This window comes from Nicotiana tomentosiformis, chromosome 8 (assembly GCF_000390325.3).
Source record: "Nicotiana tomentosiformis chromosome 8, ASM39032v3, whole genome shotgun sequence".
In the NCBI taxonomy this organism is placed as follows: domain Eukaryota; kingdom Viridiplantae; phylum Streptophyta; class Magnoliopsida; order Solanales; family Solanaceae; genus Nicotiana; species Nicotiana tomentosiformis.
This window is the reverse complement of record NC_090819.1, coordinates 124,152,329-124,224,417: the sequence shown is the minus strand read 5'-3', so window position 1 is coordinate 124,224,417 and position 72,089 is coordinate 124,152,329. Positions and strand designations below refer to the sequence as shown.

The 72,089-nt window shown below is 37.7% G+C and overlaps 4 protein-coding genes and 1 long non-coding RNA gene across 6 annotated transcripts in view; 2 read left to right on the top strand and 3 right to left on the bottom strand.

The window, feature by feature from the left end:
* Positions 1 to 17,568: 17,568 nt before the first annotated feature.
* Positions 17,569 to 19,980, bottom strand: LOC104118951 (MYB-like transcription factor ODO1). The gene is made up of 2 exons (XM_009630339.4): positions 19,546 to 19,980; positions 17,569 to 18,363 (listed from the first exon to the last, which is right to left on the bottom strand). The coding sequence occupies exons 1-2, from the start codon at positions 19,806 to 19,808 to the stop codon at positions 17,781 to 17,783; spliced, it is 846 nt and encodes a 281-aa protein (XP_009628634.1). The 5' UTR covers positions 19,809 to 19,980; the 3' UTR covers positions 17,569 to 17,780.
* A 17,477-nt stretch (positions 19,981 to 37,457) lies between these two features.
* On the bottom strand, positions 37,458 to 43,198 carry LOC104118949 (FAM10 family protein At4g22670-like). Of its 2 annotated transcripts, XM_070182748.1 has the most exons (12): positions 42,941 to 43,198; positions 42,773 to 42,824; positions 41,892 to 42,056; positions 41,716 to 41,803; positions 41,537 to 41,617; positions 41,380 to 41,444; positions 40,552 to 40,692; positions 40,266 to 40,382; positions 40,088 to 40,180; positions 39,860 to 39,994; positions 39,597 to 39,654; positions 37,458 to 37,796 (listed from the first exon to the last, which is right to left on the bottom strand). In XM_070182748.1, exons 1-12 carry the CDS (start codon positions 43,048 to 43,050, stop codon positions 37,699 to 37,701), a joined length of 1,203 nt encoding a protein of 400 aa, XP_070038849.1. In that variant the 5' UTR covers positions 43,051 to 43,198; the 3' UTR covers positions 37,458 to 37,698. The 2 variants fall into 2 exon arrangements, with proteins under 2 accessions (XP_070038849.1, XP_009628633.1); XM_009630338.4 differs by having other exon boundaries at positions 39,860 to 40,180.
* Positions 43,199 to 44,469: 1,271 nt separating this feature from the next.
* Positions 44,470 to 55,239, bottom strand: LOC104118947 (non-specific lipid transfer protein GPI-anchored 3-like). Its single transcript, XM_009630337.4, has 3 exons — positions 54,681 to 55,239; positions 54,272 to 54,319; positions 44,470 to 44,814 (listed from the first exon to the last, which is right to left on the bottom strand). The coding sequence occupies exons 1-3, from the start codon at positions 54,982 to 54,984 to the stop codon at positions 44,717 to 44,719; spliced, it is 450 nt and encodes a 149-aa protein (XP_009628632.1). The 5' UTR covers positions 54,985 to 55,239; the 3' UTR covers positions 44,470 to 44,716.
* A 5,050-nt stretch (positions 55,240 to 60,289) lies between these two features.
* Positions 60,290 to 61,207, top strand: LOC104118946 (uncharacterized). Its single transcript, XR_691337.1, has 2 exons — positions 60,290 to 60,367; positions 60,806 to 61,207. It is a non-coding gene; the product is annotated as an uncharacterized lncRNA (long non-coding RNA).
* Positions 61,208 to 69,901: 8,694 nt separating this feature from the next.
* LOC117273134 (uncharacterized) overlaps positions 69,902 to 72,089 on the top strand; it is a 3,899-nt gene continuing 1,711 nt past the window's right edge. Inside the window, exons 1-2 of the mRNA XM_033652228.2 lie at positions 69,902 to 70,415; positions 70,498 to 72,089. The exon at positions 70,498 to 72,089 is cut by the window's right edge and continues 1,711 nt beyond it. Coding sequence (XP_033508119.1) covers positions 71,229 to 71,741 — 513 coding nt within the window. The 5' untranslated portion in view covers positions 69,902 to 70,415; positions 70,498 to 71,228 and the 3' untranslated portion in view covers positions 71,742 to 72,089. The remainder of the gene's footprint in view (positions 70,416 to 70,497) is intronic.

Genomic DNA, 72,089 nt, shown 5'->3' with positions numbered 1-72,089 from the left:
AAAAATCATACTCTTAATCACCCATCTTTACCCAAACTCGAAATTGAAGACTAGGGGTTAGAACCTTACCTCTTGGGTGAAGATCTTGTGATATTTCCTTATTGGATTTCAAAGCTTGAACAAGATCTTGATGAACAAAGTACTTGAGCTTCTTCCTCTATCTAGAACACTCTCCCTTCTCTCTAAAAATATCAAATTTTTGCTCCAAAATGAGCTTCAAGGTATATTTATTGAAGTTGGGTCGGGTTATAACAATGGAAGAATGGATACTCAAAAAATTCCGGACCAAGCGACAGACCTGGCCTCGCCAGGCTAAAGCCTGGTCTTGCGAGCTCTGGACAGCCTTTGAGTATTTAATCATAACTTCTTGTAGGAATGTCCGAATGACAAACGGTTTAAAGTGTTAGAAAGTAGACTCGAAGGTATTTCATTTGATAGGTAGATAATCACATAACTCCATATATATATGTAGATATTCTTATTCAAAGTTGGGTCTTGTGCGAAATCACTTGAAACTTTAGTCTTATGAAATTTCCAACTTCTACATTCGATGCTGAAACCTATCGAATCAAGTCCGATTGACCTAAACTTTTGCACATAAGATATAAACGACATAACGGACCTATTCCAATTTACAGAATTGAATTCTGACCCCGATATCAAAAAAGAAATCCCCCGGTCAAACTTTCCAAATTAAACTTTCGGTATTTCAAGCCTAATTCCTCTACAGACTTCTAAATAATATTTCGGATACGTTCCTAAGCCCAAAATTACCCAACGGAGCTAACGGAACCGTCGAAACTCCATTCCGGAGTTGTTTTCACACATTTTTGAGTATGGTCAAAATCCTAAAACTTAAGCTTCCGTCTTAGGGACTAAGTGTCCCAAATCACTCCGAATCATCCGTAATTCAAACTCGACCATACACGCGGGTCATAATACATATTGTGAGGCTTCTCGAAACCTTAAGTCACTGAATGGAGCGTAAATGCTTAAAACAACAAGTCGGGTCGTTACAGCAATGCATTATTTACCTTTTATACCTAGGTTAAAGAGGTTATATGCATCGATGAGTTCTGCTCCTCATATGAGATAGCACTTTGAAAATAGAAGACCACCTGGTGTTATGTGTCATCCTTCAGATGGAGAAGCTTGGAAGCACGATGATAGGACATATCCAGATTTTGCTAGTGAACCAAGGAATATTCGGTTAGGTCTGTGTGCGGATTGCTTCACGCCTTTTTCTATATCTGCGACACCATATTCATGTTGGTCTATATTTCTTACACCTTATAATCTACCACCTGAGTTGTGTATGACTAGTCCATATATATTCTTAAATTATATTATCCCCGATCCACGTAATCCGAAAAGTTTGATTGACGTGTATTTGCAACCTTTGATTAATGAGCTAAAACAGTTGTGGTATGATGGTGTTGAAACATATGACATATCAACCAAGAAGAATTTTAATTTGCGTGCTAATTTAATGTGGACTATTAATGATTTTCCTGCGTATGGAATATTGTCTAGGTGGATGACTGCTGGGAAGCTAGCTTGTCCTTACTGCATGGAAAATAGTAAAGCGTTCACTTTGAAACATGGCCGAAAGCAATCATGGTTTGATTGTCACCGTCAATTCTTGCCTGATGATCATGAGTTTAGAAGGATGAAAAATGCATTCAAAAAGAATAAAGTGGAATATGATTCTCCACCTCCGATACTTTCAGGTGAGGAAATTTGGGAGAGGGTCCAGAACTTCAGTAAAGTTACTGAGGCTCCACCTTATAGATTCCCCGGATATGGTGTTAATCATAATTGGACGAAACAGAGTATATTTTGGGAGTTGCCTTATTGGAAGGATAATCTTCTCCGACACAACCTTGATGTCATGCATATTGAGAAGAATTATTTTGATAATTTGTTCAACACAGTGATGGATGTTAAAGGTAAGACAAAAGATAACCCGAAGGCTAGAATGGACTTACAAGAATATTGCAGGCGGCCTGAATTATACTTGCAGACAGCAAACAATGGTAAGGTGTTCAAGCCCAAAGCAAGTTACACATTCACTTTGGAGGAAAGACGACAAATTTGTGATTAGGTTACGAAATTGAAGATGCCTGAGGGTTATGCATCGAATCTTGGAAAAAAGGTAGATATGGAGGTAGGGAAGTTGAGCCATTTGAAAAGTCGATTGTTATGTTTTCATTGAGACCTTAGTGCCAATTGCATTTTTTGGTTTGCTTGAAAGAATCTGGAAACCCATCACAGAGATTAGTTTGGTTTTCAAAGACTTGTGTTCTAGCACATTAAGGCAAGAAAACCTACTTCGGATGGATCAGAACATTCGTGTAACTTCTAGTAAGATGGAAAAAATATTTCCATGTGATTTCTTTGATGTGATGGAACACCTTCCAATCCACCTTGTACACGAGGTACGACTGGGAGGGCCTGTTCAATGCAGATGGATGTATCCCTTTGAGAGGTAATATTATAAGGTTGATGTAATATTCTATTTTATTTTAATGTTCTTGGATAACATGACATTATGTAGCATAATTGGCAAATGGAAACAATTTGTTAAGTAGAGGAATAGGATTGAAGGATCTATATGCGAAGCCTATCTTGCAAAGGAAACTGCACATTTTTGTTCTTATTATTTTGAGAGTAACGTGCCATGTTCTAGGAATAGGCCCAATAGACACATGGTCGAATGTGTGAATGATCCATTATATCCACCAATGTCCATATTCAATCAACCAGGCCGATGTTCTAAGGATGTTAGAAAGAGAAGTTTGAGTGATATAGAGTACAAGTCAGTTACACTTAATGTGTGTGATGACCCAAAATGTCATCTTTAAATTTAATAATAAATTTTATGTTCTAAACCTCAAAAAGCACTATTTATAATTCCTCGACTTGCGTGCACAATCTGTAAAAATTTTCGGAAAGTTTTCAGGTGAAAAATGGATTAAAATGTGAATTAGAGCTTTAAATCTCAACTGAGTTGACTTTGGTCAACATTTTGAGCAAACAGACTCGGATCAGTATTTTGAAAGTTCTGGTAGGTCCGTATCATGATTTGGGACTTAAGCGTATGCCCGGAATCAATTTCCGAGGTCCCTCGCCCGAGATATGGAATTTTGATAAAAAATTAAAAGTTTAAGTTCAAATAGTGACCGGATGTCGAATTATGTGCAAACTACCCCAGAATAGAATTTTGATGATTCCAACAGCTCCGTTTGGTAATTTTGGACTTAGGAGCGTGATCGGAATTTTATTTGGAAGTCCGTAGTGGAATTAGGCTTCAAATTACAAAAGTTAAATTTTTGGGAAGTTTGACTAGAGGGTTGACTTTTTGATATCGATGTCGGAATCCGATTGGAATAGGTCTGCTATCTCATTTATGACTTGTGTGCAAAATTTGAAGTCATTCTGAATTGATTTGATGTGTTTTGGCACAAGATATAGAATTTGAAAGTTCAAAGTTCATAGATTTTGATTTGAGGTGCGATTCGTCATTTTGATGTTGTTTGATGTAGTTTGAAGCCTCGACTAAGTTCGTATTGTATTTTAGGACATGTTGGAATAATTGGTTAAGGTCCCGAGGGTCTCGGATGGATTTCGGAATGTAAACGGAATGGATTTCGGACAAAGAGGGTTGCTGGAAATTTCTGTTGCAGAAATTTCGCCAGAAATTTCTGGTGCGTGGAGCCAACTTTGGAAGCTTATATCTCGCAATTCATAAGAAATCAGAACATTTTCCAAACATGAAGGTTGTAGTCGTTTGATTATAGTTTTCAGAAAGTTAAACCATTTATTGTTTGGACATTTGTACAGAAAGTTATGATGGATTGAATGAAGGCTGGTAGAGCAGTTTCGCCAGAACTTTCTGATGAGTGGAGCCAATTTTGGAAGCTTATATCTCGCAATTCATAAGGAATCGAAATATTTTCAAAACATGAAAGTTGTAGTTGTTTGATTCTAGTTTCCAGAATATTAAACCATTAATCATTTGGACATTTGTACATAAAGTTATGATCGATTGAAGGAAGGCTGGTACAAGCAAGTTCTGGTGGACTTTTAGTGACGGAAAATTGACTTTTAGTGACGGATGGGCAGAAACTTAAAGACCAAAAATGGTCATTTCCTTCATTTTGTTTTGGATTTTTGGAGCACGGTTCTTGGGCGATTTTGGGCGATTTTCACGGGAAAACGTTGGGGTAAGTGTTCCTTATTCTATATTGATTATATTTCATGATTCCATACACATTTACATCATGAATCCGTGAATTTGTGGAAGAAAAATCAAGATTTTTGCAAAATCTTTCAAAAATAAAAATTTAAGATTTGGAGGTCGAGTTGTTATCGAAATTTGGTAAAATTGATATGGGTGGACTCGTAATTGAATGGGTTGTCAAATTTTATAAGTTTCGACGGATTCCGAGATGTGGGCCCCACGGGCAAATTTTGAGCTAATTTCGAATTTTATTGAAAAATATAATATTTTCTTATGAAATTGATTACTATAATTTTTGTTGACTATATCGAATTAATTATGACTAGATACAAGTCGATCGGAGTCGAAAAATCGACTAAAAAGCATAATACTTGGTTAAATTAGAGCAAATCGAGGTAAGTGACTTGTCTAACCTTGTGTGGGGAAAATTCCCCCTAGGATTGATAATTGTAATGTGTGAAAAGTCATGTACACGATGTGACGAGTGTGTACACGGGCTAAATGTGAGATTATGTTTTAAATTGTGTAGATCACTATTGCGCATTAATTAAATTATTTTATTTTGTTATATTCTTCATTATTGAATTAATGTTTATATTTTAAATTTGCATGACCTTTTTCTGCTAATTATTTTATCTGTTTAGTTGAAACTTAGTTTCTTTTATTCTGTGCATTATTTGAAGGTTGATTTTCTTTAAATTAAATATTATTAATATGAAGTATTTGATATTTTTAAACTTGATATTGAAGCAACGTATTAAAGATTTTGAAATATTATTTTCCTGAATTATTTACTCCTGAATATTTTTGTAAGATTTTCGTACTCATTGTGATGGAGCAGTGAGCTATTTATTGCGGAAACATATTATTGTTGAATTATTTTTGACATGAGCCGTGAGCTCTTTATTGTAAAAAAATATTATTGTTGAATTATTTTGACATGAGCCGTGAGCTCTTTATTGTGGAAAAATATTGTTGTTAAATTATTTTGACATGAGCCGTGAGCTCTTTATTGAGAAAAATATTATTGTTGAATTATTTTGACATGAGCCGTGAGCTCTTTATTGTGGAAAAATATTGTTGTTGAATTATTTTGGCAAGTTAAATTATTTGAGCACCTGAGGTGCAAATTGTGATATATTGTGATATTGATACGCATGCGGTGGTATAAGGTCTGGATATTGAAACGCATGCGGTGAGATAAGGGTGGATTGATACGCGTGGCTAGTAGGGGGAACTACTAGAAGTCATGCGGTGTGATAAGGATGGTTAAAACGCGGGATGCTACTTCGAAAAAAATATTTTCTTTAAAATAAATTGTGAAGGCTCCCGCGGTGAGATAAGGAAATGAGATATTGTAAATTTGTTTATGATTTGAGACTACGAAGCGGTACCTCGGGAGTGCCCTTGTTGATATTGATTTATGGCCGCAGTTGCCTTTGATTATTGTTGTGATTTTCTTAAAGTTGAAAAGAATTCTATTTTGTTTCCACGAGTTATTTATTTGCCATTATTTGATGTAAATAAATGTGACATACTACTTGATTCATTTCCATTGTCATTTTATCTTATAATATTGTTTAAATATTTTACCATGCCATTATTTATTCTCCAGTAGGGCCTGACCTGACCTTGTCATTACTCTAACGATGTTAGGCTTGGCACTTACTGGGTACTACTGTGGTGTACTCATACTACGCTTCTGCACATCGTTTTTGTGCAGATCCAGGTACATCTTATCAGACCACGCATCAGTAAACTAGCTGTACGAGGAGCCTTCGAAGTATATCTGCCAGCGTCCGTAGACTCCAGAGTCCCCTTCTATCTTACTATGTTGTCTTCCTTATTTGCTTTAGACTCTGATGTATAGCGACATAGAGAATAAATTCTTAGAAGCTTGTGACTTATTTCTACCAGATTTTGGGAGTTGAAATTGTTTGAATTGTAGTTTATTTATTTCAGATATTTATTATTATTCCGCATTGATAGGCTTACCTAGTCTTAGAGACTAGGTGCCATCACAATATCCTACGGAGGAAATTTGGGGTCGTGACAATGTGTTGCTAAATTGGCCCGAAGTTGTACCATTTCTCAAGTAAGGATTGATTTAATAGTTATCAAAATATAAAATTTACTGTGATTACATATTGCTGCAACTACTAAAAATATTTTATGTGTCACAGTCACTTCGTGGGTCAATTTGGCCATACGAGATTTTATATGTGGTTCAAACAGTTTGTAAGTTTATCCGGATAATGTTCTTCTGATATTCCCGCTATAAAAATTGATTCATAAGTTGTGCTAACTTATGAATTTTTTTAACACTATGTAGGTAAATATTCCAAATAATGGTGTAAATCAATTTTTGAAAGATATATCTTGGGGACCTGGGATTCAGGTCACAATAATGTCTAAGTACGTAGTGAATGGTTATAAGTTTCATACAAAGGATTGCTCTAAAAATAAAAATAGCAACAACAGCTGGGTGTGGGTTCAAGGTAGTGATGGCAACTAAGTTGGAGATATTAATTATTATGGTGTGGTTAAAGAAATATTACAACTAAAATATACAAGTTGGCCATATAAGAAATTGATACTCTTTAGATACAAGTGGTTTGACCCAAATCCAACAAGAGGTACAAGAGTACACCACCAATACAACATAATTGAGGTTAATCATACGAGGGAGTATGATCGCTATGATCCTTTCATAATTGCACATAACGTTAGGCAAGTGTATTATGCTCCTTATCCATTGCGGCGGAATAAGTCTAATTGGTGGGTTGTAATAAAAACTAAGCTTCTAGGTAGGGTGGAAGTCGAGAATGTGTTAGATGTTGCATATCAAAATGATATCTCCAGTGTTCACCAAATAGTGGACGATCAGTTAGAAAATGATTTGGAACATCCTGAACGCATATTGGAAGAAGTTGATATAAATGAAGTAACAATTATAGAAAATGAGGACGAAGAATCAACTGATGAAGCTCAAACAAGTGAGGACGAAGAATTCTCGGACGAGGAACAATACGTCGATGAGGATTAAAAAGTTGGTTTTTTAAAGCACTCTCGTTTTATAGCTAGTTTTTTATATGTTTCAATCTAAATGTGTATTATATTATGCAGATGGAAGGCAAGGGTCAAGGTAACAATGACCCTACTAGTTCTCGGGGTCGAGAAAAGGGTAGGAAGGGAAAGAGGAGGGTAGATAATAATAGTCTCTCTTGTCCACCCTTTTCAGAGATGCCTATGTCTTATCCTCCACTACACGGCTATACTGAGCTGCCACAGCATCACGAGCCGTACACCTTCATCCAGACACCAGGTCTTCCATCACAGGGCCATAGGACTATACGTCCGACATACAGTCCAACTGCCTCACAGCCATCTGCATCGCAGCCATCTACATCACATCTATGTGGATCACATCCCTACATATCACAGCCACATGGATCGCATCCATCCATGTCACAGCCAATCGGGTCACAGTAATCAGTATCACAGCCACTTGGGTTGCATCCAGTTATGTCGCAATCACAAGGATCGCAACCATCTTCATCATCGACTCCATCTATTTCAGGCCTTCGCCTGCAAGGCAGTAGCTCTGACCCGCCTACACCGTCTACACATGCCTCTGATACACATGCTTCGGATGATGATGACGAAGTAGTGTATTATGATCGATATGGCAGGATCATCATAGTCCCTGAGGGTGATGGGTAAGTGTTATTTGTTATTTTTGCGTCTATTGTTTTGTAACATTTTTACTAAGATATTAATGTATTTTTATTGTTAAATTGCAGGTTCAGGCTGGGTAATAAGACTACGAAGATAATCACCAATGCTATCAGAAAGCTTTATGATGGCCGTTATGCGACTTGGACTGATTTTCCATTCTCGCTGAAGGAGCAAATTTTCAATCAATTGAAGGTATAAATGTTCTTTTAACCAGTTTAATAATTTATATTTATGATGTTTCCATCTAATATTTAACTTTTTAAATACAGAGCAAGTGTGTATGGAAAGAACGTTATAGCGCGGAAGTGGCTGCAAATTTTTATCATAAAGCTCGCAAGAGATTTGCGGATGCTTTCTCGGATTCTAGAAAGAAGAACAAGAGACCTGGCTGGTTACTTGAGAATTTGTGGAATTATTTGCAAAGGCAATGGCTTACCGCGGAGTTCATAGAGAAGAGCGAAAAAGGAAAGAAAGCTCGCGCATCTGAGAAGGGAGGCTCCTTGCACACTGGAGGTGCGATCAGCCTAGGGACAATAAAAAGAAGATTGTTACGTAATTGCTTAAATTATTTTACTTTTCTAAGTATATCTATTCTATTTATTAACTAAATTAATTTATTTTCAGAAAAAGAAGTATGGGCGTCCAATGAGCCATGATGAGCTATTCAAGGAGACGCATATTGTAAAGAAGAAGAAAGAGGGGGATCAATATAGGTGGGTCGAGGACGGGCCTGGACTACATATGTAAGCTTTCAATTTTCTTTAAGTATTATAATTTACTTTTATAAGAATTTTGAAATACTGATTTAATTTAAAATAATATAGGGTTGCTACTAAAGTAACGTAGAGGAATTTATTCGTAGTCATCCAGCGGGTGAATCGGGCTAGTCAACCCAACCTTCAGACGAGGATGCTGAAAGAATATGGTTGGAGTCTGTTGGCGGTCCAAAATAGGGGAAGGTATACGGGATTCCTACTAAAAAATTCTATCGCTATAAGTGTGGAATGCAAGGAATAGGGACTTCCTCGTAAGGCAGCAACTTAATAGGGAGAGTCTCTCCGCTATGGGGAGACAGTGACAAAGCTCACATCCGAGCTAGAAGCGGCCAAGGAAAGAGAAAGGCTTAGAGATGCTCAATTCCTTGGCATGCAAGCTCAGATCAGAACTCTCCTATCTACTGGAGCTTTTTCGTTGCCCCGGTCTCGTGAGTCATCGCCAGAGGGTCGACCTCCACGTGATCGTTCCTCCCGTCCTACTCGTGATCGTTCCTCCCGTCCTCCCCGTGATCGTTCCTCCTATCCTCCACAAGATCGTTCTCTATACCGTCTTGTAAATGAAAGTTCATCAGACGGTGATAATGATGTTGTAGAAAACACCCCTTGACTTTTATATACTTTGAACTAGACAAATAGAACCAGTTTTGAACTTGTTGTAATTAGTTTTAACTTGGTTTTGGATTGTTATGTTCAATTGAACTTTAATTTGTTAGTTTTAAAGTATATATTGAATATTTGGTTGTTGTTGTTGTGTTGTTGTTATTGTTATTGTTGTGTTGTTGTTGTAATTCAGTTGTTAGGGGTATTGGTATGGTACCTACCAAAACAGGCATTATATGCAAAAATTAAACCCAGAAAATCAACCAAAGTTGGTCGATTTTTAATTTAAAAAAAAAAATTAATTGCAAACTACCGACCAAAATTGGTCGGTTAATGAACATTGAATTCCCAGAATTCAACATTACCGACCAACTTTGGTCGGTATTTTGTCTGCACTGTTGAGGTTACCGACCAAAGTTGGTCGGTAATGTTTAATTTTAATTATTTTAAAAATATATATATTTTCAATTACCGACAAAAGTTGGTTGGTTTTTTTTTAATTTTAATAATTAATAAAAAAATATAAATTAATTACACCGACCAACTTTGGTAGGTAAAATTAAATTAATAAAATATGTTTCCGACCAAAGTTGGTCGGTAGATAATTTAAATTGTCAGATGGTCGTTTAAAGCTACCGACCAATGTTGGTCGGTAATTTCCGACCAACTTTAGTCGGCAAGTTATTCCGACCATCAAAATACCGTCAACACCCAAATGGTCACGTTTTGGTCGGTAATTGGCCATAAACGACCAACTTCGGTCGATTTTTAGCGGATTTCTAGTAGTGTCGGCTCTATATGCCATTTAATGGAATTGTCTGTGTCATCAAATTGATTGGTTCACATTTTTCCATATCTGTTTCAAGAATTGCCTGTAACCAAAGATTAAGACAAAACAAGATCATTTTACTGTGAAGCTCCAACTACCAGACACCTCAACCAAGAACAGACGGTTGACTAAAATGATCATACAAAGGGATAATACACAATTAACTCAACAGCCACTGAACTTTTCCCTTAACATACAGCTTCAACAGTTGAAGAAGGGATTTGTTTCAACTTTCATGTATAATTATTGAAGTTTATCGACTATAATAGCAAAACTACATCGTGTCATACTAGAATAATAACTTAACTTTACCCGTATAACAATATAGCCACAAAACTACATTTTGTCATATTAAATTAACTAAACCTCATGTCATCTACTATATGTTGTGATTTACAGAGAGATTACAGAGAAGATTTTAGGAAGAAGAAGACATAATCATTGAGAGAGAAAGAAAGACTAAACTGCCCTCACATTATTTAACCCCTAACAACTATTAACGGCTAATAACAACTTTTGGATACAAAGACTAAACTGTCCTCACATTATTTAATCCCCTAACAATTATTAACAGACTAATAACATTTTTTGGATACAAAGACTAAACTGCCCTCACATTATTTAACACTATAGCTCTAAGATTTTTTCCACGTTAAGGTAACTAAAATTTAATCACAAATTTTTCAAAACCAATTTCCGGAACGGCAGATTTAAGCAGCCCAAGCAGATCAACATTATGTGATTCTTTTCCTTACTACATCCAATGTATTTTTATACGCTAATGAGAGAGTTGCGATTTCAACCTTACGTTAATAATAGTACAAGTACAGTCCTTCCTCCGTCCCTGTGTCACACTTTTTTTTTGTCTGTCTCAAAAAGAATATAATATTTTCTTATTTAAAAATAATTTAATTTTAAATTTCTTATTTTACTCCTACTGAGATGATTTATGACAATACAAATATATATAACTTGTTTAAATCGCACATTTTAAAAGTCTATCTTTTTTTCTTAAATTCCGTCCTCAGTTAAACACTACACATAATTGGTATAGAGGGAGTAGTAAATTATGGAATTAGAACAAGGGAAAATATGCACTTGTTGCTGCTACGATCAATTCGCTCAAAGGGGCGGCAGTTGGGGTATTAAGAGCAATACAAGGTAGTTGGTCTTCTTCTCCACACTTATCTAATTGGCAGACATAATTCTCACCTACCTCGTAACCAAAGGGATCATTCTCTTAGTTTTCCCCTCAATGTCATTTGTTGCGGATAAAGGTGGGTGTACTTTACTTCCATTAATTTTGTCCAAAGAAGTCTTATGTCACGGAACGATTTCAGGGCTCCGTGCAGAAAGCAAGATAGATTGTATGCTACTCTTAGTTTCAGTCCTACCCAAGAAATAAGTTCAATGTCGTGCTTGAACCAAGACAATCACACAAACTCAAAGGTTGGAAAGTTAATGAACTGAAAGACACACAAAGGTTGGAAGGCCAAGATCAATTTTCGGATTTACTTGATATACAAAAGAAGGAATACAAGTGTATGAGATATGTCTTCTAACAAGGCATATACTTGTCTATATATACAATGAATGTCCCTTATAGATTTGCTGGCAGTGGACCCGTCCAATCGTGTAGCACAGCTTTCTGTTGGCATCATGTGATCTCCATGATTATGTTGGCAGCCTTTGTGCTAATGGTCCTGTCTAGCTGTTGTGTCCCAGTTCTTGCTGGCAAAGTGGTCCTACCCAGCTGTGCAGCATATGATATTGCTGGCAGAGTGTGACCTCCATGAGGTCCCTGACAGCCTGTGGGATTGTTGCCTCCATGTCCAAAGACCCTCTGGTCTTTGGCATCCAAGTTTGGCTCGGCTTGCAGCCCTTTAGGCGGGAAATTCAGTTGGAAAATATGTGGGGCGGTACACTCTCCCCCACTTGAAATGGCGACGACCGCGGCGCCACAAAGTTTCAAGTAATTATGAACTTGATCTTTGAACGGCCATAGCGCCTTATATTTTTCCCATGATGCCTTCTCGGGTGGTTGCCCCTTCCAATGGACAAGAAATTGGGCTCTTGAATTGCCCCAACCTACGCCTTGTACCACTTGATGCTTGATAATGGCCTCGACTTCCTTGTCGACGACCGAAGGGGTTGTGAAAATATTTGGTCGGCTGGATTGCCCCCGCCCCACATCACCCTTGTCTCCAAAGGGTGCCTTTGATGGACTGACATGCCCCGACTCAAGCAGCTCTTCGGGTTGCTTACTTGAATCCTCCAACTTCGTAGGTTCCATGCGATACAGACTCATGGCTTGTGGCTTTGCCCCCGGTATGAAGTCCTTATTCTCCTTATGGACTCGATGTTAACATGGAGGCAAGGCTTTGCCAACCTTGTCCTTTTTAGTCTCTGTCCCGACCGCCAAATTTGTGGCTTTTTCTTCCTTGAAGCCTTTCACGATTGGCATCACAGACAGCTGACTAACAACTTGCGGCACCCGAATTATTGGCACCACACATGGACCCTTCGGGTCATAAATGTAAATCTGGTTGAGATTTGGGCAGATGAAGGCCTTCACTTCATCCCAATAGTCCAGTCCCAATACCAGATCGAACACATCCATGGGAGCGACAAAGAAACTCACTCTGACCTGCCAAGCTCCTAAGTCGAGCTGCACATTGCGTGCAACTCTGTATGCATGCCTGAGGTTGGCGTTTACCATCTTCAGCACGGAACTGCTAGGACCAACTACAAGGTCAAGTGACTTAGCCTTTGCTTCGAACACAAAGTTGTGTGTCGCGCCGGTGTCCACCATGATACAGACAGACTATCCGTTCAATGTTTCATCCACGAACATGGATCCTAACTCCCTCGCTCGGGGTTCCTTGCCTATCACAGCGTTGCCTAACGAGTGAATCAATTTGGCAATGTCATGTTTCTCGTGAGCAACCTGCTTCAAAGCGGGCTCTTTGGCCAGCACCGCAGCCAGTACCATGTTGCCAAGATAAGCTATGCCCGACGGTTGTTGAACTGTTGCTTCGGCTTGTTCATCAGCTTGGACTCTCTCTTCTGTTTGCCTCCGCTCGGCCGCGATTAAGGCACCAAGTTTCTTCAAAGAAGGAAAATCCTTGTAGCCATGACTAAGGTCCTTGCAGAGGCAACAACCATTGCGGGGACCAACTTCCTTCTTCCTTTGGTTATATCGGTCGCGCCAATGAGACACCTTGTTGCCTTCTTCTCTGTAATCGCGGTCCGGGGTAGCATATTGCTTGCCCTTGTATCGATATCCATGGTCTTCACCAGGTTAGAAGTTGGTGTCCTTTGCCTTTGTGGGTTCTATCCTAAAATCATTTAAGGACTCAGCCACTGCGATAGCTTCATAGACGTCTGTGACTTGACGCCGCTGCAATTCCTGTTTGGCCCAGTTTTGAAGGTCATCTATGAAATAGAACAACAAGTTCTCATTTGACATGTTAGGAATCTGCAGAATGAGTTTAGTGAACTCCTTCACGTACTCATGAATGGAAGTTATTTTTCTGAGCTCTCTCAACTTCCTACGTGCCTCATTGACAATGTTTTAGGGGTAGAACTGGCGCTTCAATTCGAACTTAAACTGTTCCGAGCTCTTGATGGAGAAAGTTTCCTTCTCCATATCGGCTTTCTTCCTCCTCCACCACATCATAGTGGTGTCGTCTAGATACATCGTTGCTGCCCGGATCTTGGCAGCCTCTTCAACGATGTTGAGGTGCTCAAAGTAATCCTCCATCTTCCAGATGAAGTTCTCTACGTCTTGAGCGTTTTGTTCGCCCCTAAACTCCTTTGGTTTTGGGCCCTCAATTTTGGTTTCACGCATTATTACATGACCAGTTCCACCAGCAAACCTTACTGCCTGCAGTTGTTGCTTTAGGGCTTCAACTTCCCCATGTAACGCCGATACAGCCTGGGTCAGCTTAAGCTCAAGGTTGGTCACTCCTTCCTGTGCTCATCAATCACTTGATTTAACGTCTCTTTGACGTCTCCTAGCTCTTCTAGGGCAGTAGACTCAAGCGAACAGAAGTTTCCTTCAACAACTTCAATGCGCCGGTTTAACGCAGCTAAACCAACCTCGGTGAGATCCATTCTCACGTCTAAAAGATTTGATGCAGAACCCTCACAATCTTCGCCATGGCCAACCTGTTGTGGGGGTAGTTCAAAAGCTAGCATCTCACTTGTTAAGGCTATGGCGGGATCTCGCACTTTGCTCGTCCCTCTCTTTTTTACTTTTTGTTTCCTTGTTGGTGATTCGTCTCTCCCACGAATGTTTCCTAAGGTAACATTATCTCCATCTGTTGCCATGTTAATAACCTTTTGCTCTGATACCACTTGTCACGGAACGATTTTAAAGGGCTCCGTGCGGACAACAAGATAGCATGTATGCTACTCTTAGCTTCAGTCCAACCCAAAAAATAAGCACAATGTCGTGCTTGAACCAAGGCAATCACACAAACTCAAAGGTTGAAAAGATAATGAACTGAAAGACGCACAAAGGTTGGGAGGCCAATGCCAATTTTCGAATTTACTTGATATACAAAAGAAGGAATATAAGTGTATGATATCTGCCTTATAACAAGGCATATACATGTCTATATATATATATACAATGAATGTCCACTACAGATTTGCTGGCAGTGGACCCGTCCAGTTGTGTAGCATAACTTTCTGCTAGCATCATGTGATCTCCATGATTATGTTGGCAGCCTTTGTACCAACGGTCATGTCCAGCTGTTGTGTCCCAGTTCTTGCTGGCAAAGTGTTGCCTCCCTGATTATCCTGGCAAGCTGTGGTCCTACCCAGCTGTGCAGCACATGCCTTTGTTGGCAGATAGTTACCTCCATGATTGTCCTGGCAGGCCGGGGTCTTACCCAGCTGTGCAGCATGTGATATTGCTGGCAGAATGTGGCTTCCATGAGGGCCTTGACAGCCTGTGGAATTGTTGCCTCCATGTGCAAAGACCCTCTGGTCTTTGGCAGCCAAGTTTGGCTTGGCTTGCAGCCCTTTAGGCGGGAAATTCGGTCGGAAAATATGTGAGTTGGTACACTTAGCTACATTACTCTCAGTTGACTTTGATTAACATGTGAATTAAGTTGCATTCCATAGGAAATGACTTTGGAAAAACCTTTTAGTGCTAATTAAGTCAGAATTTGGTATTAATTATATACTATTATGTGTATGTACTCCTTTGTATAGTCCAAGTTTCATAAACTTAGTTATACTTAAATGAAATAATTGAGTTCAATCGATTGAAAGGGGGATATTTAGATCTTAAAAATTAAAATGTCAGAATAAAGATTTGAATAAATTCATGTGCCTGCTTCATGCTTGTTACTAGTACTTACTACAATAGGGTAAGCAGCAAAGCTTTTCTTTTCCATTTTCGCTTTTTTGGGGTGTATAATTCTTTTTACTGTTTCAGGAGTAAATTTGCACATAGTTTTGTCTGGCTCACATTTTATAAAAAAGTTTTTTCTTGGTTAAAAACTGTCTTTAGACATCTTTTTCAAAATCATTTTTGGAAAAGGAAGAAAACTTCTAAAAGACACTAAGTAACTATACAAATACCTTTATCAAGCAAACTTGTTTATCTTTTTTAAACAGAATACTAAAAGATTTTCCTAAAAGTTTAACTTATATAACGATAGTGTGAAGCAAATGCTATCAAGTTATATTTATTTGTTGCAGCAAGTACTAATCTACTTTATTTTCAAGATTACAAATAATATTTTTTAGGTTACAGTGTATAAATTTCCCTACACTGTCTGTACACATAAATTAAATCCCTCGAAATATATATATAACTTTTTTTGGAAGGTGGGGGAGGGGGTTAAATCTCTCTCAAAATATTGTGCAAATGGGTAACGTGTGAACATCATGTTTAGTCGAAGATGACATAATTAATTTTATCACTAGAAGTGGTTCTGGTGTAGTGCCTTAGTTTAGTTGCTTCGTTGGGCAGCATATTTTATTTTTTTTCCTAATAATCACATAACTTAATCGTCATCTGCCGACAAACTTCAGCTGGTTAGTGCTCAGATTTGTGAATATATTATTTTGCACTACTTTTAACGTGTCAGCTTAACGTAAAAAGGTTAAAAGGAATACATTATTATTAATTTCTATGTTGTTTGGAATATAATATTATAATAGTACTTTTTACTGGTTAAAGCTTGTTGAGAGAACTAATGATTTAGTTGATTACGTTAAAAAGAAATTAATAATAAGATAAATAAGTATTGAACTTTTGTACCCTAGTTTTCTGGCGTAAAACAGCATTTTACAACCTTGAGATAAAAAGCAATATTGTTGGCAGACAAAAACAATTGTTACAACATTTGCACTTTTGATTTGTAAAGATCTTTACCCTATTTTGAATGTGGAGTAGTTCCTGTATATGTCCGTTTTCAGAAAAATAAAATCGTAACGAACTCTAAAACTACAAGTGTTAAAATTAACATCATTCAACTCCCAAATCATCTCACTCACTTTCAAGAACTTCAAAAATATCTATACGGTCCACCTTCAAAGGTATTTATATATAGTATGAATACACTGTTGTAAAAATGGACAAGTTAGATGAAAATGAAGGGTTAAAATGGGTTGAATCAATAAATAAGAAGGTCAATTAACTCGCTCAAATATTACTTAGGCTGAGATGAGTGAGGTCAAAATGACTAAAGCCATAGCTTAACAATCTAACTAAGTTTTAATTTCTTTGTTTGTTTTCTTATTATTTACTTAATTACAAATGAAACTAATGGAGTAAACAAATCTCCTTTATAGTTATATCAAACATAAATATAATTTATCCCAATTAGTCTAACTCTTTGATGGTTTGACTTGAGTTTGTGCCCAAGTTGACCCGTCATAAGAATATGCCCGTTGTAAGAACATGAGCAGATTTAGTGAGTCATATTTTAGTTACCTAATTCCCTCTCCCCCATATATATATATATATATATATATATATATATATAATAACTAAAAAAATCATACTCGCTAGTTACGTTGTTATCAAGAGTCAAAAGAAGAAATGTAAAGAAAGGAAGAAATTAAAGAGAAGACAAATAAAAACAACAAAGTGTCATTATAATTTATGATCTTTACATAATATACAAAAGGTTTTCTTAATATACATATGAACCCCTCCAATAATTTTGCCTCTGAGTACATGTCCCCCCCCCCCAAATCCTTGGCACAGGGATAACACTAAATTAATCACTACTGTATTTCTTTGTTTCTCTTTGGACTTTTTCCTTCTAACATGATTGGTTTAATTGACTGGTTGGTTGGTAGGTTGGCTAGCTTGTCCGAAACCTCTAAATTAGAAGCAAAGGTTTCACCTTGGACTCTTCGCGAATATTCTACTAAAATTTGTACAAATAGAAAAAACAAAATACAACTCCACCAAATCTAACTTCCTAGTACTATAGACATGATACATTTGTAAACATGCACGTAAAAAAACACTAACATTGTGAAAAGCTAGACTTAATTCCTTGGCTATATATGTCCCTTTGGCCATTCATTATATTTTTCATCTGGGATTAATCCTAGTAAATGATCACTGCTTGTTTTCCATGTCATCTATGGTGTTAAACACCTCTAATTCAACATCATTAAAGCAATTATCAAAACCAAAGTCATGAATGCCAAAATCTTGACAATCCAATAGCCAATTAAAACTGTCGTCCCAGGATGTCATGTTATCGAAATTTTTTTGTTCTTCAGAAGATACTGGAAGTTCCCATAGCGAATCGACAAGAGGAGCATCAGCTTCCAGTAGGGAGCGTAGCAACGGATCATTTTCACAGAGTGTGTTGAGAACCAACTTGGATTCATCGGTGATGCTTGAAGAGTTTTCAGACGAAGAAGTGGAAGAAGACGAGTTATCTAACTCTGAGGAGGTGGCTGCTGCAGTGACACTTGTACACTCGGGTACAACTTGTACCTGCTGATGACCATTATTTTTGTTTTGATCAGATTCTGGGATAGGTTGATCTATTAGATTTGCTTCTTTTTTGAGTGGTTCATGTGTAACAGGATCAATCCCCATCTTTAGAAGCTTTTTCTTAATATGAGTGTTCCAATGATTTTTAATCTCATTATCTGTCCTTCCCGGTAATCTTGCAGCAATCTTGGACCACCTGATTAAAACAAATTAAATATTTAGTACCATTCAATTATTGTTATAAATAGTTTGAAAAACAGAATGGAGACACACTAATAAAGCAAGATAAGGGAAAAGAACTACTATTTCAAGTCCACTTCAAGAAGACATGTAGTAGTAGATTGATAAGATAAATAGAGCACTTCCTTTTGAAGCCAGAATATTTTAATATTAACTTAGTACATTACTTGACAATGCAGAAAATCATGAACAATAAAGTAAAAGCAGTAATCAAGAAGCTTCATTAAATCAGAAATAAATATTCAATCAGAAATCATAGCATATGATATGCTGTTAACTTGTTTTTCTTTTTCATCTTTACACACAAAAGCCATCGCACTTTAAAGAGCAACAAAAGCTTTCGAAATGAGTTCAATCGGTTAGAATTTTGCTCTGAATTTTTAATCTATCGGGACTCTCTTTTTCTTGAAAGAAGGAAAAAACTCTTAAAAGGAATAAATTTTCTGGAGGAAAAGTTTTACACTTTTATAAATTGAGGATTTCTGCTTCTCACAACAGCAACAACAATATACACAACGTAGTCATTAAAGGATTCTTATTGATTTAGGGGAGAATTTATTCTCTCAATTAGTTTTTTTTTTCTTTTAATAGTAGTAGATTTATATAGGTCACTTGACCAAACCATATTAATATAATATATTTTTTTAGTATTTCTTCTTTCTTGTCCGATTTATTATCGACCAACCTTTGTATTGTTAGCTTCCGCATGCACCATATTATTTCAATCCAACACAATCATAACTTGTGGCAGAGAAACTTTCCCTTTTGCCTTTCTTTCTGTGGCATGAAAATGCACATAGAGAAAAAGAACATGCAACCTAAGAGAAAGGGAAGACAAAAGGATAAAAAGGCCGAAAATAAACTCATTATTAGTATGCTTACAAACAATAAATAAACAACTCTAACACAAACATAGCGATTTCAATAGACTTCTGATAAAAAAAACTCACCACATAATATATGGATATAAGCCGTTTAGCTCATGAGTTGGTAATTAGTAAGTTAATTAATAAAACATCATAAGTTTATGGTTCTTATCGACAATAAACATGTTTCTCTTTACAACAGTAACGACGCCTCAATCCCAAACAAGTTTCTATCCGTTGTATTAGAAAAGAAAAGGAGAAAAGTATATTACCTGTTTCCAAGACGAGCATGGAGATCAATAACCAATTTCTCCTCGGCATCACTAAGAAGTCCTCTTTTCAAGTCGGGTCGAAGGTAATTAGTCCATCGGAGACGACAACTCTTACCGCAGCGCCTAAGACCGGCGAGTTTAGGGACAGCACGCCAACAACATTGGCCATTTGTAAGAATAAAATTGATGAGTTTCTTGTCTTCCTCAGCTGTCCATGGACCTTTCTTCACTCCAAGTTTGTCACAACAAGGTTGTCTTCCCATTACTACTACTCTCAACTACCACCAAACAAACAAAGTTACAAAAAAATTTAGAAAGTGTTTGCTAATTTTGCCCTTCTACCCACTTTTATATATAATCCACCAACTTCAACTTTTCTTGTAAAGTTCTCACTTTTCTCCTTGAAATTTTGTTTAAACATATATATTTTGATTTATGGATGGGTATGTGCCTATATATATATATAGTGAGAGAGAATGTAAGATTCCATGTCCCACCTATGGTTTGTGAAAGCAACTCTTGAACTACAATTCCTTTTCTGGTGTTATCAACTCCACCCAAGAGAGAGTGATAGTGAATGATAGCTGACCCTAACACCAAGCTAAAACTCAAGATATCCCTATTCTTCTTCCCTTTTTCTTAGTCGTTTGGTATCCGATATTTACTAATTCGACTAATCCAGATACGTGTTACGTATGATTTGTTAAACGAAAAATATTTTCTATCAAGAATTTTTTCATTTGCATAGCTCGAACTTGAGATCCTTAGAGGGTGAAAGGATACAATCCATTCCATTATATATGCTCTTAGTGGTATTCTTATTACTCTTTAACCTTTGCCCCACACTCCGAAAGATATGGTCTGTTCTTTTTCTTGTTTCTTTTCTTCTTTTTTTTCTTCCCATTTTCATACACTATGTACTCTCTGTGATTGCACGCTTACTCAACCATTTCGTCATCACCACGCTTACGGGACCTTTCAAACATGGGAAGTTATCTCGTACTATGTTTACCACGATAACATTAATTTTCAGATTAACTATAGCCGAATCGTTTGATCTGTTTACTTTGATGAGTTTGTCAAATCATGTCATCACGTTGAAATCCGACTATCTCCTAAAAACTTAAGTTAAATTATTAAATGAATAATTACACGATTCAATATATCATTAGAATAGACAAGTGATTTTGAATTCAAATTAATTTAATTTTACTACCATCTCCAGAAAAAATAAAATATATTTTCACATGTTTGAATTATGAAAAAGAATCAGACTCACACGCGTTGACACATAAAATAGTTAATTAATTAAAATATTCTCTCTTTAATTATATTTGAAACTTTTAGATTAAATGATCACAAGATTTAATGAAATTTTTGCCAATCATGTGGTTATCTTAATTTCATTTATGCTTGAACTTTTCTTTAAATTACACAAAAATTGTCAACTGTCGTCAAAATACTGTATCCCACTTTCTTGTCAGTGCTTCATTTTCATTTGCTTTTACTTGTTCAATGTGCAATAATAACGTTTTCCTCATTTAATGTTAGCCAAAAGAATTTATGAAAGAACTAGAGGAGGATATGCCGATGATTTTTCAATGTCTTATAATTGAGGAAAAGAATGTTTAACTATGTAGTAACTTGCAAGAGAGAGTTATTGTATAACACAGTTTACAAACAAACATGAGATCATTCTTCATTCTGTTCACCAATTATTTGTTAAAAGCTTTAATTCATTATGAACAGAGTGACTGAAAGTTTTTAACAAAAAAATCTTTAGATTTTTTCCTATTTCTTTTTCTTTGCTCAACACAGTAAGAGTAGTGGGACAGAGTCTCATGTACAAGGCAAGAAACATATTTTTGTTTCCTGTATTTTTGCCTGTATTCTTCTTTCTCTAAATTCTACAGTTTATTTATTTAACATAACATATTGATAAGGTCTTTTGCGTACTAGGAAACTATTTTAGTCACGCAAAATTATAAAGCTGGTGGAATGTCAATATCTTGTCCCCCAGGTATGATTTTGTGGTTTGAACACAGCTTTGAAATAGTTTTCAAGTATTTTAGGGAAAGGAAACAACCATAATAGGAACCATGAAAACAAAATTAAAGAAAATTAAACCACATGGAAAACTAGGAGTTCAAGTGAATTAACAAGTTCTTTCTGCTGGTTCCTACTTGCTCGAATAAATAAGTAAATATTATTTATATTGTCTGTTTATATAAGTTAAATAAATCCCAATACAAATATATAATATTTTAGAACGCATTACACATTTTGGGCCTAGTTTACAAGTTTCTTCGGTTCTTTCTTTCTCTAAACAAGCAGGGCGAATTTAGTGTGTGTTCACGTGAATGCAATAGCTAGCTTTTGTTCAAATCATGTTTTAGTATATATAATTTTAAAAAGTTATTAATATCTATAGATATTTGACTGTAAATCCAATTATTATTGTATGTAATTTGATATTACTATAAGAACTCATAAACTTCAAATTGTGAATCTTATAAGAAAAACAGGTTGTTTCTTTCTTCTTCCTTTTTTTTTCGAACGACTCGTATCTATCGCCATAAAGTTTCTTCTTCTTAGTTTCGTCACAGGGCGGAGCTAGAGTGCCGGGAGCGGATTCGACCGAACCCAGTAGCTTTGGTTCGAACCATGTATTTGTCTTAAAAAATTCATTGAACATGTATAAATTATTAATTTAGAACCCACTAACTTAAAACGATTAGAATCCCGAACTTATAAATTTGAAATCCTGACTTCGCCTCTGTTCGTCACATCTAGCCATGTAATCATTTTAATTTCTTCTTGAACATAGTACACCAGAAAATTGACCATTTTTCTTTTTATAAGGTTGTCTTAAATTCTACGTATTGGTTATAAGTTATAATCTTTGAAGTGTCACTTAGTCCATGCTTACAAGCCATACAATTAGTCATCTGTTTAATCACCGCTAAACAAGTACAAATTAAACTTGTCTTCAATTAATCTTCCTAGCTATAAAGCATGACAGATGGTTAAAAATGAGAAAACGTCAAGTTTTTTTAATATTGGGGAACGGAAATATAGAATACCTCAATCATAATAACAATATAGTATATTAAATAATTAACAGTAACCACATGCAAAGGTGTCCTAGTACGGAGTTTGACACCACTAAAATTGCTGTTTACTTCACCAAATAAGACAACATTTATACGTACGCGTACATGTCTTAAATAAACAATTAAACCAAAGAGTAATCATTTAGTAATATTTTTGACAAGCAATATTGACGTTTAGTCTCGAATCTTGTTTCCCGAATAGCGATCAGTTCTAGATTATTCTGTTTGCAATTAATTAATCATAAGTTTAGCTAATTGGATTGAAAAAACAGATAGTTTTGAACAACAAAAACTTTTGTTCAAGAGATCTTATCCATTCTGTTTTTACAAATATATAAATCTTTAATTCTGGCTACTATAGCGCGTGTCGTGAAACAGAGATTTCTTGAGCAAAGGTACATTCTTTCAATTTGTGTTGTACGTCTACGTGTAACATATAATATTGCCAATTCCGCACAAATTTAATACAATAAAATAATAGTACTAGTATTTTGCCAAGATCAGCAGGAAGGGGACAAGTAATTAAAGCCCAAATTCTTGGTCTTTGACTTGCAGTACTTGGATAAGGTGACTAATGTCAAGCTGTGGACGTCATTTCAACTATGTACTCATTCGTTACTCTTGATTAGCTAAATAAAATACTTCATTTTCTCCATTTTATATAACAATATTTGATTAAAAATAACATTTTTGGATGTTAATTTAACTTATGAATCATATTAATATCTTAGCCGAAGTCCATGTTATGACAAAAAAATAAGATGTCATGTTGATGCTAACTAAGCATACATTCAACGACGATAAATCAGACAAGAAAAAAGAAATATATCAAAAGAAACACAAATATTTAACGGGGTCAAGTGAACACTTAACCTACCTTGACAAACGAAGATGAGCACCACTATTTAAAAGAGAGTAAAAAATATCGAGAGAACAACTTTACAAAGTGTTGGAGCTGAAAATAGTAGTAGGGATCAGCCTGGTTAAGTAACAAGCCCAATGTAGTAGCACAACACAACTTATATTTAGGCCCAAATGTAAATTAAGCTACCATGCTTACATTGTATATATTAGCTAGCGTATTACATAATAGACAGACGGATTTATTCATTTTTTACACATTTTAATAAAAAATCTTTCAAGAGCTTCTCTCTCTACTACTGGTGTCAAACTAGGGTTCGTTGATATTTGACTTCTCACTATTGAATTTGAGTGTTAAAATGGTATCATAACCACTACGAGGATCATTCGGAGCTAATCTGTTGGTTTTACGATAGTTGTGTGAAGATTTGGTTATTTTCTGATGGATTAACTCTTCGTTTGTGGGCTTAGCCTTTGAATGACAAGTCTTCGATCAATTTCTTCTTCGTTGATTACGGGATTTTTTTTTATTTCTCATATTTCCTTCAAATATTTGAAGAATCCATCGGTGTTGTTCTCATCCTATCGTTGTTTTTTAATTGGTTTAGTTGAGTGTGGGTATACTTTTTTTTTCTCTTGCTGAAACCCTAAGTAAATTTTTATGGGTTCGACTTCGACTCCTGTCGACAGTTTCGTTGGTAGTGATGATACTATTGTATATCCCTCTTCCCCTTTGTATCTTTTATTGTTTGAGTCATCCGGTATGATGTTAGTTTCTACCACATTTGATGGTACTGGTTATGGGAACTTGCGAAAGGGAATGTTACTAGGTTTTAATTTGTAAGAACAAATTAGGGATGATTAAAGATATAATTTCGAAACCTAACCCTAATTCCCCTCTATTTGAGCCTTGGACCAGATGTAATAATATGGTAGTAGCTTGGATACTCAATGGTTTGGATCGAGAGATTAGGAAAATTGTTATGTACATTGAATCTGCTGAAAGGTTGTGGAATAAAATTGAGAAAAGGTTTGGACAGGCTAGTAGTATCAAGATATATCATATTCGAAAATAAATCTCATCCATTTCTCAAGGAGCATCCAGCATTTTCTCCTATTTCAATAGAATCAAAAAGTTGTGGGGTGAACTCTCATTTGCTATCTCTTATCCTAATTGTGTTTGTGGTTGCAAGAAAAAGTTTCAGAAACTAGATGAAGATCAAAAGGTTCATCAGTTTTCAATAGGTCCCAATGAGTCCTACTCTACAATTAGGCGCAATATTCTCTTGATGAAGTCCCTACCTTATGTGGACAGTGTCTACACCATGCTTGTGAATGATGAGAGCCAGTCCACAGTGCAAGCTGCTATTCCTTCATTTAATTCTGACTCTGTGGCATTTTCCACTAGCACATAGAAACCTTATACTTAGAGAGTCAATTTTGACACAGCTAATAGAAATAATTTGGTTTGTAGATACTGTAAAAATTCTGGACACTCAATTGACAAATGTTTCAAGCTCCATGATTTTCCACCTCGATTTCCAACTAAGTTCAAAAGAACGGCAGCTTTTGCCTAAGTTTCTGATGCACATTATCAGGGTTACCCTGAAGGTGGTGGTGGAGATGTTAAGAATGTGTCTTCAAATTCTGGAGGTACAAGCATTACTAAGGAGCATATTGATCACTTAATGAATCTTCTACAACAATCCAAAATGCAAATGTTTCCTCAGAAAATCACTGCTGGTTCTGCCAATTTTGTAGGTTTGATAGGTAACCCTACTTTTAATAATTCTAGGTTTCTTGCTTGTAATTTTTCTAAGATAGAGAATAGTCCTTGGATTATAGACTCAGGTATAACTAATCACATGACACCACACTCTTCATTCTTATCTGATATTAAGCCCCTTACTTTTCCTTACCTAATTACTTTGCCTAATATATACAAAGTGAAAGTGATATGCACTGGCACTCTCACTTTAACTCCTAAAATTTTCTTGACCAATGTGCTTCTAGTTCCTTCCTTTCAATATAACCTGATTTCTTTTGCTCAATCAATTATGCAAATAAACTGTTTAGCCTTATTTTCCTTTATTGCTTGTGTTTTGCAGGGCCCTTCTCTGAGGAGGTAGTGGCACTTGGTGGTCTTCAAAATGGGCTCTATATTCTCAACCCTGCTACACTCACTTCTAGTTGCAACTATATTTTCAATACTTCATTTGTAAATAGTATTACTGCCAATTCCATCAATGATACGAATAAGAGTAGTGGTCTTTTACATTGTCCTATTTCTTCTACTTCTGTGAATGCTGATGAGTTTCATGTTTGTATTTCTTCTGCTTTATCCTTTGATCATTCCTAGCATCTTAGACTCGAGCATTTGCCCTTTAGTAAGAAGAAAACTATTTCTTCCTTGTGTATTAAATTGCCTAAGAAACAGTCTTTTTTGTGTCATATATGTCCTATAGCTAGGCAACAGAGACTCACTTTCCTTGATAGTGAAATACACTCCACTTCCCCTTTCCAACTTATACATGTGGATCTTTGGGGCCCCTACCATACTCAAACATATAATAGTTTTAAATACTTCATGACTATTGTGGAAGACTACTCTAGAGCAACTTGAACACATCTCTTGTCCTCTAAGGGTAATGCCTTTACTATCTTTCAATCCTTTATTCTTATGGTGAAAACTCTGTTCCATTCTTTAGTACAAGTGGTTAGGTCTGATAATGCCTTTGAGCTAGGCTGTAGCTCCACAGCCATATCCTTATTTTCTGCCTGTGGGATACTACATCAAACATCCTGCCCACACACCTGTAACGATCCGATCAGTCGTTTTAAGTATTTGCATTCCGTTCAACTATTTGAAGTCTTGAGTAGCTTCATATGATGTATTGTGACTTGTGAGAATCGTCAGTTTTGGCTTTCAGGTTATTCGGAATTGATTTGGAAGAATGAATTTCATAGTTGAAGCTTTAAGTTGGAAGAGTTGACCGAGTTTGACTTTTTAGTATTCGACCTTGGATCGGAGTTTTAATGATTCTGTTAGGTCCAGATGGTGATTTTGGACTTGGGTGTATGCCCGAAATTTCATTTGGATATTTTTAGAAGATTTCGACACTAATCGGTGAAACTTGGAAACTTGAAGGTTTTGAATGTTCATAGGCTTGACCGGGAGTTGACTTTTATGATATCGGGTTTAGATTGTGGTTCCGAAAATTTCAATAGCTTCATTACGTCATTTATGACTTGTACACAAAATTTGAGTTCATTCCGAGTTGAATTGATATGGTTCGGCATGAGTTTTGGAAATCGAAAGATTTAAAAATTTCTAAGTTTGAATTGTGGTACGATTCATCATTTCGATGTTGTTATATGTGATTTGAGGCCTCGAGTAGGTCCGTAATATGTTTTGACACTTGCTGGTATGTTTGGACGGGGTCCCGAGGGCTTGGGTGAGTTTCGGAGTAGTTTCGGACCATTTCTAGAGTATTTTTAATTGTTGGTTTTAGCTATAGAGGTGTGTATCGCGATCGCGAATATTTGGTCGCGTTCACGAAGAGCACACTGCAGTTTGGGGCATTGTGAATCGCGATCACGTAAGCCTTTTTGCGATCGCGTAGAAGGAATTTCTATTGTACACGGCTGACTTTGGAAGCTTATATCTTGCAATCTATAAGGAATTTGGAGATAATCCAAAAATGAAAGGTGTATCTCTTGGTGTCTAGTTTTCAGAAAATTAAACTATTTATCATTTGGAGTTTGGTACAAAACGTTATGACCATTATACTAGAGGCTATTTGGAAGAGTTTGGCAGCTTGCTTTTCACGATCGCGTTTGGTTTCACGCGATCGCGAAGGGAAATTTTGAGCTGAGAAAAGTTGTGCTTCGCGATCGCGAAGCATTTTCCGCTATCGCAAAAGGTAAATACCTGGGCAGAAAATATATTTCGGGGGTTTCGGTCATTTTAGCATATTTTGAGCTATGGATTAAAGCGATTTTCACCATATGGATTGGGGTAAGTGTTTTCAACTCGATTTTGGTTAAATTTCATGAATATATTATTATTTTTATCATTAAATTGGTGTTTTGGGTTTAAAATGGTAGAGATTTTCTAGACATTAAATTGAGGATTTGGAGATCGAGTTGTGATCGAAATTTGATAAATTTGGTATGGTACAAAAAGGCTAATTCCCTGAATAAAACTTGGTAGTTACTATTTCTATGATAACTTGCTGATTTGAGCTATTATAGCACACTTTGCACATGTCTGCACTATAGCATGTTAATTATACCGGTCCAGGAGTATGAGAACCTCATTTCATTTATCATATACATGTATACTTGTTTAATTTCTCCTGTACGATATGCTTGGACTGGAGGCCTATGACCATGCCGAGCGATTTATATTATCAGCACGTGAGTTGTCCGTGCGGATTCATCTATTGATATTATTAGAACTTGAGTTATCTGTACGGATCCATCTATTGATATTATTTGCATGTGAGTTATCCGTGCGGATCCATCTATTGATATTATTAGCACGTGAGTTGTCCGTGCAGCACGTGAGTTGTCTGAGCGGATTCATCTATTGATATTATTAGCACGCAAGTTGTCTGTGCAATACGTGAGTTATCCGTGCGGATCCATCTATTGATATTATTGGCACGTGAGTTGTCCGTGCAACACGTGAGTTGTCCGTGCGGATCCAGCTATTGATACTATAGCACTTGAGTTGTTCGTGCGGATCCATATATTGATATTAATGGCATGTGAGTTGTCCGTGCGGATCCAGATATTGATACTATAGCACGTGAGTTGTCCGTGCAGCGAGTTATCCGTTCAGATCTAGATATTCATATTATTAGCACGTGAGTTGTCCGTGCAGATCCATATACTCATATTATTAGCACGTGAGTTGTCCGTGCAGATCCAAACCTTGATACTATAGGACGTGAGTTGTCCGTGTGATTGATATTGATGTGAGATCTGGGAGAGCTGGTTACCGTTATTGGATCGGGTTGTGCGCCGCAACAGGCTGATATTTGGTTATTGCATTTCATCTTTACTTATAAATCCCTTGACTGATTATCTGATTTACTTGCATGTCTTCCTTATATTCTGGATTTTTGAGTGAGAAGAATACTTGAAAATAGAGAACTGTGAGGATCAAAGTGGTTTTGCCTGAGTTTCCCTGATTTGATCATATATTTGTCCTATACTTGTCAAAAATTATGAACTGCACAGGTGTAGAGAGTATCATCAATAGTTTTTGATTCTTTTACCTCATCGAGGTTAGTTAGGATACTTATTGAGTACATGGGGTCGGTTGTACTCACACTACACTTCTGCACCTTGCATGCAGATTTTAGATGTTGATGTTGATGTGTTTGGTGGGAGCTGACATTGAAGATGTACATGCGTTCCGGTCATAGCTGCCTCTTGTTCTGGGTAGCTTTAAAATTTTAATCTGTTCATGTATATTTCAAACAAATGATGTATTTATTTGATACCAGTTGTAAATTCGGAATATTAGAAGATCATGATTTGTATTACTAATCCTTGGAAAATATATTAAAGTTCAGTTATTTCATCACTTATTTTCTCAATAGATTTTATTTGAATTAGATTATTGTTAATTGGCTTACCTAGCGGGTTAGGTTAGGTGTGATCACGGCCTGTTAGATTTTTGGGTCGTGACACACATACCTCAATAAAATTGTGTTGTGGAAAGGAAGCATAAACATCTTCTTGAGACTGCAAGAGCACTTCTGTTTCAATCCAAATTACCTGTAAAATATTGGGAAGAGTGTATCATAACTACCACATACCTTAATAATAGATTTCCTTCTCCATTACTGAAAAGAAAATCACATTTTGAGCTTCTTCATGGAACTGAACCTAGTATATCTCACCTAAAGACCTTTGGTTGTCTTTGTTTTGTTGTTGTGCCCAAGCCATATAGGGATAAATTTAAGTCTAGAACTATTCCCTCTATCTTCATTGGTTACAGTCCCAGCAAGAAGGGATATAAATTGCTCACCATGTCTAGTTCTAGTATTTTCTTTTCCAGAGATGTCATCTTCCATGAACATATTTTTTCTTATTGTGCTCCTAGTTCCACTCATTTATTTCACCTTCTATTCCTTTTTTTTCTCCTACCGTTTCCTTTCCTCATATGTCACTTGTTCCCACTTATACTACCCCTAACTCCCCACATATTCATGATCCATTACCTCACAGTTCTTCACCCTCTTCTTCTCCTCTTCACCCTTCTCCAGTTCACCTCTCTTCTCCTCTTCCTCCTGTGCTCATACAATCAACCAGAACTTCTCATCCTCTTGCTTAACTTGGTGGTTATGTTTGCAATTCTGCCTCTATTTTAAGGGTGCTTTTTATGTTTTCTGAAGATTGCTTGCAAGACAAGAACCTAAATTCTATCATCAAACTGCCTCTCAACCTGCTAGGCAAGAGGCTATGATTAAGGAATTTTAAACCTTGGAAGCCAACAACACTTGGGGCATAGTTCCTCTACCTGTTGGTAAAAATGCCATACCTTGTAAATGAGTGTAAAAAGTTAAACAAAGGGTTGATGGGTCCATTGAAAGGTATAAAGCAAGGTTAGTAATTAGGGAGAATACTCAACAGGAGGGTGTAGACTTTAATGAGACTTTTTCTCTTGTAGTTAAGATGACTACTGTCAAATTCCTTTTATTTGTAGCTACTAAGAGGGGCTGGGTTGTTTATAAACTTGATATGAATAATGCCTTTCTACATGGAGATTTAGATGAGGAAGTTTTCATGAAAATTCCTCAAGGTCTTTCTGCCACATCTTCTTATTCTGAAAATTGCTTCTTTAGCTTGTAAACTAAATAAATCTCTCTATGGGTTGAGACAAGCCTCTAGTCAGTGGTATGCTAAGCTTTCCACTGCTTTGCAGTCTAATGGTTTTCAGCCTAGCCTAAATGACTATTCTCTGTTTAGGAAGTTATCAGGGGTTCATCTCACTATTGTAGTTGTATATGTGGATGACATATTAGTAGCTAGTGATGACATATCTGAAATTACTGCTCTTAAACACTTCCTTGATGACCAATACAAAATTAAGGATCTTGAGAAAATCTAATATTTTTTTTGGTCTTGAAATTGTTAAGTTTCCTCATGGTTTCTTGGATGGTCAGCATAAGTTTACCACTGATCTTCTCCAAGAATATAACTATACTATTGTGAGTCCAGTTGTGTCCCCATTGGATCGTCATGTCAAACTATCAACTGAATCTGGTGATCTGCTTCCTGACCCTTTCATTTACAGATAATTAGTTGGTAAACTGAATTATTTGCAGCTTACTCGACCTGATATTTCATTCACAGTCCAGCACCTCTGTTAGTTTATGTTTGCTCCTAGGGTGCCTTACTTAGAGGCTTGTTATCATGTATTGAGATATTTGGGTACCTCTGATTTGGGTCTCTTCTTGAATAATGATGTTGACTTTTCTCAGAAAGGATACTTTGATTCTGATTGGTCCAGTTGTTCTGATAACAGAAGATTAGTTTCTGGGTTTTTCTTGTTGCTTGGTGGTTGTCCTGTCTCCTGAAAATCCAAGCAGCAGCCTACCATTGCACTATCCTCTGCAGAGGTTGAGTATAGGGCCCTCAGAATGTTGGTAGCTGAAACTACATGGTTGGTTTGTTTGTTGGGTAAACTTGGCATTGATAATCTCTATCTAGTCCAGGTATATTGTGACAATCAGGCTGTTGTTCACATAGCCAAGAATCTTATTTTTCACGAGCGTACTAAACACATCGAGGTGGATTATCACTTTGTCCTAAATACATTAGCTGCTGGTCTTATTTCTCTTTACTTTATTCCTACTTCTACTCAACCTGCCTATATTTTTACTAAATCCTTACTTAGTGTGCAGCAACAGGGATTCATTGCCCAGCTTGTCATGGCCAGCCCTTCCAGCTTGGAGTAGGGGAGGGGAGGGTGTTGAAGCTGAAAATAGTAGTAGGGATCAGCGTGGTTAAGTAACATGCTCAATGTAGTAGCACAACACAACTTGTATTTAGGCCCAAATATAAATTAAGCTACCCGTCCCACATTGTATATATTAGTTAGCGTATTACACAATAGACAGACGGATTTATTCATTCTTTACACATTTTAATAAAAGATCTTTCGAGAGCTTCTCTCTCTACTACTGTTGCCAAATTAGGGTTTGTCGGTCTTTGACTTCTCACTACTAAACTTGAGTGTTAACACAAAGAAGCACACACAAGTGGTAGGCTAACACTTGTCTCAATAATTCCCCTCCCTCCCCCCCTCCCCCCACCCCCCAAACAAAACTCTCAAACCTCTTGTAGCTACATTATGGATGTCACTAAATGAAAAGGAATGATCCTCAATTCATAGAAGTCCAAAATCTTTTCTTAGGAGAAAAAGGACTAGCCAAATATGAGAGCTAGATTTATAAGTTACTTTTAAGAAAAGAAAAAAAAATTCAATTAGGTAAATACGTTATCGTTCTTTCAAGGAAAAACCAAATATGATAAGAAAACCATGGTGAACACCTAACAATTTATGATTGACAAAAAGTCTGATAGGAAATACATTATATCAAAGTTTAAAATTTAAATTTTTGAAAGTAATGAAATTTCTACAAAATAATAGAGGGAGTAATTGATTAACCTCCGACATTCTTTACATCTATCTCATTAATTCATGATGAACATGCAACATGTTTTCTCGTAGAAAATGCATCCTCTTCTTATAGGTGTTATGTGGTGGAAATTCAAATTAATCAAATAAATGAATTTTGAATATCGAATAATTATAAAAAGAACAATGACATGCAACATGCCTAGGAAAGGAAAACAAAAAAAAAACAGTATTATAATATTGTCTTTAGCATGTCCACTCAAAGTTGCAGCAGCTTCTGAAATCCACAAGATTGAGACTTCAAGTGAGGCCATGTTGAAGACAGATGGCTAAAGAAAAGCTCTTCTTGAAAATTAAAAAATATCCGAAAAAAGCATGGTAGATAACTTACAGAACTCAAAATTTAGAAATTTGTCCATGTTTTTCTTGGTTTTGATGTTTTCCGATATGGATGTATATCGTACATGCATCTGGTAATTTTGGCGTCTATACTTTCCCCATAAGGAAGGTTAACTGATGGATATGTCACCATCATATACACCTACTATAAGTCTTTCAATCTTACAATACAATATTCAAGTGTACTAAAGATTAAACACGTATTAGTTCTCATAATCTCCAACTCATCAAGATTAATTTATTTGTCTCCACATAGAATGTTAGGATCGGGAATTCGGGTATTGCGGAATATAACCAAACAACGATATAATGGTAATAACAAAGACAATGGAAGTTGATAACAACGACAATTAAAGTAGATAAAAAGACACAAATTTAACATAGTTCGGTCAAAGTAACCTACGTCCACAAGCGGAGAGGAATAATTTACTATAACAATAAGAGTACAAAAGAGAGTACAAAATTAGAGTAAACACTCTAATTAATCCCAAATACCCTAAGAGAATAACCTCACAAGATCACTCCAAAAAAAGGGTTCACACAAGTGCTTCCCAACACTAAATCTCATACAAAATACTCTTAATAAAGAAAGAAAGGAAGAAACAAGAAATGAAGAAGTCTTGTTGGTGTATTTTCAAATGAGTAGAGAGTCCTCATTATATAGGAAGAGAAGAATAAAATGTTTGGCCAACAATTGGTCACATCCTCTCAAAATACAAGGCCATTTATTTGGCCAACAAGGCCTTAAATAAAAGGCTCCAAATGTGCCAACAAGGCTCACAAATAAAAAGCCTAAAAATAAGGCCACCTTTTACAAATTTTCACCTTGGCTTAATAATGGATATTATATAATGGCAAATGTCATGATCCACAAATTTGTTATAATGGATATTATGTCATGGCAAATGTCATGAATCATAAATTTGTTATAATGGATATTATGTCATGGCAAATATCATGAAAATTTGGCAATATTACATAGGAGTTCTTGGAAGTTGGATATATAGATCATGAGTACAAAGGAAACATTAAGCAAAATTTATTTGAACTTAGGACTGAAATAACTTAGTGATGACCCCATTTGGCAACAAGAGGTGGCATGGGCAGGTAAGGTCAAACTTAAGCAGGTCAAAACAGATCAAATTATTAAATTAAACGGGTTATGACCAGACCAATCTAAAATTTGTAGTTATCATCCACTCTCTATCGATGGCGGAGCCACTCATTGGCAAGGGGAGTCAATTGACACCCCTTAATCTGGAAATTATAACGTGTAGATAGGTTAAATATTTTAATTTTATGTATATATACTATATATTGATTTTCCTTAATTTTTTCATATGCTTACTTATTTATATTTTGACACCCGTTAGAGAAAGTTCTGGCTCCGTCACTGCTCTCTACGCAACATGATCCAACCTTTCCTTTTTATTTTTGCCTTTTTTGAGAAAGAATGTGAAAGTTAATGTACTTTTCTAAAATACAAATTTAAGTTCTTACAAGATTACATGCAACTTTAATTCTCAATCTCCAAATTTGATATTGAATGTCGAGGTTTAGGTTGCATTTTGACCAATTAGGTTATATTAGGGGTGGCAATTTGAGCCCAAAGTCATTAATCCGCCCAACCCGCCCAAGGTTGGGCCGGTTATTGACTTGTCCATTTGATGAACTCAACCCATTTTGATCCAACTCATCTCATTCCATTTAAAGTTAGGCTAATTTTTAGTCCAAATTTTTCCATAAGTAACTTTGTTAAAATATTTTTAAAATAATTATTTTTTGTTTGATATATTATATATGACCATAACAAAAGAAAAAAAAAGGCTTATTTGATAATTAAATAATTCATAAGAAAACAATACACATTAATTATAGTTTGATAAGAGTTGGATAGATTGGGTTATGACCCAAATTTTAACCTATTTTGACCCGTCTCATCTCAGCACAAGTGACTTTTGGGTGGGTTAATGACCCGCCCATTTATTTACTCAGTCTATTATGACCCGTCCAAAATCAGCACACCCACCCATTTGACCCCCCTAGGTTATACTATATTGCCCAGTATGACTCAAATAGTTTAATAGGTCAGTTTGAGTTCAATCCATCGGGTCAAGCCAACAAATAGAATATGAATCAACCTGTTTAAATTTTGGCTGGATTGAGTTTGCCACCTATAGCAATTTTCTAGTTCTTTTGCATCGTTGTTAGGACATATTTTTATGTTGGCCTACCAATATACAGAGAAGAAAAGGAAAGTGCACAAAAGTGGAATTGCTTAAAAAGTTGGAGCTTTCTAGTTTAAAAGATTTCTAGTTCTAAGTGCTGTCATTACTGTATAAGTTGTAAGTTCATGATCAGCATAATGACATCGTCCAGACAATTGTTTTCTGTTCAGATTTCACTATTCCTTAGTCTTGAAATTCATGTTATTCACACACCCTCGACCGAAGGGAAAACGGAAAACAAATTAGGACCGTGATTAGTGTTATTAATGCAAGTAATATACAGGAAACAATTACATCATTATGGTTTAAGCACCATCTTAATTAAAGCGACACATTAGCTAACACATTGCAAATGTAAAACGTGGAGGTATATATTAATTTCCAATTATATTGGAATTCCACTATACTAGAATAAAGAATCAAGCAAAAGTAACATTAACAACTAAAGTTAATGATGTCATTTGTATGTAATGCACACATCATTAAACCAAATAAAACACTCATTAAGTCTTAACAACGTAATAACATATGCTAAAAATTATGTTATTTTTATCCTTTTGGTTCTTTTTCTTTTGGGGAGTTTTAGCCCACTTCAAGAGTTTTCAAGTAAAGGTCAGAGTAAATACAGGCTTTCTGAAAAGTCAAGTTTATAATTAGTGAACCAATGACGAGACACTGAAAATGTTGGTGAAGGAATCATAGGAATTAGGAAGTGACTTGTGTTGGTCAGGTTTCACCCATTATTCAAAGCCACTGGAACTTTATCGATTCGTCATAAATAAAAAATTCCACTTTCCTCTTTGGCCTACAAGTTGTCTTTGGATCTCAATTTAGATTTTACTCAGTTTAAGCCATATGAAGTGCAAATTCCAAAGTTTCTAATCAGAATATCAGATACTTCCTCCATAATAATTTACAGCAGTTTATGAAACTAATGTTTTTCAATAGTTAAAGACCATTTTAATTCTTAACATGGACAATACCTTGATGACTCTTATAAAAAAATTCATGACAATATGAAACACCACCTAAACACTAAAGACACTTTTGTACAACTAAATTTATTAACTAAATATTTTTCTCCTACTTTATATTCAATCAAACGCTATCGTATAAAATGAAATAAACCAAGTACTGGAAACCTAGGTTTTAGGTCATGGGCAGGTAGAATAACTAGAACTTCCATGGAAAATGCGAGTCTAACTTTACCTTTGTAGATTGGTTGATGATCAGTCTCACTCTCCCCTTGAAATTTGGCAGTTGAAAGAAAGTACACCAAAATCTTACTTTTGTTGGCGACGACAGTTGATCCTCCTGATGTTTCGCCTAACTAATTACTGTCTGGTCTTTCAAAAAAACGTGCATTACAGATATAGAAAAACAGACGATATCAGATATTTTCCAACGTTATTTTATATATCGATTTCTCAAATTTTCAAAATAAAATCCATGATAAAGAATTATTGTAGTCCAATCCTCTACTTGGAAAACTAAGACCATTAGGTTACCTGCAAGCTTGAAATCTTCATAGTTCAAAGCTTTCACAATCAGCTTGATAGTAATTTATCTTATGATCCTTTCCAGCTACTCTACAAGTGACCTAAAACAGAATATCTTACTGGACGAGTAAATAAGCTGACCTTTGAGACGAAGGATCTAAAGTTTCACATCATGTTCAATTTAACCAACTACTTGTAACTCAGGACATAAACATGCATCGAAAAACAATTAATGTGTACGTACATAAAGTAGACCACACTGCGCTGACAACACTAAACCCTACAATCACATCTGCTGTAGATGCGTACACACCAGAGTATACCAGATCAACAATGGAAGAAAATTCACGTGCATGCTTTTCCACGACACCACATACTAAAGCGTTCATCAAGTATCACTCCAATACCTAGCTATTCTCCCTCACCTACTTGATCAAGAAGTTCCATCCCGACAGCTGACCGTTACATCAGCAATTACTGTACTAGCAACAATTACACAACTAAAGATCCATACTGAAAACATCTGAGATACTGTATAGCAAAATACCACACACATGATGCGCCCCCGGCAAAAAGGACGTTAGTACATATGAAATAGTACTAGTATGTAAAATTAAACACCCTCTCAATAGAACGAACAACAATAAACGGAGAATAAAACATGAAATCAATAAAAGACCGGTTGTGCGCATGGATGAGATCCACCAGATGCGATGCGCCACAATTAGTCGAGGCCAAGAGCCTTGACATCAGACGGGTGGCACAGTTGGAGCGAGCCTCATAGGCAAGCTCCACCACAGGCACAGGATCATGCTAGAGGGGTGACTGCAAGCGCCGCACGGGCTATTCGGTGCCGCTGACGTTCGTGAGTAGGTCGGTTCGTTCCACTTCGGGGTTGCCCAGTTGGTTTGGAGGGCGGTCATCCATACGGATGACCTAGGATCGATTCCCTCCTCAATGCCTTCTGGGTTGAGCCTGTCGCACAGGGCTTGCCTAGTGCGGTTTACATCCCTGTGTGGTTTGCAGGCTATTACACAAGGGAGGTTTATCCAGTGCGCACAAAGTGCTCACCCGAAGGGCAGAGGCTGTGGCAAAGGTTGTAGCAGCTGGCGGGCTTGCCCTCTTACCAAAAAAAAAAATTACCACACCAGCATGAAGAATTGAAGTTGACCGTTAGCAACAAGTCAAGTGACTAAAGTTAGCAATTCTGAGCCTATAAAAGCATATCAATTTCTTTCTATCAATAATGCACAAGATCTATTGTGAACCTAAACTTGCAGTGAACACAATCTAGGGTCATGACCCACTGCGTACTCGATGAAACCAAGTTTACAACAAAATCACACCTCCATACCGAAATCTAGAAACTCTCACTGACAGAAGCCCAAAAACTCTCAGTTACTTCCAGCAAATTTGCTCATCATTTTCGCAATAATGGGAGCAACTTTAGGATTTGCCTGATGCTTGGCCAAGTTAGCAGGGTTCTTCATCACTGCAAAATAACAACCAAATCAGTAAGAGGAAACAATGATCTTGAAACACCCAGTATGTATAACATTGAAGTCTAGATGGATGCAATTGTCCACAGATATAGCAAATTGCTACAGCCAATTGATCAGCAACAAGATTCACAGACTCCACTACTTGCTGGGAACATTACAAAATAAAATATACTAGCTCAACCGTTAATCTCCCTCTGCTGTCTTGAAATTACAAACTGATTAAAAAGCTCCTTACTTGTCTCTCCTATTTCAAAACCTTAATAAGCACAAAAACAAGCAAAGAGGTGGGGAAAATACGTTTAAGACACTGTCAGATATGCAATAAAACTCTCCGCAGAGAAATTTAATTTACTCCTTATCCATATTATTTTTCTTGTCAGTAATTTATTCTCCTATACACGGCTTAACAATTTGCTGCTGCTAATTAACTAGAATTTAGTGTAACAGTTACAGAAGAATCGAGCAACCTTGGGCCTTAATCCTTTCCTTTTTGGATATGAACCACACAGACATTCATTAGCAGACCACGCTGAGATGATTTAGAAACTAGTTTCTAACTCAGGTGCTACCAAGTGGCATAGACAGACACATTGAGGTAACAGCCAATGAAGAATCAATTTACTGGAAGCCTTTAAATTTATTAACTAGAGCAAAATGGCAATGATATACATGAACTTCCACTGATCAGACAGGTAATCATAAGTTAATGATAGCATCGATTTACCCTTAACTATAATCCAAAACAGATGATATTCAACCACAGAAACTTACAAGTGTATAAAGCATATGTTATCAGATGACCTGAGACTTAGCAGTAAGTGGAAACTAGTACCAAGCAACACAAAGAATCAACATGATAAGCCAACGATACAACCATGAACTTATGTCTGCTACATGACAAACCCATTCACCCACAGTAAATACCTGGAAATTTGACTGCTTTGATCCGATAATTTAGCAATTAGAAAGCCAAAAAGAAGAGTGAGAATAGGACTTAAACTACAATCTGATACACACAACCCGATCCCCATATACAACTCCTTGATACTAACTGGAACTCTAACTGTCTCTACATTTTTGTTCCTGATCTGATACACACAACCCGATCCCCATATACAACTCCTTGATACTAACTGGAACTCTAACTGTCTCTACATTTTTGTTCCTGATCGGTAAGCAAACTTCCAGTCTCTAGCAATAAAGATGAAAACGCGATTCTGAAGTGGAAAACGTGGATTAGGTATATCATACTATGTCATATAGTTTATACAAATGAGAAGTAACTTCACAAACTGCAATAAAATTCTCTTTTTGAAAGGTCGACTTGTTATTTCATAAAATCCAAGACAGGGGCATTCGGCTGGCAGGGTTAAGCAGTATCGGTAGTACATAATTGTTAAAAGGGCAGCCCGGTGCAATAAGCTCCCGCTATGCGCAGGGTACGGGGAAGGGCCAGACCAGAAAGGTCTATTGCACGCAGCCTTCCCCTGCATTTCTGCAAGAGATTGTTTCCACGGCTCGAACCCGTAACCTCCTGGTGACATTGCATCAACTTTACTAGTTACGCCAGTTACATAGTTGTTAGTCAACCTAAAATGAAACCAATAGATCACAAATCTGCTTGAACTGTACAGCAAGTCATTAAGATGTGATAAATTTCATAATGATCTTCACTGCAATTGTTGGATGACTTGTCTAGAAGAACTGAAATGACTTAGTTATCTAATTAAAACCCTGTAAGAGATAACCAGAATAGCCAGGCTAAAGGGTTAGAGCCGAAAGGGAAGTACCATCTTGTAGGGCAGCCATGACATCAGGATCCTTGAATGCCGCCATTAACTCAGGGTCCTGCTCCAACCAAAAAACATAAAGAATATTTTAAGATCCCTGTTATGGACAAACTGTGACTTGAAAGCTACATATACTAAAAAGCAATAAAAGATTTTCTTTCTATTGAAATTAATCTTCACCTAAGTTAATAACTTTCTTTAGACATTAACGTAAAAACCATAATTTGCTTCAAAAGTAAACATACAAAAGTAGATCTACTTACATTCAGTATTTTACTGTAGTCCATGTTACCAGGCATTCCTCCAGGCATGGCCCCAGGAGAGCCCCCTGGCATGGCCCCAGGAGAGCCACCAGGCATGGCCCCAGGAGAGCCCCCGGGCATGCCCCCAGGAAACCCACCGGGCATACCCCCAGGAAACCCACCAGGCATGCCCCCAGGAAACCCACCAGGCATGCCAGGAAAACCCCCGGGCATGCCCCCAGGAAACCCTCCTGGCATTCCACCAGGGAAGCCACCAGGCATGCCACCAGCTCTCCTATTTGATGAGGATTCTTCTTGCTTCTTGGCCTTCTCATAAGCAGCCTGAGATTAAACATATACAAGAATATTAACATGCAGAAACACTGAGCAGCAAAAACATAAAACCAAACAAGTAATTGAGGTGTACCTGAGCTTCAGCCTTTCTTCGTTGTCTCTCACACTCATTCTTTCTATCTTCTCGTTCTTTGCGCAGCCTATCATACTTCCTGCGGTGTTCTTCAATTCTATGTGCATTTGGCTCAACCTGTGACAGAGACACCACATATTCATTTGACAACAATGACTGTAGCAACTTAAGCGAAATGCAATACGACAACAAATTATAAAAACAAATAAACTAAGGAGAGAAAAAAAAAATGTGGCAATGCCACTTTACCATATAGATATTATGAGATTATATTGCGGTAACCAACCTTCTTAAGCACAGCACTTATTTCCTCATCATAGTCCAGCTTTGAAGCCAAGTGAAGATCCTTAGCAGCTTCCTCCCATTTTCCCAGCATGGCACGTGCAATGCCACGTGATTTGTAACCTTTAGCAGAATCTGGGTTTATCTGCAAGAACAGTCAAGTTTATGATACATTGAACAACAAATTACAGCTCAGTGCCTCCACTTTAATCAGCATCTACAGAAATCCCAACCTGGTCCAATATATCTTTTTAACTGAAATGCAAATACTTCCGGCAGAACTAGTTACATGCAAGACCCCCCCCCCCCCCAAAAAAAAGGGAGGGGGTGGGGGGGATAATTGCCTCAATCAAAAGTGGTCTTTCCCAAGTCATGTCATCTACTTTTCCAGTTGCTACCCATATTTATATACGCTTCTTAAAGAAGCATTTTAAGTGGGGATGAAACAAAGATAGATGATTTTTATAATTACTATCTTACGACATCTAAAACAGGAAAATGAGAATGAACACTTTGGGAAGACTATAATTTACTGTACCAGATATCAAAGATATGCATTAACTAGGAAGCATGCAAACTTTATGTGTGTACGCCTCCATGTCTGCCTCAAGAATGGAAGAGCGTTCTAAGGGGATATGCACAATGAATTCTTCAGGGTACTTTCCGTATAAAAACCTCAAGAATTATTAGCCAGTCAATGCAACTACATTTTGATAAAGCTCACTCGCTGCAATTATTGAGCGACCTTATTAAAAAATAACTGTATCTTTAGAAATTGACGCATAAAGAACAGAACCAAATTCAGGCAAGCAAATCTGCTAGCAAGATCAACCTCTAACGCTGCATTTGCATCTCGTATGGCAGCATTTGGCTTCTTCATCTTGATATACACACTAGCTGTGTTAGAAAAAGAAGAAAAAAAAACTATGAGTGACTGAATAAAAATGACTATTCAATTAGAAGACAACAAAAAACCAAGCAAAGTGTACCTCTAGCAGCATACATAATTGCTGATGTAGGATTGAGGAGAACTGCCTTTGTAAGATGCTCAATTGCATCTTCTAGCTTACCTGATGAGCACAAAGGCCAAAAGTAAGTGACATGATACCCACTGATTTTATGAACACACAGAAATGCATGCACACATATAGACATTGAACAGCATCACCTTCAGAAATTGCTTCCAAGGCCTGAGCTTTGGACTCTTGAGAAGCATCGCGGGCTTCTTCGGTCACCTCAACAGAAGGGTCTCCCATCTAGAAAATTAACTTTAATAAGTCAAAAATAAACAAGAACCATTAAACCCAAAGTGAACAGAAAATGTTAATCCGTCAGACATCAGACCTTTTGTGGCTCATCATTGTCAGGTTCCACAGTGTCACTCTCATCAAACTCAATATCAGATTCAATTATCTCAGGCTCCTCGTCTTCTTCAACCGCCCCTTTAGCATGAGCATCGTTCTCATCATCACCCACCTCGTCATCACTCTCATCCACCACATGAGACTTCTGCATAGCAAATGATAGTTCAATAGGACAATATAAAATACAAAGAGAGGTGTTTAAGTTTCCAATTACCTCATATTTAATGAGAAACCATGACCATACTAATACAATAATAAAGGAGAAATCTTATAAAGTGGAAACTTGCAGGTATATAGAGAAACCACAATTAAATCAGTTAATCAATCAACTACACCACAATCCCAGCTGGTTGTGTATGGGATCTTCATATATTCCACTCTATTCGAGCCCATTTCACTACAATAATAATAGTCAGTAACTCGTCTTTTAAAGCACATCAGAAGTGCTCTAAACCTCACACTTATCTTCGCCTGGACTTAACCAAGTGTAACAACAACTCGCCTTTACTCACGCTAATCAGTATCATTTATAGGGACCCTTTGCTTCCATTATAGTATTCTTAATTACTAGAGATTGTACTTTCATGTGATTTTAGGTCTAATTCGGAAATTAATTGCGGTAGGTTCTATTTGCTCAGTCATTTAGTATCCACACATAGATTACTAAGAACCAGAGATCGTAGGTAAACTTGGAAGTTTACTCTTTGCCTATTTGAGAATGTACAAGTTAGAATATTAAATTTTTACAAAATTACTATAGTTTCTCTTAATTACTTCAACAGGAAAATAGCCTACGCCTACATTATCTCAAGTTCAGCAATGAAAAGAATTTAAAAGACTCAAATAACGTTTAAAATATACCGCTTTGTAATCTCCAGTGTCGTAAGCAGCCGGAGGAAGTTTACCACCGAGACTGCAAAAAAAAAAATCAAACAAATAAATCCACATGAGCTAAGTGGTGATCCATTCATATGTTCATAATAAATTAAGCTTTGAAAAGTTACAATTTACAAATGGAATTTAGTGTACCTTTCAATGTAGTCACGGAAGAAGGAAAGAGAAGGATTAGAGAGAATAGAAGGATTGGATTTGCACTGTTCGACGAATTGCTTCAGTTCATTCAACTTCGCCGGCTCCATTACTCTTTTGTATTACCTTTGAATCGGATTCGCAGACCCTAGTTTTACCCCAAAATTGTTTCCACTATCGCTTGCAGAGTGTTAGTGTGTTACGATTACAGAGCTGACTGCTTTGTGACGCGAAGAATTGCAAGGGACTTGAGCTGACTAGGTCCTTCCAGTAGCTTCTATTACTGGATAAATAAAAATTCTCCATGCTCTTTTTAATAAAACAATAATTAAGTAAATTAAGGGCCCCTTTGGTCATAAAAAAGATTTATTTATTTTTTTCACTTTTTTCGAAATCATGTTTGGCCATGAAATTTTCGATTTTCATTTGAAAATGAATTTCAAAATTTTTTGAAATTTTGAAAAACTCCAAAAAATAAATATTATTTTCACTTCATATTACTCACAAAAATTCAAAAACTGCACAAAAATTATATTGATATCCAAATACAACTCTAATTTTCAAATACAATTTTCACTTGAAAAAAAAAATTCGCTTTTTTTGAAATTTTACAATTCTTATGTCCAAACGCCCACTAAGGTGCGTTAAAAAATAATCACTTGCTTCATTTATTTTTTAAAAAAAAACTTTTTAGATAAGATAACAATACAATGTAAATACTTTTTTCACCTTAGAATTGTTGATTGCTTTAGGAGATTCGTTTTAAAGTAAACTTCATTTGTGTGTCTTTTCTGACATACAAATAATTTAATAAGAACTTTTAATTTTGTTAATCGAAAAATATATTTCTGAATTCGGATCCTTTTATGACTATTTTCAATAGACACAAGAAAATGTAATTGATCAAACTGTAAAAAGTGAACTTATGTTCTAAGAATTCTTCTGCTATCGTTTTCTTTAAATACTGAAATGATTAGCTGAGGTACCATGGAGGTGCTTAGGATGGCATGTGTCTAAATGGTTAAAAGAAAAAATAGTTATCTACCCATATTATTTATTAAAAATGAGTTTGGATAATAAATTTTTTAAAAACGGGTCAAATATGGATAAGAATCATATTATCCACTTAAAAAATGAATAACCTTTTACATTTGTAAAATTTCAAATTGGAGGTTCATTTAGTTTAGAAAACTTAAGATTCTCCCAAAAGTGATCATATTCAAGAACGCATGAATAATCCGCCAGTCAACCCATTTTTTATCCATATTAAATATGGGTCGGGTCAAATAATTTATCCATTTTTGCATTATCCGTTTTTACCCCATATGCGACCCGACCTAGCCATTTGCCACCCTTAGGATGGCATTAAGTACGAATACAAAGAATAATTAACTCTTGGAAGTTGTCCAACAAGACAAAAATTACTTAATTCCAGATGTTGCGTGCCTTAAATTACTTTGCCAGTGCAAGTTAAATTCTTTCCTGTACCAGAGAATATAATAAAAGACAAGAGAAAAAGAGGCCCTTGCTCGTATTAACCTCCAATTTCGCTTAACAAATCCCACGAATACATCAAGAACATGTAAACACAAAGTATGCAAATAGTAAAACAATTAAAGAGCTCATACATCAATTTAGTTCACCTCAGCAGACAACAGAATGCAAAACGTCAGAGTACAAGAGATAAAGGCTTGTAGTGCAATCTGTCTATTCTCTAAATAATACCGAAATAAAGAAATCAAGATTCTCCAATATTAGAAGAACACAATCAATAATTTAAGCAAGCACGATAGAAGCACAGAGTACGAGTAAGCTTGAGATTCCGGTCCATGCAATCCTGCTCACTCCATTTTTATCTTTTGCAGCTTGTGTGACTATAAAACAATCAAGAGGGCAATATTGTAAGCAAGAAAGCACAGCAAATTAAACATGTATCTGTCCTTGCTGATAAGGAAATTAAAACATGTACATAGACAAGTAAACCAACTCAAATCAACTTTATCTTGAATTTACATTTGACTGGGAGATCAATTCTAAACGAGGAAGAGATGGACACATATGATTTAGACATAGACGCTTTGGTGCTCCATTTGGCTAAACCTCGCCTCCAGTTCAGTGACTACAAATGCCTAAATAAGTTACTTGCACACGCACACACCAAAAAAGGTACTTCCACACTTTATTTGTAAACTAAATGTGATCATAAGTCTGAGTAGCATAACAAATTTGCCACTTTTCATTTGAGCCGCCTCAACATTCTCAGAGTACCTAGCATATAACTTCAGAATAAGTAAAACCAAAATAACTTGGCAGAAGTTGTAATAATATAGAGGTGACTTAGAAGAACCTTCAAATTGGCATGACTTAAGAGGTGGCGAACAGATTATGCAAAAGATTACTTTGGAAAGACAGCCGCCAAGGGGGTAGGGGTAAAAAAGGGACTTTAAAAACTTAATCCTAGCTATAGCAGAAGACAAGACTATTAAGGCATATCCGAAGAAAACCAACATCCATGATACGATACCAGTGCGAATACTTATTGGATAAGCAAGAAAACGATCAAAATCACTTATTGGATAAGCTTGAACAAGCTTCTTAATGTTGGTCAAAGTTTTGGCTGAAAATCTAAGTAAGATTGAACGCCACTAAGAAGTAGGACAGACCTTCAGCTAAGTCCTCACTAACAACAACTAATGATTGTGTTTGGAGAAGCAACTCAAAAGTATTTTGCCACAGTAGGGAAACTTGAATAAAATGGAAGAACAGAAAATTTGAAAGAGAAGGGAAGAAATACTTAAATTGGTATGAATTTAGTTTTACACCAGGTGTTATTCATTTTTTGTATTTTTCCTGTTCCTCTCTAAGCCTCTAAGGAGCAAATGAAAAGAGACTCCTAAATGAGCTTGTGTCTGATACAAAATTTGACACCTGAGAAAATCTCGTTACAGCACAGAATGAACAAAACTTGTTGAGTGCATTGATTGTTTGACCAAAAAGTATAACTTTCGGCTAAACTATTAAATTTACGTAATCATGGGTTAAACCTAGTTAAAGATAATAACTCTAGATGCGAATCTTAAAAACGTGCGTGAGATGGGACAGATCCAGTGAAATGTTGACAATGATAGGCACAAAACGTTCATAAAGAATGAGCAATAATGGAGGTGTAACTAGCAATAAATAACAATAAATGACATTTAAGTAAATAAGAGGAATGATTCACTCAATAAAGGGTGGATTTGACGAATGTTCCTCCTGACAATGATGAATGACAGATAAATCCAAGGTTTGTTCGAACTATTCTCAGATCTGGTGGAAAAGTCTGTGATAATATGGGCAAGAATCTTAATAAAAAGGCAATCTTTGTATCTTTACAAGAGAGAGAATCTTCCTCTGAAAAGTGTTCTTGTCGAGTGAATATCACATACCCCCTTTCTTATTTTCTTTGAGACATACCTCTAACAAACCCTAATGGTACAAGTGCAAATAATATTCACTAAAATATTCTCTTTAACATCTTATTTCAAAAATTAGTCGTTACTACTATGTCAGCGGTGCTCGACCTCGGTCAATATTGACGTCTCGACCATGAATCTTGCTACTCCTTGGCCGACCTCGGCTGACTCTTCCCTTAATGTTATATTACCCTAAATATTCTAGGGTAGATTTTGTCTCATACAGTTAGTCCCTCAGCTTATTGAGGCCGGCCTCAGACGGACTCGATGAGCGGATATTGTATAATGTGGTTGAAGCATTTGGACGACCTGAACGGGCCGTGATGATTGGGGAGAGTTGGTAACGTGTCCTTTTGTGAGCCGTAATTTCTGGGGTTGTAAGTCCGACGAAACAGGGTGACGTCATTATGGCGCGATTTCCCGAGACGTTGCTTCGTTTCGCGCGCGTCTCCTGATTGAGTCTGCCGCTTTGGTTACAGTGCCAGGTAATGATGAATAATTCCTTGGTCTCAACGCTTGATCTTTTATAAATAGGGGTGTGTGGGCAACGCTTCAATTTTTACGAACCCTTGCATCAAAGAGCTCTATCTTCTTCTTCTTCCTCCATTGTCGCGTGTTTTCTTACTGGTTTTAGCGATTCTTGCTGCTTCTAACACTTCATCGCTTGAATACCCTCCGCTAATCAACATGACTAATGTGTCCTCTGTTTCTAGTATGGCAACTGATCTTGTCCCTTTGGCGGTGCTTATACCCCCTCATGCTGATAGGGTTTCTGTTGCGATAGAGGAAGAGAACTTTTCTACGGTGGAGGAAATAATCCCTCGTAGCGAGAAAGTTAGGTCCCATTTCTCGAAGGCGCCCAAAGGTGAGCCCGAAATCTCGGAGTCGGTGTTGAAAGAGGTCGATCTGGCCGAACTTAGGGCAAAATTCAATATCCCTGCCCATATCGATCTGATCCCACCTGGGCGCGACGTGGTGCAAATCCACTGTCCCGGATATTGCACGTTTTACGCGTATCCTTTCCAGGTCGGCTATACTCTCCCCCTTCTCCCATTGGCGAAGGAATTTTATCGCTATTACGGTGTCTGCCCGGCCCAGCTTTCTCCGTACATTTACAAACTTATCAGGATGCTCTCAAAATTTGCCGAGTTGGCCGGGGTCGAGGTCACTCTCCGCCATCTGATGCATCTCTTCGCCCCTAGCTTTTATAGGGGGGCGATGTTGCATCTTCGCCACCGAGGAAGTAAATGCTTGGTGGTAAAGATGGACGATAAAGCGAATCGTCAGTTCTGGTTCAACTACTTCTTCGTCAGAACCGGGGACGTGGTAGCCAACGCGGACGGCTTCCCCGAGACCTGGAATCGTGCTCGTAAGTACCCGTCTTTTGTGAGAGGTATTTGATTTGTTTGTTTCTAGTCGTAGGTTCTAACATTCTCTCTTCCATGTACAACCAAAGTCGCGCCTCCTCCTTTGGTCGGGACATTTCCGACTAGGTTGGCCGGATTCTTCCTCGCACGGTGGGGATTCGTGAGTGACCGGGCTTTCTCAAGAGGTTCAGGCCTGCTTCTTCCTTGGCCGGTGAGTTCGTCTATTATTTTCAATTCTCTTTTGACCACATGATTGCTTGTACGCTATAGTTCATTATTGGTGGTGACGAAGCTTATTCTTTTTCAGTTCGAGGGTGTTCGAGGAGGCCGAGGGCTCCTCCTCCTGCGTTTCGCAAGAAGAAAGTCGCTTCTGTTTTGGAGTCTGTTCCTGCTGTGACTGCGGCTAGGCCTCCTCGGTCATCTGCCTCTATTCGTTCTTCTGCTGCGGCCAGGCCTTCTCGTTCGTCGACCATACCTACTGATGCTTCCGTACCGTCTTCTTCTGTGCCCGCGGATATATCGACGGCGGAGTTTCCGACTTCTCCTTTGCTTCATCTAGTGGACTAGGACGAGAAAGAGGAATTGTCGCTGCGTGGGGTTAATTTGGTTCCCCGCAAGAGATCGGTGGACGTCGGCGAAGGGGTTGTTCGGGCGGTGGATTCAATGACGGGCGATTTCGTCACTCGAGAAACGACGACTATAGAGCTTGAAGATGACACCGAGTTATCGCCCGTGGTTCCGCTATCGACTGAAGCCGCAGAGGATAGGTCTTTTTCTGAAACCATGATGGAAGCTGAAGGGCCGTCGGCGAGAGTCCCTGATAACTTGCGGCGGGATGAGCTATCGGCCTCGCGACTGGCCGAGGATCCTTCTTTGATGGCCGACATAAAAGGAAAGTGCGTAGCCAAGGATGGTTACGAGACGGGCTCTGACGTGGAAGCCGATGAGGTGAGGATGATGGGGGAGGGGTTTACCCGACTCGAAGTAAGGTTGGAGTGGTCCACGCGGACTATTGCGATCCCTGAGATTTGTGGTCGACACGGAGGACGTGGTCCCTTCCCTCGGTCCCCTCTGGTCTGATGAGGAGGGTAAAACCCTCGAAAAGCTGAAGGATGCTACCTTATCCAAGAGCATAGCCGACCTCGCTCTTAGGGTAAGTTTTTCGATCCCTCTCATTTTTGTTTGTCGAGTTCAAAGTTTGTTTCGTTCTTACTCTTCGTTTTCTTTTCCTCTTTCTTTCAGACTGTGATTTTGGAGATTGAAAGCGCCCGAATATGAGAGGCGCAAGGCTATTTTTCTGAAGATGGAGAGAAAATACCGCGAGTACCGCGGCAAGCATCACGAGATTTGCAGGCGGTTTGGCGAAGGCGGCAACTTCCGAGCTCTCAGAGACGAGCTGAAAGAAAAAGATAACGAGTTGGTGAAGGTCATCGAAAAATGCAGTGTTCTCGAGGGGGCGCTAAGGGACAAAGAGGAAGAACGGGAGGTTAGTAGAGTGTCGAAGCCCAGTGTGGCGATCTCCAAGCCCAAGTTCTCTCGTTGCGCGCCGAGATCGAGGGGTGTGAATTCAAAGCTGATGCTTTTAGGGGCGAGGTCGCTGAGAAGGCCGCGGATCTCGAAAAGGCGAAGTTAGCTCGGTCGGGGGCTATGAGGAAGATGGAGGCTTTGGAGATAGTAATCCGTGTTCTCCGATCCGAGCGAGAGAATGCCTTGGAGACGGCCAGACTTAAAGAAGAGCGGTTTGATGAACGGATTGGAGAATTGGAGAATTGGAGAAAGAGGCTTCTGGCCTTTGTGAACGAGTCGCCGCTCTGGAGGCCGAGAAGGCACAATTATTGGCTCGACCATCTTCTTCCCATGTTTCTAACTTTCCTGATGTTCCTCGAGATTTATACGAGTGAATTCACGCCGAGGCCCAGCTGGATATATTCAGAGATTTGATGAAGGTGGGAACCGTTTCGAAAGCCGTCCTCGAGGATGCTCGTGTTAAGGCACGAGAAGCTCGGGTTGCATGTGGCTACGATCCTGCTACACTGGAGGCCGGTGACGACGAGGAGGAAGCGGGCGTGGACCGGATTGAAGAGGACGCCTGGTATAAAAATGAGTATCCTAATGGCGATAGGATGGTGAAGGGGCGGACGACAATGGTCTAGGCAACCAGGCCGATGGTGCGGTTGGGCTAGGCGGAGATTAGTAGCTTTTCTTTTCCTTTTTGTGTTGCCACAGACTTGTGCGCTTTTTGGTGGGCATCTTCTCGAGCCTTTGTAAAAATATATTCTAAGTATAAAATAGCAGTTTCGTTATTTGTACCTGATCCTTTTTTCTTCTGTTTGGGTTTGTATGCTTTTTGATTTTGTTGCTTGGTTGCCTTGGTTTTCTTGGTCGTAATGATTCAGCTCGAGTGGGGTCGAACGAGGTCGAAACAAACTTAGGTTTGATCATGGTCGGGGGCCAGTGGACGTTAGTTCGAACGAGGTCGAGTATATCGTGTGTTTATTTATGGACGAGGCTTAGTTATGGCCGAGGGCCGGTTAGACGTTAATTCGAACGAGGTCGAATGTACCCTATGCTTAGTTATGGCCGAGGGCCGGTTAGGCGTTAATTCGAACGAGGTCGAATGTAACCTATGCTTGGTCATGGCCGAGGGCCGGTTAGGCGTTAATTCGAACGAGGTCGAATGTAACCTATGCTTAGTTATGGCCGAGGGCCGATTAGGCGTTAATTCGAACGAGGCGGTATGATTTTAAGGCAACGTTGCTTTGGTTGTGCATTTGGAGAAGATAGAAATAAACTCCATGCATTTGTGCTTTGTTCATACACTTGGAGAAATTTACATATTTTTCGGGCGTTGGCTGGAGAAGTATTCTAGTCCCTTCATTGGTTGACCTGGAGAAGTATTGAGAGGTCAAGCAATGAACTAGCCGTTGCGCACTTCCTTCAATCTTGAAGTGTTCCCTTCATCGCCTCGTTAAAAACCTCCTCAAGAAAACCCAATTGGGACAAAACTCGAGTGAGGGAAAAAAGAGTACGACTTTGGGGGCGCTTCGTCTTTTAGAAGTGTAATATTCCAGTTGTTTGGTAGTCGCTTTCCTTCCATTGTTTCTAGTTGGAATGACCATTTGTTCGTTGTTGCCGTTATTTTGTACGGGTCGTCCCAATTTGTTCCTAGTTTGCCTTCTCGTGGCTCTTTGCTCGCTTCTGTTTTAGCTTTAAGCACATAGTCCCCGACTTTGAGTGGCCTGATCTTTGCTTCTTGTTATAATAGCGTTCTGCTTGTTGCTTTTGGGCGACCATTCTTACGTAGGTCATATATCTTCATTCCTCGACTTCATCGAGCTCCTGCCTTCTGCTATCGTCGTTCCAGGGTCCGCTTTCGTGGGAGTATCTTAAGCTGGGCTCCCCGACCTCGACTGGTATTGCCGCATCAGTCCCAAAGACTAATGAGTACGGCTACTTCGGACACGGCGAGATAGACGATGAGGGGCTGCCCCGGCTCTGGTTTTGAAAGCAATGGTGGCGATGACAAGTACACCTTTAACTCCCTAAGGGCTTGGACGCATTCAGGGGCCCATTGGAGGCCGGTATCCTTCTTGAGTACGCCGAAGAACTTATGGCACCTATCGGAGGATCGTGAAATGAACCTCAAAAGGGCGGCGATACGGCCAGTCAACCTCTGGACCAGTTTTTTGGTGGTCAAGTGCTCTTGTATCCCCTCGATGGCCTTGATTTGATCGGGATTGACCTCGGTACCTCGTTGCGACACTAGGAAACCCAAATATTTTCCTGAGGCCACGCCGAATGCACATTTTTTGGGGTTCAGTTTCATGTCGTATTGCCTGAGTATACCGAAGGCTTACCTCAAGTGGTCGATGTGATCTTCTTTCCTTTTGGACTTGACCGGCATGTCGTCTATGTAGACCTCCATCGTTTTACCGAGTTGGTCTTTGAATATCTTCGTCACCAACCTTTGATAAGCTGCCCCTGCATTTTTCAGTCCGAAGGGCATGCCCTGTAGTAGTACGTCCCCTGGTGGATGATGAAGGTGGTTTTTTCCTGATCCTCTTCCTCCACGAGGATCTGATTATAGCCCGAGTAGGCATCCAAGAAGCTTCGTAGCTCGTGCCTGACCGTTGCATCGATGAGTTGGTCGATATGGGGTAATGGAAATGAATCCTTGGGGCAAGCTTTGTTCAGGTCGGTGAAATCTACGCACATCCGCCATTTGTCGTTCTTCATTTTTACCATGACTATGTTGGCGACCCATTGAGGGTACTTCAACTCCCTGACGGAGCAATTTTCCAACAATTTTTCCACTTATTCGCGTACTGCGTCATTAATTGCGGAGTTTAACTTACGCCTAACCTGCCTCACCGGGTGTAGAGTGGATCGACGTTCAATTTGTGCGTGGCGATCTCCTTTGGGATACCTGGCATATTTGCATGGCTAAAAACAAACAAATTCACGTTAGCAATTAAAAATTCACGAAACTTACCTGGTTCCTGAAGTTTGCAGCGGATGTAAGCTTTCTTGTTGTGGTCGTCGCTGTCTAACTGAACGGGGTCGAGGTCCTCTACGGTTGATCCTGCGGCCTCAACCATATCGGGGTCCCTTATAACGTCCTCGTTGTCATCACATACCGACCTCGACCCTGTTGATTGCTATGTCTCTTTTTCTTTATCCTTTGTTGGGTGGCCGTACAGTCTAAGGCAATGCGGTAGCATTCCTGGGACGTGCGTTGCTCCCCTCGTATACTGAATATTCCCCATGGAGTTGGGAACTTGATGACTTGGTACAGGCTGGAGGGGATGGCTCTCATGGTGTGTATCCATGGTCGCCCTATTGATGCTGTGTTCTGGTCCACGATATGGAATGTGGTTTCCAGAGTGACGCCACCTGCTAGGACGGGGAGTGTGATCTCGCCGGAGGTTCGCTCAACTACATTATTAAAACCTGTTAGTGTGATGCAGCGTGGCACTATCTTGTCCTCGAGTTTCATTTGTGCAAGTACTAGAGGATGGATAATACACGCGCCGCTCCCATCGTCTACCATAATCCGTCTCACGTCGGTATCTAAAATTCGTAAAGTCATAACAAGAGCATCATAGTGAGGGAAAGCCAAACCGTTGGCATCTGACTTATCGAAGATGATACTTTCTTCGAGTTCATCATACGTTCGTGGGTGATTGACCGTTTGAGTTTGTGGGTTGTGATGAACTTAACATTGTTGATGGAAGCGTCGTCCCCGCCACCGATGATCATGCGGATGGTGCGGGCTGGCGAGGGCGGTTGTAGATATAGAAGAAACTAAGAGAGTTAACTAGATAATCCACACAGACGGCGCCAAATTGTTTGACCAAAAAGTATAACTTTCGGCTAAACTATTAAATTTACGTAATAATGGGTTAAACCTAGTTAAAGATAATAACTCTATATGCGAATCTTAAAAACGTGCGTGAGATGGGACAGATCCAGTGAAATATTGACAATGATAGGCACAAAACGTTCATAAAGAATGAGCAATAATGGAAGTGTAACTAGCAATAAATAACAATAAATGGTATTTAAGTAAATAAGAGGAATGATTCACTCAATAAATGGTGGATTGGACGAATGTTTCTCCTGACAATGATGAATGACAGATAAATCCAAGGTTTGTTCAAACTATTCTCGGATCTGGTGGAAAAGTCTGTGATAATATGGGCAAGAATCTTAATAAAAAGGTAATCTTTGTATCTTAGTGTTCTTGTCGAGTGAATATCACATACCCTTCCCCCCCCCCCCCCTCTTATTTTCTTTGAGACATACCTCTAACAAATCCTAATGGTACAAGTGCAGAGAATAGAGAATATTCTCTTTAACATCCTATTTCAAAAATTAGTCGTTACTGCTCTGTCAGCGATGCTTGACCTCGGTCATTATTGACGTCTCGACCATGAATCTTGATGTTCCCTGGCCGACCTCGGCCGACTCTTCCCTTAATGTTATATATTACCCTAAATATTCTAGGGTAGATTTTGTCCCATACATTGATAAGTCCAACATTAACATTCTTGTTTGTCCTTTTGCAAGAGGGAACACAATATTCTGTTTTGTTTCATTTCAAAAATCATATACGACAAGTTCTCAGTGAAAACTTTTTCCTTAGTTGGAACAAGTCAAGAAATAAAACTATGCTGTCAATTTTCAAAATTGGGGGCTTTGAATTATCGAAAAAGTACAAGATATCAAGTCAACCTTTGAATTTGCAAGTCTTTCTATAACTTATATTAACAATAATAGGCCCATAAAAGCGAACAAACTTAATTTACAACATCTTTATTAGAAAGTGGAGCAATGAATGATAAGTTCAAGCACCTATGACTCACATTCAGTAAATTTAACAGAGTAATGTTCAATAATTAATAAAAATCAAAACAAATTGCTGCATACTCCGAGATAGTTAATTAATTGACGAATATTAATTCGGTGGTAAACAAAGTAGAGACATTGAGCAAATTAATCTCAATTACCTGGCGTTGTCCCAGAAGGAGAAGAACCTGAACTTTTTGGAGCAGCAGCTGCAGACAAATACAAAAGAATCAAATTAACGCTAAACCGACAATGGGACACAGTAACAACAGAAATAATTAAGCCCCAATTATTTACTAGAGAAATTTTTTACACCATTTCCTGAAATTATTTTCTCCTATAAAAAATGAAAAAGGACAAAAAAGTGAAGAATATCAGATTTGAAGTAGTTTTAGTTCTTGATCGCAGTAAAAACAGAAAATTATCAACCTCAAAATCAATTAATTCAATCCCGATTCAAATCACAGCTCCTCATTTCGAAAACAAAAAAAGAAACAAAATCTGGGGGGTTTAACTAAAAGGCCGTTGATTTAGTACTATTAAGTGAAGAAAAATGCATAAAAATCTTACCTTTACAAGCGCTAACATCGCCGGGGATGTTACAGGCCTTAGGAAGAGCAAGTGCTTGAGTAACATTAATACCAAGAGAAGGCAACAACGTAGGATTTTCGTACAGCGTGCAGAGACAATCAAGATCTTTGGTCACGGCTTCTCTGAGTGGGTCACAACAAGAAGCCGGTGGTTTGGTTGAGTTGAGGTAAGGTGCACATGGTACTAACTGAGCAGCACACGACGGAGTTTGGGCCACCGTTAGTGTGGTGGTTGCCGCCATCAGTGCCACCGTGATCAGCAAGGAGAGTTTGGAGGAAATCATGGTTGGTTTGATTTTCACTTCCCACGGAAATGGGTAATCTTTTTTGCTGCTACTATAGATGACTAGTGAGTGGTCTTGTTTGTTGTACTTGTAGGTGGGAACTAAATGCTACATTTATTTAAGTGGTTAGATTGGCATAGCAGGAAAAATACTACTTTAACGCAATACATACTCTAAATTATAATCACAATTTTTAAAAAATTAAAGAGCAAACAAGAAAGAGTAGAGATCGGATCATGTTAGAGAGTTGAGTTATGACCTATTATTTGACTCACAGTGATTAAATTTATTTGATTGAAGTAAACTTTTGATAAAGTTATGATCAGTTATTGCTTGTTTTTTTATCAAGTGAGTATTATTATCAAAAGGCATCAAGAAGATGCACATGTTACAAAGAAACAGAAAGTATCAGCCCAAAAATATCAACAAAAGATCTATCATAAGACCAAGGCTGATAAATTCCAAAATTGATTCATGGTTGTAAACAAAGGTAAGATTAACCCAACTAAAAAGATTAACTAAACATTTGGCTTTAAGAGAATGATTGGCAGTTGAGACCCATCAAAGCATCTCTAATTCCTTTAGGTCCATATACACCACAAAATACAAACAGGAACTATAGCCCAGATCCTTTTGATGGTTTTATCAACTTTCCATGAGCACCAACTCGCAAAAGCCTCCCTCACACTACATGGCATAGACCAATGCAGACCAAAAAGAGCTATGAACATGTTCCAAATGTCTATTGCAACTAAGCAGTGAAGAAACAAATGATTAATTGACTCAGACTTGCAGAGGCACATGTAACACCTATTAGGTAGCTGAAAATTTCTCTTGATGAGATTGTCTTGTGTTAAGCAAGAGTCCTTTAGAGTGATCCAGCTAAAACAGATAACTTTTGGTGGCAGCTTAGTTCTCCAGATTAATTTCCAAGGCGATCAATCATTTCTTTATTGGAGCTCAAGTGGGAGTAGCGACGGAGTAAGTGCCCTCTTTGTTGTTGCCCCATTTAAGTATGTCTCTTCCCTGGCTGGCGACTATGTTGTTATGCAGGCTTAGAAGTAGTGAAGCTAGATCTTCTATCTCCCAATCATTAAGATCCCTTCTGTAACACCCCGAAAAATTTTAAAGTACTTAAGTGTAAGGCCTGATAAAATTTGCAAAGAAAATAATATTTCATGGTGTCGGACTAGGCTTACGTGTTTGAGGATTATAGAAAAGCTCGTCGCGGCTCAGACTTTTTGGGTTGAACAATGCACGAGAATGAAAAGGAAAATTTTTGGAGAAAAAGTTCATTTCTACAATTCATTATGCGACCGCAAAACTACTCTGCGGACCGCATAATGGCCGCAGAGTGAGGCAGTTAATTGGGTCAGTTGGAAGCAACTATGCGGTCGACTATGCGACCGCATAACTGTTATGTGGTGCATTATGCGACCGCATAGTGACCGCATACACAGACAGTTCTTTTGGCTATTTTGTAACCAACTATGCTACCGATATGCGGTCTGCATATCGGCTATGCGATCGCATACCTTGTTCCGGAGCTCCATTTTTGGATTTTTAAAATCCGACCCTATTTCGTTAAATACACTCTTTTGGTCATTTTTGAACTATTATCTGACATTTTAGAGTGAGAGAGGATGCCCTAGAGTGAGAAGGTGTTCTCCAATATTTGTCCTGCAATTCTTGCCCAAGTTTTGGAAGATTAAGAAGAAAAACTCACTAGGTCTTCATCCTAAAGGTAAGATTATACACCATAACCCTCAATTTTGAATTTTGTGTAGAAATGGATAATAAGCAAGATAATTTCTGGGAAAGAGGATCGGTTATCTTACATGCATGTGTTATCAAATGATGTAGTAAGATTGTTGAACTAAAAATGGTAAAGATTGGGTTGTGGAATGATAGAATCCTCCATAAAAAGGGCCTTGAAATCTTAATGCACACCTAGTGTTTGGTAAAATGCTCAAATGAGCTAGAACCATAATCATCTTCCTAATTGTGGTTCAATTTGTTATATTTCTAAAATAGATTGAAGTTGCTAAGAATTTCGGAACGTTTTAGAGTTTAAGGAAGCTCAATTGAGGTATGTTGGCTAAACTCTTCTTTAAGAGTTGGAATTCTCATTATCCTTGTAAGTTCCGAGATGTTGATTATAAATCGAGTATTCCGATAAGTTTTGTGATGAAGATATATGTTCAATTCGTATTTCAAATGCTCTTATCATATTGCATTATAAATTGAGAATGTGTCCCAAACTATGGATTACGTATCCACATATTATAACTTCGAGTCGTGATTTATGTGAAAGTTTTTATGCGAAGTTGTGTAGAGATTGCGATTGTGACACACATCCACCCGCATATATATTAGGGTGAGGCGGCATGACTGCTTTGTGTAGGGATTATGATATTGTGGGACTGCACCTCCACCCGCTTACATTCAGGTGAGGCGGTACGACCGCTTTGTGTATGGTTTTGGTATTGTTGTGGCACCACCACCCGCATACATTGGGGTGAGGCGGCATAGCCGCCTAGTGTAGGTTCTTGGTATTGTGGTTATATATCCACCCGCATACATTGAGGTGAGGCGGCATGGCCGCTTGATTAGAGTTGTGGTATTGTACGTACACCTCCACCTGCATACATCGGGTGAGGCGGCGGGGCCGCTTTGTGTGAAGATGGTTATAAAGGATCTCATTTTAAATCCTATAAATGTTGTTGATAGCTTTTAATAAGCTTGCTATTGTTGAGACGGTTATCTATATTATTCTATTGCCGCACTGGTTCATCATAATTATCTTGTATTTCTAAATTCTTAAATTGGTGTTTAATTTTTATACTAGTACTATTCGACGGTACTAACGTCCCTTTTGCCGGGAGCTCTGCATCTTTAAATAGATGCAGGTGGTTCCACAGTAGGAGATATTAATCAGTGATAGCAGTACACCTTCTTCCCAGCTGACTTGGTGAGCCCCACTTCATCCCGGGGTCATGTATATTTTTTATACTTTGTGTATTCGGTTTGAGGTATAGCCGGGGCCTTGTTGCCGGCATTATCATTGTACTCTTCTTCATCTATAGAGGTTCCGTAGACATAGTATGGGTTGTGTATTGGTGCTGGAAAAAGACAAACTATGTTATATTGTGGTTGTATTACTTGTCCATTTGAGACTTTAAAAATGATGAAACTATTGGAAATGAATTGGTATTGTAGACATGAACACATTTTCGTCTAATTAATGAAAATATGTATTATCTCTATTCGTAGATGAGTTTGGGTAGAATGAAATCTAACAGACTTGCTCGGTCGGGTTCACTCGATTGAGCGTCGGTCGCACTCCTCGGTTTTGGGACGTGACACCTTCTTAGGTTTAGATTCCATATATTGTCCTCCATGTTTTGAGCAATAGTAGACTCTGGATTGGTTGAAATTAGGAATAATTTTGGGTAGACCTCCTTTAGTGTAGTGTGCCCCAACCATTTATCCTTCCAAAATTGGATGTGTGCACCATTTCACACTTGTTGTGATGTATTTCTTGAGAAATCCTCCCAAAGTTTCATGATATTCTTCCACAGCCCAGTTCCCTATGGTGTTCAAACCACATTAGTGCACCAGTGACTAGAAGTCCCATATTTTGCTTGGATGATCTCTTTCCAGAACCCAGCTTCCCCCTGGTTATACCTCCAGTACCACTTCATAAGCATGCTTTTGTTGTAAAGTGCCAGATCTTTAACTCCAAGCCTCCCCAAGTGTTTTGGGCATTGTAACTTTGGACCATTTGACTAAGTGGAACTTATGCTATTTACTGTTACCTTCCCATAGGAAAGATCTTCTGAGTTTGTCAAGTTGTTTTTGCACTTTGACTGGGATTAGGAATAGGGATATAAAATAAGTAGGTATACTATCCAAAACACTACTGATGAGTGTTAATATACCCCCAAAAGAAAGGTATTGTTGCTGCCATGATGCCAATCTTTTCTCAAACTTTTCAATGATCACATTCCAAATATCAGTTGCTTTGTGTCTAGCACCCAATGGGAGATGATCCTGTGGTGCAGAACATAATGTCAGTCAGCTTCTCCAAGTCAGGTACCATATTAATAGGATAAATGATACTCTTGGACATGTTGATGTGAAGTCCTGAAATAGCTTCAAAAATCATCAGAGTAAGATTGAGATATTGTATTTGAGTTTTTTCTTCACCACAGAAAACAAGAGTGTCATCAGCAAATAAGAGGTGGGATACGGAGATTGATGAGCCTGAGATGTTCCCCACTTCAAAACCTTTCAACCATTGCAATTGCTTGGTCTTTTCTAGCATTCTACTAAGCCCCTTCATAGACGGAATGAAGAGAAAGGGAGACATGGGGTCTCTTTGCCTAATCCCTCTTTTGGAGAAAAAAATTCCACTGGACTTATGTTAACAAGAATAGAGTACTTTACTGAGGTGAAGCTATATCTAATCCACTTAATCCATCTTTCACCAAATCTCATTTGCCTTAGTATTGATATAAGATAAGGCCAGTTGAGTTTGTCAAAGGCTTTATCGTTTTTGCTTGTTATGTTTACTTAAATAGTTATTTTAAAATACTTGTTATTTTAGAAAAATTAAGATAGAATTAAAAAAAATTCCACCTTCACTATTATCCTAATAAATGTGGAGAGAAACTAATATGAAGAAAGTAAAAATAATAACAAATTATAATCAAGAATAGATAAAGGCAACTTAATTAAACTATTATTTTAATTAATGAGTACATTTTTTAAGAGTCGGCAAACATGATAAATAAAAGAGAAAGTAGAGAGTACTATAAATTATTTTGACCCGTATAAATATTGATCCAACCCGCGCATTGGACACATTATTTCTCTGGTCTAACATTTTTAATCTATATATCTGTATAATTTTTGGTTCATTAAGAGCTGATGTGATGTTCAGGATTTTCTTTTCTCTCATTTTTTTACTTTTCTCCTTATTTGTTTAATTAGAGAATTAACCATATTCTGAACTATTATAGAATTTTATTTGTACAATAATTGTTCCTTACTAAGTTAAAGCATAGTAATAACAGAAATAAATATTCATAAAGAAAATTCATGATATGTTAATTAAGCCGGAGATAAAATGTTGTTGTTCCATTATACAGTTTCAGGTATTGAAAAAGAAGTTACATTAATTTGGAATAGTTAAAAGAGCATTAATGAGCACATTACTCAAAGTATAACGGCAATTTCTCTTTAATGAGACTATTGTCTAAACTATAAGAGAGTGTAAATTTTTATACAATGGTGAAAAAAGCAAACATAAGCATTTTAAATATGGAGAAAGCATCTCTGAAGTTAGTTTTTACTACGGCACTTCTTATTGTTGCAATAGGTTTGTGAATTGTGACTCTATCTCTCTCATTTTTTCTTATAGAACATGGAAAAAATGACCGCAATTTGTTTGGGAAAATTATTGTTGTTATCATTAAAAATAGGACATGAAGGAATTCGAGAATTAAGGAGAAGATTAGTAGGTAGTTGAATGTGTCTCTTTTTCATGCCAGTAATATTAGTATTAGTCTCATATTTTCTTATCCGCGAAATTCTATATATTATTATACGTTGTTTCTTTTGTTTCGATTTTTTTATCTTCTTATTTTGTTGTTATTCATGATTATTGAGCCGAGTCAATTGAAAATAACTTTCTCTAACTTCACAAGGTAGGATAAGATATGCGTACATATTATTCGTCCTAGACCCCACTTTATGAGATTACATTGGATTTATTAGTGTTGCTATCGTTAAAATGACTAATGACATTTATTTACAGATCTTCTATGTTCTAAAGTGGCAGCTCAATCAGAATGCACAAAAGATGAAGATTGTGCCCATATGAGTGTATATCATTGCAGACCTTTTTGTGACGCTTTTGAAGTTTGTGACTGTATTCCCTATACCACTCAAGATCATGGCAATACAGATACAAATGGCAGTCCAAATTTATCCCCCGTTTAATTTTGGTTTTCCTTCATATTTTCCTTATTTTTCTAAATAGAGAATTAATCATAATCCACCCTGATATTTATTGAATTTTGTATACAAGGGATAGAGAGATTTATGGATTGTTCTGGTTCAATGCAAAATCACCTTCCCTCAACATTACGCAAAATTTGTAAACATAAAGTTTAGACAAACAAAAAAGAAGGAAAATAAGAAACTTCTGTTTTGCAAACTTTCACTGTGTTCTACTTTAGCTTTAGATGGTTACATAATTATAAACTATCACTACTAAAAAAACTGTCACAAAGCGTCCACAAAAACCGACCGAAATCAGTCGAAATCGAACAAAAACCGACCGATTACCGACCGATTTTAATTCATCAAAAAAAGAATGGTTGCAATAGGGTAGCGACCGCAGTCGGTCGATATGACCGACCGATTTCGGTCGGTATTCGTCAACGCACTTTGACCAAATTATCTGACAAAAAATAACCATACCGACCGACTTCGGTCGGTAGTTTTGAAAATAATTTTAAATTATTTTTAAATTAGCGACCAACGTCGGTCAGTACTTTAATTATTATTTTTTTTAAAAATTATTCAATTCCGACCGATTTCGGTCGGAATGTTTAAAATATTTAAAATGTAAAATTAAAAGTTCCGACCGCAGTCGGTCGGAATGTTAAAATATTTAATATTTAAATTCAACAATTCCGACCGAAGTCGGTCGGTAACTTTGAATTTCTGGGAAATTCAAATGAACAGTTCCGACCGACTTCGGTCGGTAGGCGGTCGGTTTTCTGGGTATATTTTTGGCAGAATACAACTGTTTTATAGTTGCACCACTTGCCAACAACCAATCACATATAATGGCAGCATTACATTGCTGCCATTCAACCAATATCAACAACAATAACAACTATCAAAACTATACTATTAAGTAAACATCATCTCATCTCCACTAAACTATATTAACAAAACATAACACCCAATAACAAAACGTTTTACAAGTTAAAAGTTCAAACATCATTCAATGAGTGTTTTATATTGTATCACCTCCATCTTTACTACTAGAAGCTTCATCGTCGGCATGGTTCGAAGGATCACGACGAGAAGGACTAGCATCTGGGGAAGGCTCACGAGACCGGGGAATGGGAAAAATACCACTAGCAAGAAGATTGGCCAGCTGACCTTGAAGGAGATTAAATTATTGGTCCCTCTTTTTAGATGAACTTGAAGGGTATCAAATTATTTATCTCTCTTTTGTTCTCTAGCCTTTGTCTCTTCAAGCTTTGCGATCTTCTTCTCCATAGACGAGATAGTCGACCTATCAATTACCTCGCCTTGGGCAGAAGTCCCTATTCCTTGCAATCCAGTCATGTAGCGCCGAAATGATCTCTCTGGAAGGCCGTATGCTATCCCCTTTTTAGGACCATCGACAACATCCAACCATATCTTCTGCGCTTCTTCGTCGAAAATGGGTGGTCGCTCGCCTTGCTCATTCGGTGGCAAGCTCTAAGTGTACTCCTCCACATTAATCTTGTAGCGACCCTTTATTTAGAGGGTAGAAAATTATTAACTGTATAATATTATAAACATTAATTTCAAGTTATAGTAGTTATGAAATTTACATATGTAGTCTCCGCCCAGTCCTCGACCCATCTAGTTGGATCTGTCGGTGTATTCTTCCGGATGTAAGTCTTCATGAAGAACTCATCATGAGTCATTTTTCTTCCATATTTTTTTTCTACAAAGATAATAAAACATGTTAACTAAATTAAAATATATAAATATAGTTTGATATATATATATAGAATTAAATATTTTAAGGAATTACTAGTAGTCTCCTCGCAGTCCCCATACTCCTTGCACCCACACAGTGCAAGGAGCCACCTTTCTCAGATGCTCGAGCCTTCTTTCCATGTTCACTATTCTTCTCGAACTTCTTAGTGGTCCACTGCCTCAGCAGATCCTCCCATATGTGCGGTAGAACCCATGAAGGCTTCTTGGTCTTCTTCCGAGCACAATAGAAGGAATCACATAGTCTCTTACGCTATTTGAACTCAAAATTTGCAAGAATGGCATTGTTATGCCGGTCCTCCCCAGGCACACTTAGTCTGCAAATGAAGTGTGTAACGTTAGATGAAAATATTGATAATATAATTCATAAATAGATAAAAATTGTATTAAAAACTTAAATTGGTTAAAAATTTGCTCCACGAGCTCCGGTGGAAAGTCACTCCAAGTCGCATAGGATGCATCATACAACCGGCCAAGAGCTTCAGTGATTATCTTTGTAGTTTGATGATTAGGTATGAACCTACAACATAACAATTATATTAAATAAACAAGACTAGCTATTATAATTCAGCAAAAACAAAGAAGTAATAAATAAATCTTACCCATTGTCCTTAGGCCTGATGATCATCCAGGTGTACTCATGCTACTCTCTGCACATATTTTTCGTATGCAGATCCAGGTGCACCTTATCAGCCGCACTATTAGTGAGCCGGGACAGCTTTGGAGACTTCAAGGTATATCTGCCGCGTTCGCAGACCTCGGAGTCCCCTTCTACTCTTTCTCATGTCCATTATCTTCTGTATTTTACCTTGTTAGATTCTGATGTATAGAGACACTAGATTTTTTTTTCCTTTTGTAGTTTGTGATTTACGATATTTTGGGTTTTGGGATTTGTTGTGTATTTTTGAATAGTTGATTAAATTTATATTTTTATTTCATTATTCCGTAAAATGTTAGGCTTACCTAGTTGTAGAGACTAGGTGCACGACGTCACACGGAGGGGAAATTGGGTCGTGACAGGAGTGAACTTGGACGAAATCAATTTTTGGCGCCGTTGCCGGGGAGCTAAAAACGGTGTTAGCTATATATATATTTAGGTGTGTTTTTCGGATATCTTCTTTTCCTTCCTTGTTACTAACGTTTGAGTATTGTAGGTGCAATCATGGCAAACAACGATCTCGGAAACATAGCCGTGAGGGATGTGGATATTAAGGATGATCAAATGGATGAGGTCCCTCTTGAACCTCAGGCCAATAGACGAGGCCGACCGCCTCAAGACAATGTACCCGCTCCACCTCCACCTCCACCACGAACGGCTCCACACCGAGTGTTGCCGAATGAAGGGTATGCAAGTGCTATAGTCCCTCCCTGTATTAGGGCGGGCAACTTCTAAATAACTAATGTGATGCTCACTTTGGTCGAGCAACGAGAGTTCTTCACCGGAGCATCGGGTCAAAATGCATATAAATATTTGAAGGGGTTCGTAGATATGTGTTGGGGGAACAAACAAACAAATGTCTCTGAGGATGCTTTGAGGCTAAGGCTTTTTCCCTTCTCTCTACGGGGGAATATTTTAGATTGGTTGGAACGTTTTCCAAATCATTCCATGCATACTTGGGATGAACTAGCGGAGAAATTTATCTCTAAGTACTTCTCTCCCGGGTACATGGCTATTCTTCGGGATGAAATTATAGCATTCAAGCAAGAGCCCAATGAATCACTACACGAGATATGGGAAAGATATAGAACAATGGTGAAAGAGTGCCCCAACAATGAAATGACGGAGAACATGATTCAACAAACTTTCTATCGGGGGATCAATACAACCAATCAATGTGTAGTGAATCAACTTGCCGGTGGGAACTTCATGACTATGCTTTATGCGGAGGCGTGTGATATCTTGGATGAGATGGCGGATACTTCTTCGGCATGGTAATCTCGAGATAATGTTCCACAAAGTGACCCCAACGTGATTCACTTTCACAAAGAGTTGCATGATCATGGACAAGCCATAGCCGAGTTGACTACCACCATGAACCAATTGGCAAAGGCTCAACTTCAACAAGTACAAAACTCGAGGCAAGTCAATGCAATGGAGGGAGTAAATATGATGGTGAACAAGCGAAGAACAAGAAGTCCACAAGTGCAACAAAGAGTGGATAATTTTGTGCAAGATGATAGTGGATTTGCTCAAGATGAATCTTACAATGACCAAGAAGAGGAGGTCCAATATGTGAATAATTTTCAAGGGCAAAGAAACAACTTCCAAGGCCCTAGTCAACAACAATGGAGACCTTCAAACAATCAAGGCGATTGAAATTCTCAAAATCAAGGTAATTGGAATGGTGGAAACAATCAAGGCAATTGGAGTGGAAGCAATAACCAAGGGAATTGGCATAACAATAATAACCAAGGCTATATAATTTTTATTATATTAAAAAACTAATTGCCTTGGGCGGGAAAGAATAATTTCAAATATACCGACCGATTTCGGTCGGTTATTTTAAAAATTTTAATTAAAAATTATTTTGGTAGATAATATGCAAGTATGTCCACGTCTTGGTCAAAGATTGACCAATCGGAATTTGTATATCTTTGTTGTGGGACCACTATTTCCATTGTGAGAAATATTTTCTTTAATTTTGCGACCAATTTACTTATATTCCGACCGATTTCGATCTGTTTTGGTTCCCACCGATTTCGATTGTGGATGGATTTTGCCAGTTTTTACGTAGTGTATATTCTGATCGCTTCCTGTCAAGAATAAAGATAGAATGTGCATAAACAAAGGGGAAAAAAGCACTTAATCCAATTCATTACTAGGAAAGGCAGTCTGTGCCATATATTGATAAAATGCCTCTCATAAATAATTGATACGATCAATTTACTCCATTCATTTTATTCTCTTGCTTTTTCTAGGTGTTTACCAAAAAAACTGAAAAAATTTTCACGTTTGTTCCACTATCATCCTTTTGAATTAAAAAAATAACCATTTTGCAAACTATTCTACATATATAAAAATGGATTTAAAGGTGTTCTTTTGAGTAAAAATAAAATAAAACAAGATTCTACTGCAACGTGACATTTCAAATATTCAGAACAGAAAGAAAAGAACGACTTTATGCTTGCAGCCTTTAATCTTTTCGGTAATTGTAAAAATTAAAAATATAGGAGGCGCTGTTTAAAACAATCACAAGAAAAAAAAAAAAAAAATCAGTAGAGTGAACAAAGCTCTTTAAAAGGATGAATACTATCTATTGGTTATGCTCGGGATATATACTTTCCCTTAATAGGCATGCTACACAGAAATATAGCATGGAATTTGTTTCTTTTTATCAATATTACATTTGAGTTGTAATTATTATCTTCACTATTTACTTAAGTGATAAATATTTAAAGCCGAAGATCTATATTGGAGAAAAATGAATGTATTAGTTCGAAAACAAATTTAATTCATAGAATCTGTCATGACGATAAAATTAATCTAATACAAAATAAGTTTGCTAGCAGATATAAAATTGCAAATCATACATCAGGTATTTATAACGTTCCTAGAATTCCTATAAGTTTTTTAAATGCATTTCAGCGACCTGAAAAGTAGTTGTATTTCATTTATTTACTCACCTAACACGTCTATATTGGTCCCATATTAATCCATGCACATTGGACAAAAACTAATACCCGCTCCCATCTAATTGTACATGACCCTTTTACTCCGCATAGATAGAGCTATAAGATAACGAAGATTTGTGGTCTTAAAGCACATTATGATATTCATGTGATATAAGACTTTTGGAATTTTTGGTTCTAAATATACAGTATATTTTTTTTTTAAGCTTGTCACTAAAATAAATAATAGAAATTTATGTTGATTTTTTTAAAATTTTTATAAAGGATTACTTTAAAATAATTAAAAAGAAGATAAGTCACATCTACTAAAATTGAGGATAGTTATACGATCGATAATTAAGAGGTCAGGTCATTGGCGTCGCGGCCAGCAAATAATTGTTGTTTTCTTTTTTCCAAGTTAATCATTTTAAAGTGCTCACATGCCATGTCCTACCTCCTAAGATTAACATATAATCACAAAACTTTATGAGAATTCTAAGTTGTGACCAATCTTAGTCGGAGTTAATTAGCTTATCATGTTTATCATTCTTTTGAAGATTTCCTGCCCATTCCTTAATCTTTGATTATGAAAGTACAAGAGGGGGTGAATTGTAACCGATTTAAAAATTTTAGTTGACTATATAGGAATTTAGTCGACTAGACTATACTTAGTGATTGATCGCAGTAGAAATAAACTGAGGAGATAGAAAGGTAAAAGAGACACAACAATTTTTATACTGGTTCAGTACTGGTGTGGTACCTACGTCCAGTTCCCTTGGGTCACAAGGGTTCTCTTAGATCTTTTAGTAAGTTTTTACAACAATGATGGTTTTAGTAAGTTCACCACCAATGATATACAACAACAATGGTTCTTTCTAATATTGACACAACTCTCGTTTTATTTTCTAACTCTTCCTATCTTTTGTGACACTTGTAGACTCAAGAATACAGTGTTTGTACTAAGAACTAGAAAGGCGTAGAATCAGATGATGTAGTTGCGTGCATTTGGATGTTATTCTACTTCTTCCTTTATAGCTCGATGAGTCTTATGTTTCCTTGTCTTCTGGGATTGTATGACAGTAATTATTGGAGACCTTTCCTTGTGAGGCATAGACATCTAAGAGTGAGACCCAAGGGTAGCCTCATGAATCTAGCTTGAAAGGGTAGCTAGATTCATCCTTAATCTTGACGAATTGCTTCCTCCATTTCTCCTTGATTTGAGCTTTCGCAGATTGTTCTAGATTTGGTCTTTAGCCGTGATTAACTCTCTTCCTATTCTGGCGCGCTTGAGGATCATTGACAGTGCTGACTGATTGACTTTCCTTCTCTGTTCTTTGATTGATTGATTCATTTTTCATGTAAAGCAAAGTTCAAAATACATAGCCGTTGAGTATGATCTTCTTTCCTTTCATCAATGTCGTTGCTTTCCAGATCTGCACACAATGAGATGCCATTAGTCAAGGCTTCTTTAAATTATTGATCATTATTTTAAATTCTAAACTTAACAATCTTCCCCTTTTTGATGATGATAATAATCTAAAAAGAGTCCGACTAATTTATGGGTACTTCCCTTTTATGAGTGCACTCCCCCTGTCTTGGAGCTCTTCCTTATTTGCTTCTCCCCTGTCTTTGTACTCTTTTTCTTCTCCCTCTTTGAAATCAATCAAAAAAGAGCAAGACGACCAATAGCTAATAATAGTACTGGTTAAGCAGGCAAATATTATATACATGTAGTAGTTATACTGAGCATAGTCGACTGACATGCTCATCCAGACACAACCAAAAGAAATAGTTTTAACATTCACCACATAAAACAAAAATTAAAAAGATTGTCTAAGCATCCCAGACACTTAATTCCTTCCAAGGAAATACTTCAGGGTGTTGATCACTTTGGTGCAGAAACTGTCATTGGAGGCATCAATATCTTTGGTGACTTTGGTCAACTTCTCAGTTACATTCTACATAGACATGATTCCTTGCCTCCTTGTGGCTTGGAGAGTGATCCTTAACCTAGCCACATCTGCTCCATTTTTCTTGGTTACTGCCCTGATCTTGTTCATATGTTCCTGCATAGAGGTTAGTAATTCTTTGATACCTGCAATGTTTTGCTGCATTAGCAGCAACTGATCTGAGGAAGAGGATTTGCTGGCTTCAGATTTAATCCCTCCAGTGCTCTGATGAGGGATGAACTCAAGTGCTTTGTCTTTCTTAAGCCATGTTCCCTCAATCAAGGTATATCCCATCATGGAAAAAACAGTCTTGTCATATGTGCTAGAGATGGTTTTAGGAACATATAGGTACAGATCTACTTTCATATCTTTCAAGATGTGAGAGATTAGTAAATCATAGGGCAAAATGTTCGCAAAAGATAAGACATCTCTGATGCTTTCAAGCATGTACTGACGTACCCTGGCAAACCAATTGATGGCCTTCCCATTTACCAAATAGTACAAAACAAATACATTTATGAGAGACAGAGTACTAAGAGAACCAGTACGGGGTAGCAAAGTGGTAGCGATAATGTGGGCTAGTACGCGGTGTTCAAATTTCAAACTTTTTGGACCAATATTAGGGGGGATTTCAGACAACATACTTTTGGCTTCCTCAAACGATACTTCAAAATTATATGGCTAGGAGTGTTGCACAAAAAAACTATACCCAACAAACTTTGTTGCAAAGACTTTCTCAAACTAATAAGAGTCAAGAATAATACGAGTTCCTAAAACCATGGATTCTAGATCATCTTTGTTATTCACAAACATATTTGCATAAAACATACGCACATGTTCTTCATAGACAGTATCACCAATAGTAACAAATAGAGAGACAAGTTTTTGAGTTTCGAACATAGAGATAACATCACAGTGAGAGTTTTGCATTAGATTTTAAACTTACAGTGCGGCAAAAAGCAATCGACTTTCCTTTAAAAGAAACAAACCTAGCCTTTTATTCAGGGCCATAGAAGTTCATCTTGTCTTCAGGGCCAAACTCTACACTTTCAGTTTTCCCTCTTTTCTGAGAAGATTGTTTGGGGATGGACTCCATTGGACATTTTCCCGCCATCTTTTGGGAGATGAGAATATCTTCTTGAGAATCACTGGAATCATCCTCGGTCAATAGATGGTATGTGTTTTTAGAGGATTCTACGTCAACAAGATCATCTTTGGTTTTCTTGAAGCGATGACTTCTTATGGGTATGGAGGAGGAAGGAGAAGGTTTGGTTTTGGCCATGAGTAAAAGAGAACAGAGAGATAGAGATAGAGTTTCTTTGAAAGAATGGGAGATATGATAGAGTGGAAAGTAGTTAAAAAAGGTTTGAATGGACGCCTCGATTCTCGGAGAGACGTGCGAAGGGCAACTGAAAAGTTGCCTTCTGCAAGCCCGCCGTCAATTCACAATTAATGTATGTATAGAGTAATCAAGTACTAAAAGATTTTCTGGGCAAAAATTAAGAAGAATATATATGGACAAAAATTAAACTTAGACGATTATAGACACTAAGTACATAAACCAAAAAAAAACCCTGAAAATGCTCTCAATACAAGATGATAATTCGCTACAGTAGCACGGAGGTGCCTTTATGGCCACTGCACCGCCGTCCGGTAGCCACAAGCCACCAGACTACTTCCAAAAGCACCCCTAGCCATTACGCAACTTCCCCAATTGATTTCATCTTCTATCTCCAACCAAGCTGATGCAGATATTCAAACTTGTTGCACAAACACTGTAGCATATGGAGGCGACATGGAATCGAACTGGGCACGATTTAAATCTACCATGGCAAACACGACCTCCCCCAACCGTTGGGTGCGGGAGAGCCTCTTCAAAATAATAAGGAACCTCCTTTAAACTCTAGCAACTCCCTCATGTATGCATCAAGCTTGAAACAAACACAAACTGCCCGATCTATTACCAAAACAAATCTGAAGCCTATTGCATTTATTCATGGAGTACCAACTCTATAATTCGCTTTGGATGAACGAGAAGTTTTTGCTAAGGAAGAAGGATTACATCAAGCAACTGTGATTAAGGTATTCTTCCGCACACCGGACTTGCATATTTTAAGGACCACTCTACCGAAAAAGCTTGGTATTAAAGGTAACTGTTTGTTAGGTCTCCTTGCTCATTGTCAACTGTTAATTCGTTGCGACCAATATGAGGATTATGTTATGTCTTTGTCAAGAGCTGTGAATTATCTCCAACATAATGGGAAAGAGCACCAAGTCAGAGTGCTTCCATGGAGTATTGGATTTAATCCAAAGTTCGAAACATCGATGGCAGCTGTTTGGATTTCAATGCCAAATTTATCGCCTGAGTTGTTTGCTCGCCAGCAACTACTGTCTATCGTTGCTGCAATTGGAAAGCCAATTGCAATTGATAAGGCAACACAAATAAGGTCTCGTCCTAGTACGGCGAGAGTTAAGGTCATTCTTGACTTGTTGGAGAAACATCCAGACAAGGTTCGACTTCAATATGTTGATGCTAAGACTGGTAAGATCGAAGAAGAATTCCAAGAAATTATCTATGATAATTTGCCTTCATAGTGGTATGAGTGTAAGCGCCAAGGATATGAAGAAATTAATTATCGTCTGTTAAGAGGAAAGGCAATAGAAACAGAGCAATTTGGGGATGTAATAGCTGAGGAAGAAAATCACTCTGTTGTAAAATTACAAGGTGACGCAAGGGAGTTTTTGAACGCCAAAAAACAACAACGACTGGAACTTGTTGATCACAGTTTACTTAATATTGTACCAGCTACTGATCGATCTGTCACTTCTAAAAAACATATTGTGGTTCAACAAGTCACTGGGGCATCTGGTATTCAAATTGGTAAGGATCGAGGAATGTTTCATGATCAACCAATTGCTGAAAATGCAGGTTCTAAATCTGCAACACTGAAACATAGTTCACTGTTTTCAGAGGGGGAAAAGGTGCCTGCTAATAATGGAAGTGGAGTGCGTGAAGTTGGTCAAGGATCAATTGTTGTTATGTCCCAACATAGACCAGTTGTTAATGCTATTGTAGTTCCAGTTACAGCAGCTATTAATAGAGTTGCTAGCGATTTGAAGGATGCTACAGGTAGTGTGTTGGATCGAGGTTCAGCTGGTGCTTCTAAGGGACTAATTGCTGGGCAAAAATCGTATGAATCTGGACATCAAACATCTCATGGACAAGGGCAAACTAGCATACAAAAGTTAAAAGAGGGAAAGGAGAAAGGAGCAGGGCAAGTGCTTGACTTCTCAAGCAAATCCGGTGCAGTTCCTGCAGAAAAATCTGATGCTTTTGAATCAGTTTCGCAAGGAGCTAAGGTTCCTAATGGTAGTACTACACCTTTGGATCTACGAGGCTGTGGGTGATCGAGGTTCAGCCGGAGTTCCTAAAGGTTCAGCTATTGAACCTGCGCAGCTTCAGCAGTTGGTGGATATCAGTGTAATAACTGGAGCTGATCGAGCAACCATTGCTAAGAATCATGCAGTATTAGCAGTGTTAGGACATGTTGAAAAAGCTGAAAAACAACGAGCTCCTGTTCGTTCAACTTTGGAGGCTAATGTTGCATTGAATGCAACTGGTAATCGACCCACTGCTGGGGTTGTCAAAGCTACTCGTGCACATGCTGCTCTCACTGAAAAAACCAACATATTTAATAGCTAATGTTGTGCAAGATGAGGGGCAAGAACGTGCCTCAGTTTCCACTGGTTTTGAGA

Coding starts and splice junctions, on each gene's coding strand:
- LOC104118951 (XM_009630339.4), bottom strand. CDS start 19,808: ATGGGAAGACAACCTTGTTGTGACAAACTTGGAGTGAAGAAAGGTCCA. Junction 18,364..19,545: donor CATGCTCGTCTTGGAAACAG/GTAATATACTTT, acceptor TGTTTTAATCAG/GTGGTCCAAGATTGCTGCAA.
- LOC104118949 (XM_009630338.4), bottom strand. CDS start 43,050: ATGGAGCCGGCGAAGTTGAATGAACTGAAGCAATTCGTCGAACAGTGC. Junction 42,825..42,940: donor TTCCGTGACTACATTGAAAG/GTACACTAAATT, acceptor TTTTTTTTGCAG/TCTCGGTGGTAAACTTCCTC. Junction 41,804..41,891: donor ACAATGATGAGCCACAAAAG/GTCTGATGTCTG, acceptor TTAATTTTCTAG/ATGGGAGACCCTTCTGTTGA.
- LOC104118947 (XM_009630337.4), bottom strand. CDS start 54,984: ATGATTTCCTCCAAACTCTCCTTGCTGATCACGGTGGCACTGATGGCG. Junction 54,320..54,680: donor CGATGTTAGCGCTTGTAAAG/GTAAGATTTTTA, acceptor ATTTGTCTGCAG/CTGCTGCTCCAAAAAGTTCA. Junction 44,815..54,271: donor TCCTTCTGGGACAACGCCAG/GTAATTGAGATT, acceptor ATTGTTTTATAG/TCACACAAGCTGCAAAAGAT.